This window comes from Sorex fumeus, unplaced genomic scaffold (genome assembly GCF_029834395.1).
Source record: "Sorex fumeus unplaced genomic scaffold, SorFum_2.1 ptg000009l, whole genome shotgun sequence".
Classification (NCBI taxonomy): Eukaryota; Metazoa; Chordata; class Mammalia; order Eulipotyphla; family Soricidae; genus Sorex; species Sorex fumeus.
Window position 1 is genome coordinate 7,052,627 of NW_026606066.1, and position 72,089 is coordinate 7,124,715.

At 41.7% G+C, this 72,089-nt stretch overlaps 1 protein-coding gene across 4 annotated transcripts; it reads right to left on the minus strand.

The window, feature by feature from the left end:
• Positions 1-19,005: 19,005 nt before the first annotated feature.
• Positions 19,006-54,944, minus strand: IWS1 (interacts with SUPT6H, CTD assembly factor 1). 4 transcript variants are annotated; one of them, XM_056110394.1, is made up of 14 exons: positions 54,810-54,944; positions 52,601-52,716; positions 41,343-42,408; positions 39,935-40,121; positions 38,638-38,695; positions 37,259-37,356; positions 36,090-36,240; positions 35,342-35,424; positions 33,847-33,976; positions 32,783-32,900; positions 31,142-31,253; positions 30,121-30,177; positions 23,568-23,679; positions 19,006-19,380 (listed from the first exon to the last, which is right to left on the minus strand). In XM_056110394.1, exons 1-14 carry the CDS (start codon positions 54,841-54,843, stop codon positions 19,249-19,251), a joined length of 2,454 nt encoding a protein of 817 aa, XP_055966369.1. In that variant the 5' UTR covers positions 54,844-54,944; the 3' UTR covers positions 19,006-19,248. The 4 variants fall into 4 exon arrangements, with proteins under 4 accessions (XP_055966369.1, XP_055966367.1, XP_055966368.1 ...); XM_056110392.1 differs by having other exon boundaries at positions 39,935-40,124; XM_056110393.1 differs by lacking the exon at positions 19,006-19,380 and adding an exon at positions 22,774-23,117 and having other exon boundaries at positions 39,935-40,124.
• Positions 54,945-72,089: the final 17,145 nt, after the last annotated feature.

Below are 72,089 nucleotides of genomic sequence, written 5' to 3' on the forward strand. Positions count from 1 at the left end.
CTGCTGACCTCCAGAATGCTGGCACAATACACTTTGTTGTTTAACATTTATGTGGTGCTTGTTGTGCACAGCCAGCCCGGCCAAGCCCGGTTCGATTCCTCTGCCCCTCTTGGAGAGCCCAGCAAGCTATCAAGAGTATCTTGCCCGTGAGGCAAAGCCTGGCAAGCTACCCGTGATGTATTCAATATGCCAAACACAGTAACAACAAGTCTCAAAATGGAGACGTTACTGGGCCCACTAGAGCAAATCGATGAACAACGGGAGGACAGTGTTAGCAGGCCTAGCAAATAAATGTAGCAAATGACATAAGAATTATACTTAAGAATATGGAAAATATAACATAATTGTAAAACAACAACAACAGAAAACAAACAAACCAAGGGGAAAGGAAATACAAAGACCAAGGGAGCAGAAATCATGCAAGAGCAGAACGGAAATGATGAAATGGAGAGCAGGAACCAGATATTTGCTTTGGAAGTATTCTCTAGAGGCATAGAGAAGTAGAAAATGCTGAGCAAAAAGAAAAAGGTAAATACAGAGAGGAAATTAGGAACTTTTTTAGTATAAGCCAATACATTTGAAAAGTAGTTATATTTCTGGAAAGACACAAAAGGCCCATATTGGTGTATGAAGACAGTCGTGATGGTGGTAAGAACAGTCTTGCTCCTCTTCAGGGTCTGGCAGCATGTTGTTTGCTGTGCTGGGAGTTTTACTATACTTTATTTGTGTTCATTTTTTGTTTGCTTGATTTTGGACCACAACTGGCAGTGCTCAGTCAGTTACTTCTGGCTCAGTACTTGGGAGAGCTTCAAGCAGTGCTCAGAGATCATACTGCATAGGGACGGGAACCCAAACCTCCTGTTTATTCACATGTGCTTGGTCTATTGAGCTATCTCGCCAGTCACTCTGCAGAGGTCTTGATGGTCACATTGCTGTTGTGCTATCTTAATTTGACATTTAGTATGTACAATGAGCTGGAGCAATAGCACAGTGGGTAGGGCATTTGCTTTGTAAGTGGCTAACATGGCCGACCTGAGTTCGGTTCCTTCACCCCTCTCGGAAAGCCCGGTAAGCTACCGAGTGTATCTTTCCCGCACAGCAAAGCCTGGCAAGCTACCTGTGACATATTCAATATGCCAAACACAGTAACAATTGTCACAATGGAGACATTACTGGGCTCGCTCGAGCAAATTGATGAACAATGGGAGGACTGTGACTGTGACAGTATGTACAATGAGCTTCTCAAATCTTGCTCAACTCTTCTAGAACATGAGAAATTGGAGGTGCAGGGTAAGTTAGATTAGTAGCCCAATAGGTGTTGTATATATATATATATATATATATATATATATAGTAGAAATATAACTGGTAATAAATGCACCATACCAACTGTATTATAGTCTCAGTTTTACTATGAATCTAAAAAAGTTTCTCAGAATGAAGTAAGTCTTTTAAAAATGTAGCAGAAGGACTCAGAAGAACCATTAAAGGCTTCAATTGCCTTCTTTGCAATAAGTGTAATCAGAAGGTTAAAGGCTGCATTCCCAAACCCCCCCCAAAATTATTTTTTAAAAATAGAAAAAAATTAGTACTGTAGCACTGTCCTCCTGTTGTTCATCGATTTTTGCTCGAGCAGGCCCAGTAAACATCTCCATTGTGAGAGTTGTTGTTACTGTGTTTGACATATTAAATATGTCACGGGGAGCTTGCCAGGCTTTGCTGTGCAGGCGAGATACTCTCAGTAGCTTATCAGGCTCTCAGAGAGGGGCAGAGTTTGATCCTCTGGGTCACCCGGGTCAGTCGTGTGCAAGGCAAATGCTCTACCTGCTGTGCTATTGCTCCAGCCCAGAAAAAAAGTAGAAACAGAAATATAATGCCTAGTATCTGGTTAATAGGAAAACTGGAAAGACAATTTTTTTTATTAGTGAGATATTATGAGGTACAATTGTAGACTTACAAATTTTGTGCTTGGGTTTCAATTATACAATGATCAAATATCCATCCCTTCACCAGTGCCCATTTTCCCACCAGTATCCCTCCCACCCCAAAAAGACAATTTTTTTTAAAGTAAGAATAAAACATTGAAGAATAAAATCCCGAAATGAAATGTCTTCAGATTGAAAAATCTCATCAAGTACCAAGTAAATCAATAGACTAAGACCCACCCTAAACACTCACAGTGTGAAATTTCATATTAAATGAAATTTGGAAGGGCCATAGTAATAGTACCGCGGGTAGGATACTTGTCTTGCACACAGACACACAAGTTTAAACCCCAGCACCACAGCATTACAGTACACCTAGTCCGGTCAGGAGTAATCCCTGAAAATATAGAGACAGGAGTAAGCTCTGAGCACCTCCAGGTGTGGCTCAAAAAGCATTCAATAACAACAATAACAATCTGAAAAATTGCTGGAGGAATTAAAAAATAAGAGTAATTCAAAGTACTTATTTCAAAGTAATAGGCAGATTGTTCTTCAGCAGCATTGGATGGTGGAAGAGATGGAGTAAGAACTTCAAAAAAATTTTTGTTTTGTTTTTTTTTGGGACACACCTAGTAGTGTTTACTCAGGTTTACTCCCGATTGAGCACTCAGGGATCATTCCTGGCAATGCTCAGGACACTCCATGTTGGGGCTTGACCTGTGTCAGCCATATGCAAGGCAAGTGCCCTACTCCTCACCGTGCTATTGCTCTGGCCCCAAGATCTTCATAATTTTTGAGAGGAAGTGGTTTTGTATCTTGAATTCTTAAATATAAAAAGTAGTTGTATTTTAAGTAGAGTGATAGTTATTTTCAGATATGCATGTCTCCGAGTTTATTCTCATAGCCCTTTTCTCTTTCTTTCCTTCTTCTTTTTTTTTTTATTTTTTATTTTGGTTTTGGGCTACACCCAGCAATACTCAGGGGTTACTCCTAGCTCTGTACTCATAAATTACTCCTGGTGATGCTCAGAAAACCATATTAGATGCTGGGAATCGAACCTAAGGTGGACTTGTACAAGGCAAATGCCCTATCCAGCCCCATCCCATAAGTTACTGTACTCTAGTGTAGCACCTCAAGAAAAAAAAGTTTTAAATACCAAGGTACATTGCACTTTCCAAAGGATACAAAAGATTGAATGGTTCAAGAAAATTGAACAATAAAACAAACATTCATTGGTATCAGAGCATTGCAATAAAACAATGTCAAATCAATAGGGGAAATTTAATTCATCTATTAAATTAAAATACTAAGATTAAACAACAAAGCAAAACTCCAATATTGTGCTATCTGTAAAGCAAAATGACACCCAAAGCACAATATAAATATAAATCAAATATAAACTGGATTCCATCAAAGTTAAAAGCATTTGTGCTCTAGGGTCAAGAAATCTCTGAATACAGAGTGAGGAGTAAGCCCTGAGCAACTGCAGTCTCATGGGAAGGGGGTGGGGCAGTACCGGTTTGTCCTTCATGCCCTACGGAGGTCACAAGTTTCTCCCTCCGAGTGGCTCTCTGGCACAGCCATAACACCAGATACACAGAAACCAATCTCGTAATTATTTGGCTCTTTGCAGAAATCCAAAATCATTATATGATTCTCATAACCAGCCATAGAAAACAAAATATTTCACAATGCCTTTTCAGCAATTCTGATTGTTGGGGGGGAAATTCTAAACAATAATGGTGCATCTTTTGTCGAAATAATGAATGCAATCAATGTAGAGAAGAGTTAAGTGGAAATCATCTGCCTCACAGGCATTGGGAGGGGTGGGAGGGGGGTATATTAAGTGAGTACTGGTGAAGGGACAGGTGTTTGATCATGGTATGACTGAGACTTAAACCTGAAAGCTTAGTAACTTTTTCCACAGTGATTCAAAAAATAAATATAAGAAGAAAAATAAATAAAATAAATAAAATTATGGAAAAAAAGTAGGGTGGAGTTCATGCCCAATTCAATCAGCTAGTCAGTGGCTGAATAAATAGCAGTACTCCTACATAATAAAAAAAAAAAGGACCAAGTCCTGAGTACAGCTGGGTGTGTCCCAAGAACCCAAGAACCAAAACAGACAAAAATTTCAATAAATATAAAATTCTTCCTACCATATCATTAGTTCTTTTTTGGAGGGGGAGGTCACATCCGGCGATGCTCAGGGGTTACTTCTGGCTCTGCACTCAGGAATTACTCCTGGCATTGCTTGGGGGACCATATGGGATGCCAGGGATCGAACCCGGGTATGCCACATGCAAGATACACCCTACCTGCTGGAGTGATAGCCCAGCGGGTAAGATTTTTGCCTTGTATGTGGCCAATCCAGTCAACCCAAGGTCGGTTCCTCCGCCCCCTCAGAGAGCCCGGCAAGCTACAGAGAGTATCTTGTCCGCACGTCAAAGCCTGGCAAGCTACCCGTGACATATTCGATATGCCAAACACAGTAACAACAAGTCTCACAATGGAGACGTTACTGGGCCCACTCAAGCAAATCGATGAACAATGGGAGGACAGTGCTACAGTACTACCATATCATAATAAAATTATTCATACTTTTTTTTCTTTTTGAGTCACACCCAGCAGTGCTCATGGGTTACTCCTGGCTCTGCACTCAGGAATCACTCCTGGAGGTGCTTGGGGGACCATATGGGATGCTGGGAATTGAACTCGGGTTTGGCTGCATGCAAGGCAAATGTTCTACCCGCTGTGCTATAACTCTGGCCCTTTAGAGCTTTCATACCATATACACTTGGACTACAGTGGAATTTAAATAATTTAAATAAATCAATATCAGAAAAATATGAAGGAAATTCTCAAATGTTGGAGACTAAATAACATACTTCTAAGTACATATGAGTAACAAAATAACTACAGGAGGAATTAGAAAGTATTTTGAAATGAATGAAAAATGAAAAAACAACAACAAAACTTGTGAGCTGCAAATGAAGTAGTGTATTGGAAAAGAAGAAAAAATATCATTTTTATCATCATGTTCTTTGTTCTTAACTTTTTTATTGAGTCACTGTGAGATAGACCCTTACAAAGCTGTTTATGAGTAGATTTCAGTCATCCAGTATTCCAACACCGATCCCTCCACCTCTGTACGTTTCCCAGCACCAGTCTCCCTGGGTTCCCTCCCATCACCCCCCCACCCCCGCCTGCCTCTATGATAGGCATTTTCCCTCTCTTTCTCCCTCTCCTTTTGGGCATTGTTATTTGCAATATTTCTATCATCATTTTCACCTTAGAAAGATATATTTTAAAAAGCTAAAATATATTTACAAATTGAACAGAATAAAGGAAATAATAGAGAAGATGCAAATAAAATACAAATTTTTAAAAATAGAGATAAATATCCCTTCCTCAAAAATTCTTTTGAAAAGATTGATAAAATTAGTTCGTGTTTAGGCAGACATTAATTACTGGGATTGGTTAATGCCTATTAGAAGTTTTACTAATTTCTGAATAGGGCATATGAAGACTTGTAAAAAACACAAGGTGACAGTAACATACAAGGAGCTTTATTTTAGTGGTGCTTGCCAAGGTTGACCTGTTGGGATAAGCCAGAGATTTAGGAGGGCCAGGGAACTTACCTGAAAAAGAAGGTAGAGACCAAACTTTTGTGTCTAGGTGATGTCACTCAACAACATGATTGAGAGACTTCAGAACATAAAGTTCTGAAGAGCAAGCAGCACCCAGCAACTTGGAGTATTTTATATCAACTGGGTTTAATAACTGTACAGCCAGTAAATATTGAAAGTAGTTTTCTGGGGTTACAGAATGCAGGCAGACTGTGAATGACTAAAAATCTGTGTATCTGAGCCATGTTTAGAACTCTGCATGTTGAGAACAGAGCTATAGCACAGCTTGTGCTTGCTCTACTCCTTCTCTGGTTATCCTTCCTCTAGTCTCTATTTGGCAAGGGATGGAGGCATTTCTGGGGTTTGGGAGTAAGTTTACCTTGTGGAATTATAATAGCCCTGCAGGGCCAGATTGAGCTTGATAGATCTGTTCCCATTTTTGATAAAGCGACATCTGTTACAAGATTCAGTTTTATAGGGTGTCTTTTTCTTGATACAGGGCATAAGAAGAACATGGCCATTGAACAAGCCCAGCCTAGATTTCAGATTCAGTCAGAAGCCGCTTTGCTGGCTTGTATCCCTGCTAGTAGATATTTTGGGACTTAGGATAGGAACACCCTATGGTTCCCATTCCAGTTGGTTCAGGGATCCCAGAAAGCAAATTTGCAGGTCATTGAAACTTTCCATTCCATGTCTTTCCTTTGAGAACTATTGGGAGAGCCTTTAGCATCACCCATGCTTGCTGCTGCTTAGTCCCCACTGAAAATGAAATGTTATGGGAGACACTGCAGGTGGAAGCCAGCAAATATCAGAGAGGAGGAATTTGTTGGCATCACTGTCACTGTCCTCCCATTGTTCATCGATTTGCTCGAACGGGCCCAGTAACGTCATCATTGTGACAATTGTTACTGTGTTTGGCATATTGAATACGCCACGGGTAGCTTGCCAGGCTTTGCGGGGAGGGCGAGATACTCTCGGTAGCTTGCTGGGCTCTCCGAGAGGAGTGGAGAAATCGAACTCAGGTCGGCCATGTTAGTTGTGTGAAAGGCAAACGCCCTACCGCTGTGCTATCACTCCAGCCCTTGTCGGTATCAGAAATGAAGAATTCGTAGGAAATGATGTCTGTAAGAGAGCATCTGTTTATGCGCACACCCCGCCCCCAGGTCCGCCTTGACCACAAAGTTTCATAAGCATTTCTGTCTTCATCTTTACACGATGTTCTCCCTGTGTGTTTATCTATGCCCAAGCTTCCCCATTTCATAAGAAAAAGGGTTCTACCTACTCCAGTATGACCACCTCCATGTTTACTCAATTAATCATATATGCAATGACTCTATTTTCAAATAGGCTCACGTTCTGAAGCACTGGGGGCTAGAACTTCACCAATTTGGAGAACATAGCTCAACCCATACAACCAACAGCCACAGGAGGGCAGGGGAACTTCCCTGAAAAGGAAGGTAGAGACTAAATTTTTTTTTCTTCTTCTCCCTCCCTTTGTCCCTTCTCTCATTTCTTCTTCATGTTCTCCAAGCTTTTGTCTCTTCTTTCTCTCACCCACTTACTCCCTCCAGAAATCTAAAAATTATTGCTGGTTGTGTTGGTGAGCAGAAGGTGATTTAAAAGCAAGAGTTCTGGAAAACAGAGGGTTCAGGGACAGGAGCAGAGAACTGTGGTGTTTCAGAGTCTGAGGATTCCCAAAGGCCCTCTTGGATGTTTTGTTAGTAACTTGTGTCCTCTGTGGAGGGAAGTCTTAAAGGGCAATTTTTTTTTCTTTTTGGGTTACACCTGGTGCTGCTCAGGGGTTACTCCTGGCTCTGCACTCAGGAATTACTCCTGGCAGTGCTCAGGGGACCATATGGGATGCTGGGAATTGAACCTGGGTCGGCTGCATGCAAGGCAAATGCCCTACCCGCTGTACTATCACTCCAGCTCCTTAAAGGGCAATCTCAGGACCTCTTCGTTAGAAGTGTGGAGATGAGAGAGGGGAAGGCTTGGAACAATGCATGCTGGAACCTCATTTGCTTTATTTTTTAAAAAAGATTATATTAAATCAATTAATTTTGTTTGCGGGCCACACCTGGCAGTGCTTAGGGGTTACTCCTGGCTCTGTAATTAAGAATCACTTCAGGTGGGTTTGGGGGGAACCATATGAACGCTGGAGATCAAACCTGATTGGCTGTGTGCAAGGTAGGGTGTAGCCTTACCTGTTGTCCTATCACTCTGGTCCCTCATTTGCTTTATTAAAAAATGGATCCCATATAGAGGCAACAGTTCATATAATCCAGTGGGAATCCTGATGGCCTCTGTGAGGCGGGGAGATGTGTTTGAGGAGTGTCACTCCCTCCTTCCCCACAGCAAGGCCCTTCCCCTGTGCTACCTCAGCAGGGATGTGATGGGGCCATAGATGTTCTTCAATTCATCTAACAACCAGAACTTTGGTCTGCTAAGTTCACACAGTGGACTTTGAGTGGACTTGGCTCTTCACCCCATGCTTACCCATTTCCTGAGTGGAGGAATGCTCTTCAACTCTTTTTAAAAGAGAGTATAGAAACATATCTACTTTTACTTTTGATTTATTTTTCAGCAATCCTAGTGTTGTCTGCCCATCCTCCTTGCCACCTCCACCCCAGGCCCCGAGTTCTGTTTTTGGATGGAAACTTGGCAGAAAGATCAAATGCTCCTCCACTGTGTGCTTCATGTTGGGGGAACCCTACAGGGGTTAGTTAGGAGACCCTGCCGGGTTTCTGATGGACATGGAGTTCTGGGGGAGCATGGAAAGAGAGTTGGGCTGAAATTATTCTCTGCTAGTTACAACTTGTGTTGTGCTGCCTCCTGACTCCTTTTTAGAGGGATCTAAGATTCCAACAATGTTTCTTTTCTAGGTTCTCCAATTTTGTGGCATAAGCCTTTTCATAATAATCTCAGATAATGGTTTGAATTTCTGTAGTATCTGTGTAGTGTACCCTTTTCATTTCTGGTCTAATTTATTTGCTATCTTTATTTTTTCTTTGTGAGTTAAGAGTTTGTCAATCTTGTTTATTCTTTGAAAACCCAGCTGTACATTCATGGACTTTTTATATTGTTTTTCATTTTCTATTTCATTTGTTTCTGTTCTAATTTTTTTATGGACCTCTATAGACTTTGAGCTCCCTTAGTATTCCTTTTTTAGTAACTTAGTATGTGTATTTTGGTAACTTAATTGGGATTTTGTTTTACACTGGACACTGGCATTGCTATTAACTTCCCTCTTAGAATAGCCCTTGCTACATCCCACGTTCTTCTAACTCATGTCTTCATTCTCTTTGTTTCTAGGAATCTTGAATCTTTTTTTGAGTGAAGCAAAATAACTTTTGTTGAGAAACTCTTACTTAGAAAAATGAGAGGGGAGAAGGAAAGGAATAAGTGTTCAAGAGAGAATATGAGCTTGAAAGAGCAAGTAAGCAAAGAGAGACAAATGAGAAAGCAAGATACAAGTTCAAGGGATAACATGGATTTGGGCAGCAAGTTTAATTTTTTTTGTCATTTTTTTTCTTTTTGGGTTACACCCGGCGATGCTCAGGGGTTACTCCTGGCTCTGCACTCAGGAATTACTCCAGGTGGTGCTCAGGGGATCATATGGGATGCTGGGATTCAAACCCAGGTCAGCCGCATGCAAGGCAAACGCTGTACTCGCTGTACTATTGCTCCAACCTTATTTGGTCCTTCCTTTTAATTTGAATGTCAACCTAGCTGGATAGAGTATTCTTGTTTTGACATTTATTTCATTCAACTTGTATACTATGTGCAATCATTCTCATCTGGTCTGTAAAGTTTCATTTTATAGACCTTAATTTATAAAGCAGTAAGATCAAAGAAACATATAGATAGAATTCCAGGTATGTATGGGACCATTTATATGTGTCTTTGATTTTGCTGCTCTTGGGATTCTATCTCTGACTTTGGTTATTTTGCTTTTTCCTATTGGACTTTTAGGTCACACCTGGTGTTGCTTAGGGATCACTCCTGGTGGGCTTGTGGATGGGGGAAGGGGACCATACGGGGTGCTGAAGATTGAACTCAGGTCAGTCGAGTACAAACAAATGCCCTACAACTGTACTCATTCCAGCCCTTATTCTTTAATTTGAAACACTTTGTAGTTCTTGGATCTGGGTATACAGCTCAATTCTCTGGCCGGGTAAGTTATGTTACAATTTCCTTGACCAATAGTCCTTCAAACTTCCATCCCTTTCCATTAGGACTCCTACACTTCAAATATTGTTTTTAAACTCTTTCCCTGAGTTCACTATTTTCAGAAATTTTTACTTTTTTGTTCTTTAACACTACCTCCACTACCCAGCCGTCGCCACACTCCAGGACGCTTTCCGGACCCGCGTGGCAGCTCCGGCCAAGACTCACCCACGACTGAAGACCCACAGAACAAGATAAGTGGAACTCTCTGAGACCTTGGACTCCAGCTCGGCGGACCCAGGGACAGAGTTTCTCTGCTTGCTTCCACCAACCACAGGTGACAAAGGGATTCTAATCAGGAGCCCCACCCTACCCTGCCCTGTCTGCTTCCATCAACCACCCAGGGATCGGATTGTGCACAGAAGACGCACCCTACCCAGATAAATACCCCACTGGCAGACTTCCACTATCTACACTACCTCCACTACCCAACTGTCACCACACTCCAGGATGCTTTCCGGACCCGGCTTTGCGGCCGCGCGACACATCATAAGACACTAAATACCCATCTTCTGGAATTGTCGTACCATATTTGATAGGGTTCAAATATGGTAACACCTACGAGGGCGATTAGAGGTCCCCCCAAAAGCCTCTATCCCTCTCGGAAAGACTGGCAAGCTACCAAGAGTATTCCGCCCGCACGGAAGAGCCTGGCAAGCTATCTGTTGTGTATTCGATATACCAAAACCAGTAACTACAACTGGTCTCATTCACCTGACCCTGAAGTCTTCACTGACATGGCAGCACTGAGAAGGATGAGAAAGGAGAGGCCGACAAAATATCAAGGCCGAACTAGGCTGCCACAACGAAGGAAGACAAAAATGATCGTCTGTATTTTCAATGCACGTACGCTAGCATCAGATACATCCATCGAGGACCTGATGGTACAAGCGCGAATGATCAAGTACGACATCATTGGTCTGACTGAGACAAGAAGGCACGAATCTCACCATGCCGTTTTCGACATTGGAGAAGAACTGTTCCTCGGAACATGCGATAAAAGAGGTGTCGGAGGCGTCGGTGTCCTTGTCAACACAAACTTGGCCAAGAGCATTGATTCATTCGAATGCCTAACAACCTGAATCGGGCGTTTACATTTGAATAGATGTGGCTCACTGCCTGCAGTTTGTATCTTCATTGTCTACGCACCAACACCTCATTATGATGAAAGAGAAATTGAGAAGTTCTACATGGGCTTGAGAAGTTCTATAAAGAAGACCACACCTTCTACAAGATCATTGTGGGTGATTTTAATGCCAAGATAGGACTGAGAAGATCAGCTGAAGAACTTCACATGGGGACCCATGGCCTAGAATGGAATGAACAGGGTGAGAGACTGTCTGAGTTCATCATGTCGACTAAGACCATCCATGGTAACTCACAGTTCCAGAAGCCAGAATCTAAACGTTGGACATGGGAGTCTCCTGGTGGACGATTCCACAAGGAAATAGACCACATCATATTCAATCGACGGTTTTGCCTGACCGATGTCGCTGTTGTCCCAAAATTTCGAACGGGATCGGACCACCGTCTCCTTTGTGCAAAATTCTACTTCACAGAGCCGGGAGAAAGGGCTGCAAAGTTCAAAAAAGAGAACTCCCAGAATGACCACCAACTGGGAACTCTTTGGCACTATTGCGGCAACATGGGAAGATGCCATTGTTGACAACATTGACGAGGAATACGATCGACTGGTTCAGCACCTCCATGAATGTGCGAGTAACGCCAAGAGAGAGATAGCCACAAAAAAACGCTTGTCTTCGAAAACTCTTGAGCTAATTCACCAGCGTGGTTTGGCGCATGCCTCAGGCAACCGCAAACTAACGTCTGAGCTCACAAAGCAGTGCAGAGATGCAATCAAGGAAGACCTCAAAGAGAGAAGAGCAGAAGTACTGGTAGATGCGGCAGAAGCTGGGAAAAGTATTCGTTACGCCCGCCTGTCCTTCGCCAACTACAAGACCAAGATGACTGCCCTCCGACATCCTGATGGATCCACCACATCCTCCAGAACGTCAATGGAGAAGATTATCCATGACTTCTACTCAAATCTCTTCGATAGCCATGTCCACTTGCCGACATACCAAATTCCACAGGATGGATATGTCGTTCCCAACGTCTCCCTTCCGAAATCTGACACGCCATTTTGTCGGTAAAGAAACAAACAGCACCCGGCCCAGACAAGGTCAGACCTGAACACCTGAAGAACCTGCCATCAGTACTCATCAATACATTGGCTCGGCTCTTCACTCGCTACCTGTCTGAATGCAAGGTTCTGTCCCAATGGAAAACCAGCAGGACCGTACTACTGTTCAAGAAGGGAGACATCCATGACATTGGCAACTATTGCCCGATCTGCCTATTGTCTGTCATCTACAAGTTGTTCACTCGAGTCATCCTAAATAGGATTGGCAGAACACTAGATGAAGGACAACCATGCGAGCAAGCCGGGTTTCCGCAAAGGATTCAGCACCATCGACCATATCCACACAATAACCAAACTCATTGAGGTTTCTCGGGAGTTCAAGATGCCACTCTGTTTAACGTTCATTGATTTAAAGAAGGCCTTTGATTCTGTTGAGACGGAAGCGGTCATTGAAGCCCTAGCCAATCAGGGCATTCAAGCCCAATACATCAAGATCCTCCGTGAGCTGTATTGCGGATTCACTACCAGGATCTCACCATTCTACAAAGAAGTGACCGTTGATGTCAAGAGAGGGGTGCGGCAGGGTGATACTATTTCACCGAAACTCTTCAGTGCCACCCTCGAGAACATCATGCGACAACTGGAATTGGAAGGAATGGGAGTGAAGATAGATGGTTGGCAATTACACCACCTCTGCTTTGCTGATGACATTGTTTTAATAACACCAAACATCAGCCAAGCGGCACAAATGCTGGCCGACTTTGACCGTGAGTGTGGAAAGGTAGGACTACAGCTGAATCTTACGAAGACAATGTTTATGAGAAACAGCCTCATTCCTGACGCCCCATTCGCTCTCAACGGAATGATCATCTCCGAATGCAACAGCTATGTGTACCTAGGTCGAGAGGTCAACATGACAAATGACCTGGCACCCGAGCTGTGCAGGAGGAAGAAAGCGGCTTGGAACGCCTTCAAGAACGTTGAAGAAATAGCTAAGAGGACGAAGAACCTCCGGCTCCCGGCACATCTCTTCGATTCCACTGTTCTTCCTGCATTAACATATGCCTCAGAGACCTGGACCCTATGCAAACAGGATGAGAATGCTATTCAGGTCTCCCAAAGAAGAATCGAAAGAGCTATGCTTGGAATATCACGTTTCACTCAAATGAGAGAAAAAATCCGGAGTTCCGACATCCGTCGACGATCAAGAATCAGGGAAGCTGTCTCATTTGCCAAGGTGTCAAAAATCAGATGGGCTGGTCACGTAATGAGATTTAAAGATGACCGCTGGACTAGAGCTGTTACTGACTGGATTCCACGGGATGTCAAAAGACCGCGTGGCCGCCCACCTACCAGATGGTCAGACTTCTTCGTCAAGATCATGAACGATCGGTTTGAGGCTCTTCATGTTCCCAGAGCGAACAGATGCCACTGGGCTACACTAGCACATGACAGGGACAAATGGAGACGTTACTGGTGTCCGCTCGAGCAAATCGACGACTAACGGAAGTTAACTGATTTTAAGTTCTTTAAAACTTTTTTGGGGCCATACCCAGTTGTGTTGAAGCTTATTCCTGGCTCTCTTGCTCAGGAATCACGCCTTGCAGGGCTCTGAGGACCACGTATGAAGAAGGGAATGGAACCAGGGTCAGTTGCATGTAAGACAAATGACTTACCTGTTGTAGTACCCCTCTGCCTCTCCTTACATTATTATTTCCTAAATCTTATCCTCTAACACACTGTGATTCCTTGCTCTGTCACTATTGAGGCCTTCCAGTAAGCTCAACTACTATTTTCTTCAGTTACTTATAGTTGCAGACTTTGTATCCCCTCCTTTCCTTTCTTCATGGGAGGCTTTTTCTATTATTCCTATCATTTGAGAAGTTCTAGAGCTGTTTGGTGATGGGGGAAACTTCTGGACTATTCTCAGGTTAATTTTGAAGAGATCCTCCACTTCACTGTGTCCACAGTGCAATGAGGGCTGGTGTGTGTGCAGGCTTGGGGCAATTTAAGGTTAATATTCACAATTCTACCCAGGGGCTGGAGCGATAGCACAGCGGGTAGGGCGTTTGCCTTGCACACAGCCAACATGACCGACCCAAGTTCGATTCCTCCGCCCCTCTCGGAGAGCCCAGCAAGCTACCGAGAGTATTGAGCCCACATGGCAAAGCCTGGCAAGCTACCTGTAACGTATTCGATATGCCAAACACAGTAACAACAAAGTCTCACACTGGAGACGTTACTGGACCTGCTTGAGAAAATCGGTGAACAACGGGAGGACAGTGACAGTGAATTCTACCCGGAGTCAACTAATGTGCTTATGCTTATCCGGCTGTTGCTGCGACTTCGCAGCACAATCAGTGCAAAAACTATTGCATACATGACTCATACATGACATCAGTGCAAAAACTCTTGCATACATGTCTTGCATACATGACTTGCATACAGCAGAAAGTCCTAGCGCAGCGTCACCCGCCTGTCCCCAGGTTGCGCTTCTTGTGCTTTCCCGTTTCTCGCCTAGGCTCTGCACGGCTCACGGGAGCGTTTGCTCTCACCTGGGCCCCTGCTCTCATTTCCCGCGCCAGCCACCTATTACGGACAAACGTCTCCTGTGCGTATGGTGGGACCCTGGCCTGAGGCTTTTAATGGATGAAAATGAGTCTGTCACAGGGTTTTCTGTGGCTGCTTCCCTGTTGGCTGCTGTAAACATCTCAGTCCCACGAGCCTCTCCACAATGCTAATTTACTTGTCTGCGCTGGTTCTGGAGATGGGCTTGCTGAGCCCAAGGCAACTTTTTTTTTGGGGGGGGGGATTTTCATGAAAATTAGCCTCTGGAAGAGAAGCTCTGACTTTCCGGGCTCAGCCCGAGAAGATGCTAAGGGAGTGTCCCAGCCCGACCTTGAGCAGGCCACCCGGGTGGCTCAATCTCCAGCCCCAGGTATTTGGTGCTGTGTGACTTTGGGGGCTATTTATTTTGGGGTCATACTTAACGGTGCTCAGGGCTTACTCCATACTCTGTGCTCAGGGATTATTCCTGGCCGGCTCAGGGGACCTTATGGAGCGCTGGGAACTAAACCTGGGTTGGCTGAGTGCAAGGCAAGCGCCCAACTTGTGCTGTCGCTCGAGCCCCTGATTTGTGGCTTCTCTGTCCCTGTCCCTGCGGACGCTCAGCTTTGCCTCTGCAGCGAGCAAGATCTCATCCCGCAGGCGGGGAGGAGGAAGCCCGGGGCTGACCAGCTGTGCAGGTGGCCCCGGGTTCCCTCAGGCCCAGCTTCTAGGGATCTTCTTCTGGGGCTGGCCCGCCGCCCCCCGCGGGGGCTTTCTGTGCTCTTTTGCAGGAGCATCTTCCTGAGGGTCTTTGCTGGCTCCATTTTCACTCATTCCTGATTTGTTTTTGTTTCATTGTTTTGTTGCCAATGGGTCATATCCAGCTGTTCTAGGGCTGTTCCAGCTTAGAAGTGACCCCTGAAGGGAGCATAACAGGACATGCCATAACCACGCCACAGGACCCTGTGTCAGGCTGTTTCATTTGGAGCACCCCGGAGGGGGGAGGGTGAGACCCCTCCCCGCCCCAAGGGACCCAGACCCAACAGCTGAAAACCTCTAGAACTCAACCGCGGCCGTGCTCACGGCTGCTCTCCACACACTTGGGCCCAGCCTCACCCAGAGTGAACCTATTCCTGGACTGCGTGGCCTCACACCACCCACATTCCAAGAGTACCGTACCACATTTGATGGGGTTTAAAGTAGGAGGCAACCAATCTTAAAGGGAAATATTTTTACAGATACACACACACATATATATACATAAGGGCTGGAGCGATAGCACAGAGGGTGGGGCTTTTGCCTTGCACACGGCCGACATGGCCGACCTGGGTTCAATTCCTCTGCCCCTCTCGGAGAGCCCGGCAAGCTACTGAGTATCTCCCCCACACAGCAAAGCCTGGCAAGCTTCCTGTGACTATTCAATATGACAAAAATAGTAACAACAAGTCTCACAATTTGTTGTTTACTTGAGCCCTCTCAAGCAAATCCATGAACGGGAGGATAGTGCTAGGATAGCGCTAGTGCTACATGACTCCCAGGGTCTCAGTCTGGTGCTGCCCACTGGCCCCACCTGAAGTGCCACTTATTATTTTTTTTATTAATTTTTAATTAATGAATCACCAAGGAGTATAGTTACAGACTTACAAAACTTTCATGCTTACGTTTCAGTCTTACAATGATCGAGTACACATCCCTTCACCAGTGCCCATTCTCCACCAATGATCCCAGTATCCCTCCCACCCCTGCACCATCCCCCCCATCCCACCTCTGTGGCAGGGCATTCCCTTTTGCTCTATCTCTCTCCTTATGGGTGTTGTGGTTTGCAACAGAGGTATTGAATGGCCATCATTCGGTCTGTATGTCTACTTTCAGCATGCATCTCCCATCCCGAGTGGGCCCTCCAAGCACCCCATACTTGGTGGTCCCTTCTCTATCTGAGCTGCCTTTTACCCCAGCATGTGAGGCCAGCTTCCAAGCGGTGGAGCAATCCTCCTGGTATTCATCTCTACTATTCTTGGGTGTAAGTCTTCATTCTGTTACTTTATATTCCACAAATGAGTGCAATCTTTCTATGTATGTCCCTCTCTTTCTGATTCATTTCACCTGATACTCTTCATTTTGATACTTATATGCCAATTTTATGACTTCATCCTTTCTAACAGCTGTATAGTATTCCATTGTGTATATGTACCAAAATTCTTTAACCAGTCATCTCTTCTCGGGGAGTGCCACTGTCTTGACTGGCTATCAAGGTGCAGCTTCCTATTCTTCCAGATTGTGCTGGTGGAGATTCAAGACTGGGTAAATTTATAGCCTGGTTTTCACTGTAGGCACAGTGCCACCAAGATCAACCACTGCATACTTGAAAGGCATGCTTGCCCTTTCAAGATGCAGGGATCTAATCAATTTCTTCACTTCTCCCCCAACTCTGTAATTTCCCCATTGGGTTTGTTTATTGCATAGCAGCTCTGCACAGAAACTCTGAGCTCTTCGCTAATTACTGCAATGCACTTCCTCTGTGAGACCTGTCTTCAGAGCCCTCTGGTTGCTTCTATTGTTACTTTCCGAGGTACTATTTACAGCGTACACTTTTTTGCCACCTTGGCCCCTTCTCCAGGGGCCCTAACTTTTAAACACAATATTAAACTTAAGCCCAGAGCAGTTACTTGGTGTGACTCCTACACCCTCTGTGATTCCCACACCCTCTCCCTGAACAAAACCCCAATACTCAACAAACTAAGAATATGTGGAAATTACACCAATAAATGCCATGTGTGAAAATGCAGTTAACATGATAATCATCAGTGAAAGATCAAACACTTAATGATCACACTTACTTTTGTCACTTCCAATGAACAAAGAACTAGCTGTTATGCTATAAACAACTGGTGTAACTTTAAACTGTAGCTCTAATTCCTTGAACAGTATTTATCAACCCCCTTCCCCCCAATATAGTCCCAACACCAAAACACCAACACCCTAGCAAGAACACTTAGTTCTTGATGAACAGAAGAACATTTTATTGGTAATTTCAATCTTAATTTGGATACAATTCAATTCTAATGCTGTTAGTGGGAAAGCAGGTTTTCCAGTTATTGAGAACTGTATGAAAGACTTGCATACGAAACTCAGAAGACTGAAAATTGTTTATTGTACAATAAAGGTAGGTGAGTCTGGGTTCCTCCCCAGATGTCTTTTACCTGTGAACAACTTCCCTGTCTTATGCCACGCAGTCTATTCTCCTCCAGTGAATGATGTCACTGGTAGTGTCCCGAGCTTGTCCCGTCCCATGAACAATGACCAGGTCCTGTCCCTGAAGCTGCCTGGTCCAGTGAACGACTTCCCTGGTCCTACGCAGTACACTCCTTTCCCATGAACGAAGGTCAGGATCTTTCCCTGCACGGTTCTCTATTCCTGTGCTGTGTCTATCACTGCTGAGGAGTCCAGAGAATGCCACTCAGGAGAGATGGAGCTGGGGGCATCCTTTTCATCTGCTGCCAAAACCCACACGCAGCCATCCCATTCTCCACTCTGATTGGCTACCTCTTCCATGGGCAGAGATTTTTAGTGATGGCTCTCCACACCTCAGCTCCTGCTGTTTCATAAACACCTGGAGTTCTCAAAAACTCCCAACCTTTGAGGACTCAGTCACCCCCAAGCCCCATTTTGGATGCCTGCTCACAGGGTCCATTCCTACTTTTGACTATAAATTTGGGGGATTTTCTTATGACTTCAGTCGCAAAACTCAGTAAAATGGACTCAGAAATCAGAAAAGTACTGTTAAGAATTACTTTTTCAGTTTTTGGGCCACACCCAGCAATGTTTGGGGGTCACTCTGTGCTCAGGAATCTTGGTGGTGCTTGGGGAACCATAGGAGATGCCAGGGATCAAACCCTGGTCAGCTGAGTGCAAGGCAAACACCCTCTCCATTGGGCTATGTGCTGTCGCTTCGGCCCCAAGAATTATTTATTTTTAATAAAGGATCCAACTAGGAGGCCCAGTCAATTGATTTCACTAGGATGAGATTTAGAAGGAAACAAAGGGCTTTTGCGTTTTCTATGCAGAACCGAGGAACACCCCCCCCCGCCCCCCCTTAGCTCAATCAGTTAACCAAGCTTAATTTTCACTGCACTTCAGTATCCTTTTAACTGGGATTTCTCTATTCAAGACAAATAGTATTGGCCAAGAGACTGAACTCAATCTTCAGTACTCCCTGTCCCCACCCTCACCCTACTAGGTCAGGTCTGTTCAAAGTCCTAATCTCTCAACCACGTGGCAGGTGTTTGTGACCTTTAGTAATCTGATCAGTTCCCATAGGAAAGCCATTTGTGGGGAATGGCTAATAACCCATGACACTCCTATTACTTAGGATATATTCTAATGAAGTCTTAGAAGCTTGGTGCCAGGACTAAGACCAAGTTTCTGATCTTTGGAAAGTCATTTCAAACATTGCAATATACGATTCTTCTTCTTTTTTTTTTAACTTACCAAGAAATAACCAATTTTCACACCCTGAAAGGCAATGAAGACACAGTGCCCAAAAACCAGAATGGAGTTTTATTGTGTAAAGTTTATAGAAGTATAACTAGTATTCCTCTGTACAAAGTACACAACAAACAGTTTTAAATACAACTAAGAGAAAAGCAAGTCCTATGACAACATTGATACAAGCAGAACCATTTACAGATACACTAAAAATCGTTTTAAAATATCTTCTTTCTCCAAAGAGTCCATTGCGCATTTCACATCACAGCGATGGGGCTATATCCCAGCAAGGTCACAATGGCATTTTATTGCCCTCAATGCTGATTTTCACTGCATGTGCAGATCTGCTTTTTTTCCTGATATCTGTGAACTTTCTCATCTGTTTATCCAGTCGACTGATACCCTTCTTGGAGGTCCCCTGAAACTGAGTGGAGGAAAAGTTAAAAGAGCGTATTTCTGAAATACATATATGCAGTCAGTTTTGTCTTTTACCTTCTTTTAACTGAAAGTTATCAGACAGAGTTGCTAGCTTTCCAATAACCAGGATGTGTTGATGACCTCAGGAACAGAGCAAATATACATAGCAGTATTTAAAACAAAACAGAACAGAACAAAAAAACCGCTCAAATGAAGAATCATTTTCTATGCCTGGTGTTTTATTGGAAAATGTTGCCCCAATCCATGGGGATCTCCCAGATAAAAAGTGAAAAATTAAAACCACAATCCCTATTATTTCCGTAAGAATATGTTTTGCCTTTATGCTTTTGCCTTTCGAGACCTAAATGTGAATCTCATCATTTTGCTTATACACCTTCAGGCAGAATGGCAGAAAGAATAATGATCAGGTGTCTAAGTAAAGTTTTCTGAGAAAAAGACAGCACAATGAAAGTGTTAGCAGATTAGTAAAGCAAAGTTAGTAAGCGCTAGAGCTCCAGCCTCAGACTTAGAGTAAATGATCATGTTCCATCTTCTAAGACCCTGTGACCCTGGGCCAATCAGATCTTGGGTCTATATTCCTTTCAGGACTGCTGAAAAGTGAGATGAAGTCAAGTAAAAGCACAGAGGCTAAGATACAGTCAGTGCTCAAGATAAAGACCAGTTATTATTATTTATTATGGTTACCTTAAAAAATCAGATATATAGTAAATAAGAATACCTGACACAGTAAGAAAATTGTCTTTTTTTAAAAAATCTAAGGAGCTTTAATTTTTCCATCATATTCTTCTTGCCTTTTATGTTTAATGGTTTGATTTTTAAAAAAGAAATACTTTGAAATGTTTGTATTACCATGCAAAAACTTGTTCCCCAAGGGGGAAAAAAACCCAAAACAAAACACCTCTCAAAAGTATGAAAAGTACTGGGCCAACTATTGTGCAAATTCTGAGCTTCAGTACTGTATAGTGGGTACGAGTAATGTTTATTTCCTAGGTGATGTTACTATCAAATCATTATCTGTAAAGTAACATTCATGAAATCTTAAAATAAGGATGGGACTAGGAGACATTCCAAGGTTGGCACTAGTGAGGTGAGTTCTTTAGAGCAGGAAGCCTACAAAGTCATCAGTTTCCATCTCAGATATGAACAAGATTTCTAAGTCATTCTTTATTTTATTTTATTTTTGCTTTTTGGGTCACACCCGGTTACTCCTGGCTCATGCACTCAGGAATTACTCCTGGCAGTACCTGGGGGACCATATGGGATGCTGGGAATCAAACCCGGGTCGGCTGCATGCAAGGCAAAGACCCTACCCGCTGTGCTATCGCTCCAGCCCCCACTAAGTCATTTTTAAACAAGAAACATGCTGAGTTTCCATTCTAAGAATGGCCCAATTTCAAATAATCACTCTTGGTTTTTACCAAACTAGATAGCGCTCAGGGATTGATGCTGACTCTGCACTCAGGGATCCCTTCTGATGGGGCTAAGGGGAACCATATGGGATACCAGAGATTGAACCCAGATTGGCTGTATGTAAGGCAAGTGGCCTACCAGCTATACTATTGCTCTCCTGCTCAAGTCACCATTCTTTATCAATTTTAACTCAACAGCCTGAATTTGCATAAACACTCATTATCATAAGGAAATAAACTATGGTACCACCATCCTATCAAACACTGGAGGTATGGTATCTTGATTCTATCTCAGTCAAAGTGCTCTGATTTTGAGTATTTCGAGTAACCAACCCTAACCTTCCGTGCCTTATGGATCTTTCCACCCCAGCAACTGTGACACACCGAGTCCAGTTCTAATCTATACTTTTTTCTAGCTTTTAACACTAAAATGGCAGATGCCAAGTTATTAGAAGTCTAAGAACGCAGAAAACAATACCTGACATGCCAAATTGAATGGCCTCTCTTTTGATTCATCAATTTTACAGCAATGGAAAATCAAAGCAGCTTAAAAGATGAGCAAGTGCTTATCAAAATAATAGTATAACTATTATGACAATACTGTCACTGAAGAATGTTTAGTTAAATAAAAACAAAAACAGAATCAATGACACTGTCTTTGTATACATATAAAAAGAATTAAAAAGAAATAACCAAAAATGTCAATAAGGTCTGGTAGAAATACAAGCAACAATTTTATTTGAAAGATTTATATAAAAAACATGTACTATTTTTTGCCATTTTAATGTTATTTTAAAAGCACTCCAAGAAATAACATATAAACATAAAAATATAGTATAGCAAGCACACTACTATTTAGGTGAGAAAAACAGGAAGCCAGAGAGGGAAAATAAAGCACATTTATAACAGACTAGTACACAGCCATTATTAATGACATATGTTAGTGGTTAAATGAAAGAAAAGTAAAATTGTATTATCATATAAGATTAAAGTTTCAGTAATAAAAAATATTCTAATTATTTTTGATTGGTGGGAAGATTTTTCTCTTAATTACAAACTTTTCTACAGTAATAACCAGGAAAAGCTAGTTTTAAAGTACTGCTGAATGTACATTTTACAAACCAAATTGTTAACAGTGAAAACTTAGCGTGGAGTGGGATTTTGGAGAATTACTTTACGTTTATTCATGCTATTCCAGTATAAAAATGACATTCAATTTTTAAAATTTTATTTTTTGCAGTACTCAGGGATGAAACCCAGGGAATCAAACATGTGGCTCATACAGCTGAGCCAAATCCCTAGTCCAGGAACGGTGACATTTAAAACAAAAACGCTTCACTGGGAAGCCATCTGCCTTCTCAATCCATCTGTCTTCTGAACACTGGACAATGTTTCATAATAATACATTATTAGTCTTGTGCAATATGGAAGCCTTGAATGAATGTGGAAAAAACACTGAATAGGGAGTGTCACAAGGTCCAAGAACAACACGGAGAATGTGACATAGGATCATCTACCGCCCTAACATGCTCTAACTGCAGTATAATCACAGCCACAGCCATGGGAGAGCTGGGCATACAGGAACTTAATTTCCCTCTCCTCATGTCTGACACTTCTCTGCTTTAGCAGAAGGTTGGGTCATTTCTTCCCACCTCACCATCACCTACAGGGAACGTGGGATAAGAAACAATGACACCCACAATCACCCTCCAAAATACAAGGTATGCATCCAAACAGTGACCATTAAGATTTTCGTTACATTTTCTTGGCCATATTATAAATCTTAATGCTTAAAAATAAGTTGCTGGAAAAGAAAAAAAATGTTAGGAAAGAAAGAGATCAGAGTATGGAAAGAGAATTTATGTGCCTATATTGAGGATAACTAAGATTTGGGTCTTTAAAATAAAAATGGGTAATAGGAAGACCAAAATACTTCTCAGGGCTTACTTCTCTATTGGCCTTATGGGCTCTCCTTTAAAAAGAGGTCTTCATTATCAATTTGTTAATCTTCAAGAAGACTTGATGACTGAATACCTGTTAGGTTCATTATTTTGAAACTAGAAGTGGGCGTGGCCCTTTCTGGTTAAGAAAGCACAGTCTTCACTCTAGTTGCGGACAATTCACGCCCATGCAGGAGCATGCTTCCTTGGGGATACCTCTCCGATACACACTGGTAGGGCCAGGCCTACAGGGGCATCCTGTTGCCTTCAATGCTGAACTTGACAGCACGGTGCAGTTTGCTGAGTCGTTTCTGTTCTGCAAATCGCCTTTTATGCTTTTCCAATCGGCTTAGGCCCTTTTTAAGAATACCAGGCTAGAAAAAGTAGTTTGAATGGAAAATAAAGAGAGATTACTGAGAAACAATGACGATCACTGCACAGTATTTACAATGATGACAGAGGAAGTGTCTAGGCTAAATATTTTGCAACAGAATTGTTTAAAACAGTTAAAGTAAAGGGAGGGGTTGAATGCCAAATCAGGTAGTTCTGTTTCTCAAGGATCTAAAATGACTGTATCAGATCACTGAGGTTTTAAGTCAGTGGAACTGAGGAAATTTAGTAAGAAACTTCCAGATTCGATAAAGTAAAGCCCAGCAAGGAATGATCTGGCAAGATAAGAGATCAGAAAAGGTCTTTATTTCAGTAAAACCACACAAACCATTGTTATTAAACATGACATTAAGAAAAAAAAACAAACCAAAAAATACCCCAACCCAAATGATCAATTTATGTCTGAGATGCACCTTGTTCCCCTGTTTGCTTACCCTGGATGATTCCATTTCAACATTCCACTTGGGCCTTACAACATAGTCCTTGTTTGAGGGCATCGGGACTCTTGCACGGGCACAAAACCCAGGATCTCCAGGTCTAAGAGCCCTGAGAAAGGAAAACAGACGAGCAGGTTACTTATTCAGGCAACCAGAGCTGTGGACCATTCCATATAACAGTACACCAACAAGGAAGAACCAGTCCTGATTGACTCCTGTACTCTGTCTAGCCTCATGCTTACTCACAGAAGCGTAGCAATTCCTCAATCTCCCTCCCAGAGTCAACTTGCTTTGCATTTTCAGAATTCCTTTCCAACTCTCTTTAGCTTCTAGTATAATGGAGCAGGGGCATGGGTTCATTTTTGAGGTGAAAAATCAGGTGGTCAAATTAAGTTTTGAAGACTGAGTATATCCCTGGTGTACATAATTCAGCATATTCTATTGATACAGTAATTTTTGTCTGCTTCTTTTTAAAAAATATATTTTTTGATTTATTTATTTTTCCAATTCTCTACTTACACTGTTTCTTTACATTTCTAAGATAATTTGACCAACATGCAATGCAACTGTAAAAAACAAGAGAAATCCAGTGTCTCTTGAACCTGGGTTTCCTACATGCAAAGTACACATATTTCTTACAATTATTTCTCTGGCTTCAATTGGTAGATTTAAATTTAATTTTCCTGAGTTTTACTTGTATTTGTATCTGTATTTGGTTCTAAGCAATTTCACAGAATGTGTAGATTTATATCCACAAGGTTTCTTCTTGTTTATAAACATCTCTATCTTCCTCTGCATTTGCCCAGTCCCTATACCTTCTGTGACCACATATTTGTTACTCGTTCAGTAGTTTTGGTTTCATTTTAGGAATGAAATTTTAAGAATGTTATATAAATGCAATATTCCATGCAACCATTAGAAATAATCTGTATTCTCTCAACACGATGACTGAGAGTTGTCATAAAGCAACTTAAGTTGTTTCACCTATCAACATTGTGTTTCTTTTAATTGTTGAGCTACAAGTATATTCTGTGGCATACAAACAGTCCAATAAGCTTAACCATTCACTTAGAACATCTGGGTTGTCCTTAGTTTTGGATTGTTATAAGTTGCATGCCTTAAATATACTTTTGATTAAACTTAAGTTCTCATTTCTCTGGGATAAATTCCCCAGTATGCAACTGCTGTGTGGTATGGTAGTTTTATGTGTAATTTTACAGGAAGCCAGCTCAGCTCACCTTTTTCAAAATATCACTTATCACTTAACTTCCCGTTAGTCGTCGATTTGCTCGACCGGGTGCCAGTAACATCTCCATTTGTCCCTGTCGCGTGCTAGTGTAGCCCAATGGCATCTGTTTGCTCCGGGAACATGAAGGGCCTCAAACCGATCATTCATGATCTTGATGAAGAAGTCTGACCATCTGGTAGGTGGGCATCCATGTGATCTTTTGACATCCCGTGGAATCCAGTCAGTAACAGCTCTAGTCCAGCGGTCGTCTTTAAATCTCATTACGTGACCAGCCCATCTGATTTTCGACACCTTGGCAAATGAGACAGCGTCCCTGATCCTTGATGGTCGACGGATGTCAGAACTCCGGATTCGTTCTCTCATTTGAGTGAAACGTGATATTCCAAGCATAGCTCTTTCGATTCTTCTTTGGGAGACCTGAATGGCGTTCTCATCTTGTTTGCGTAGGGCCCAGGTCTCTGAGGCATATGTTAATGCAGGAAGAACAGTGGAATCAAAGAGATGTGCCCGGAGCCGGAGGTTCTTCGTCCTCTTAGCTATTTCTTCAACGTTCTTGAAGGCGTTCCAAGCCGCTTTCTTCCTCCTGCGAAGCTCGGGTGCTAGGTCATTTGTCATGTTGACCTCTCGACCTAGGTACACATAGCTGTTGCATTCGGAGATGATCATTCCGTTGAGAGCAAATGGGGCGTCAGGAATGAGGCTGTTTCTCATAAACATTGTCTTCGTAAGATTCAGCTGTAGTCCTACCTTTCCACACTCACGGTCAAAGTCGGCCAGCATTTGTGCCGCTTGGCTGATGTTTGGTGTTATTAAAACAATGTCATCAGCAAAGCGGAGGTGGTGTAGTTGCCGACCATCTATCTTCACTCCCATTCCTTCCCATTCCAGTCGTCGCATGATGTTCTCGAGGGTGGCACTGAAGAGTTTCGGTGAAATGGTATCACCCTGCCGCACCCCTCTCTTGACATCAATGATCACTTCTTTGTAGAATGGTGAGATCCTGGTAGTGAATCCGCAATACAGCTCACGGAGGATCCTGATGTATTGGGCTTGAATGCCCTGATTGGCTAGGGCTTCAATGACTGCTTCCATCTCAACAGAATCAAAGGCCTTCTTTAAATCAATGAACGTTAAACAGAGCGGCCTCTTGAACTCCCGAGAAACCTCAATGAGCTTGGTTATCGTGTGGATATGGTCGATGGTGCTGAATCCTTTGCGGAACCTGGCTTGCTCGCATGGTTGTCCTTCATCTATTGTTCTGCCAATCCTATTTAGGAGGACTCGAGTGAACAACTTGTAGATGACAGACAATAGGCAGATCGGGCGATAGTTGCCAATGTCATGGATGTCTCTCTTCTTGAACAGTAGTACGGTCCTGCTGGTTTTCCATTGGGACGGAACCTTGCATTCAGACAGGTAGCGAGTGAAGAGCCGAGCCAGTGTATTGATGAGTACTGATGGCAGGTTCTTCAGGTGTTCAGCTCTGACCTTGTCTGGGCCGGGTGCTGTTTGTTTCTTTACTGACGAAATGGTGTGTCGGATTTCGGAAGGGAGAACGTTGGGAACGACATATCCATCCTGTGGAATTTGGTATGTCGGCAAGTGGACATGGCTATCGAAGAGATTTGAGTAGAAGTTATGGATAATCTTCTCCATTGCTGTTCTGGAGGATGTGATAGATCCATCAGGACGTCGGAGGGCAGTCATCTTGGTCTTGTAGTTGGCGAAGGACAGGCGGGCGTTACGAATACTTTTCCCGGCTTCTGCCGCATCTACCAGTACTTCTGCTCTTCTCTCTTTGAGGTCTTCCTTGATCGCATCTCTGCACTGCTTTGCGAGCTCGGAAGTTAGCTTGCGGTTGCCTGAGGCATGTGCCAAACCACACTGGCGAATTAGCTCAAGAGTTTTCAAAGATAGGCGATTTTTTGTGGCTCTCTCTCTCGGCGTTCCTCGCACATTCATGGAGGTGCTGAACCAGTCGATCATATTCCTCATCAATGTTGTCAACAATGGCATCTTCCCATGTTGCCGCAATAGTACCAGAGTTCCCAGTTGGTGGTCATTTTGGGAGTTCTCTTTTTGAACTTTGCAGCCCTTTCTCCCCGCTCTGTGAAGTAGAATTTTGCACGAAGGAGACGGTGGTCCGATCCTGTTCGGAATTTTGGGACAAGAGCGACATCGGTCAGGCAAAACCGTCGATTGAATATGATGTGGTCTATTTCCTTGTGGAATCGTCCATCGGGAGACTCCCATGTCCATCGTTTAGATTCTGCCTTCTGGAACTGTGAGTTACCATGGATGGTCTTGGTCGACATGATGAACTCAGACAGTCTCTCACCCTGTTCGTTCCATTCTAGGCCATGGGTCCCGATGTGAAGTTCTTCAGCTGATCTTCTCGGTCCTATCTTGGCATTAAAATCACCCACAATGATCTTGTAGAAGGTGTGCATATATTTCAAAATATATGCATCATTTTACCAACAATCAATGAATGATCCGTTTTCTGTCACCAGTATTTGGTGGTGCGACACACAGAAAGTTTTGTATATAACAGATCCTAAAAGCAAGTTGGTTCATTGTAATGTTGATGAGAAAGAGAAACTGATTCTTAGTTCAAGACACTGTGTGTGGATTCCGAACATGGTCTTCCAGTGTACATGTGGGTTTTCTCCAGGAACTTAAGTTTCCTCCCACATCATATTGATGTGAAAGTGAGGTTGAGTGTTTAGTTTTTGTTTATTTTGGGTAATACAAGGTGGCGTACCTTACAATGATTAAATCGAGAGTTTTGCATATTTGCTATCACCAGAGCCACACTCTTGGTCTTACTGGATGTCTAAACTGTTCTAGTTGAAGTGTGCATGCAAGCACATATGCATGCCTTGAGAAGAAAGAACATCCTGTCTAGAGATGATTCTCACGTTATTTTTGAGGCAGCAGGATTGTCTCTGACCACCCTACCCTTAAAGTGGTTGAATATAAACGAATGAACAAAAATGTCTCTTTAATATTACAAGTGTTCTGGGTTTTTAATGATTTTTTTTGTGACAAAGATGCTATCATCTTATTTATATCACTTCGTCATGCAAAACAGGTTTTCCCATAAGTCATTTGTCTAAAAAGTCAGGTTCCAAGAACCTACTGACAATGTTAAGTGAGGATTTACTGTACATATTTGAGAATCATCATGCTAGAATAAAGTTAGGATTATCATCCTCAATATTAAAATCTATCTGCAGAGTTCTAAGGGGCTGGAGTGATAGCACAGCAGTGGGGCATTTGCCTTGCACACAGCCGGCATGGCTGACCCGAGTTCGATTCCTCCACCCCTCTAGGAGACCTGGCAAGCTACTGAAAGTATCTTGCCCGCACGGCAAAGCCTGGCAAGCTACCAGTGACATACTCGATATGCTAAACACAGTAACAACAAAGTCTCACAGTGGAGACTTACTAGGCCCGCTCGAGCAAATCGATGAACAATGGGAGGACAGTGCTACAGTGCTACAGAGTTCTAAAAGTTCGAATCATTCAACCTTTAGGTAACTATTCTCTCTTGTGGAAGGTAAGAGTAGGAACATAATGTGCACAGCGGGCAGGGTGTAGGTAGCACAGGCTGAAGAGAAGTCTGAAAACTATCTGAATTTTCTTGCACACTTTATTTTCAAATTTCACATGGGAAAAAAATGGGTAGCTAAAGAAAATTTCCTGTGACTCCTAACCTGAAACCATGGTCTGTCTTATTACCAAAATCACCCACAACAAACTGTATTTGATCCCTCTAGCTCATCACTGTTTTCCTCTTACAATCTGGTGCTGCCTGACTACCAGCACACACTGTACAAACCCCTCTGCCATGGCCTCACTCTCTTATCCGTTTCTCCTCTGGCAGGAACAAGTGCATCTCTACTCCTTCATCTTCACTGGCAAGCCAGCCAGCTTGGCTACACTCCCCTTCAAAACTGAATTTGTTTCTTTATACCTTTTTTTTTTTTGCTTCAATGACCATTTCTAAGGAAATGATTACCAAATTTGTGTCTGTAACCCAAAATTTAAGTTCTAGATTCAAAGTATTTGTAAGAATCACTCACCAGAAGCATGCTGAAAGTAGACTAATAGACCAAACATGATTGTCACCCATTGCCTCTTTTGCAAACCACAACACCCAATAAGAGAGAGAGAACAAAAGGGAATGCCCTGACACAGAGGTAGGGCGGGATGGAGGGTGGGAGGGATACTGGGATCCATGGTGGTAGGAAATGGGCACTGGTGGAGGGGATGGGTATTTGATCACTGTATAATTGAAACCCAAGCACAAAAATTTGTAAGTCTACAACTGTACCTCATGATGTCTCACTAATAAAAATTAAAAAAAAAAAAAAGAAAGAAAAAAGAATCACTCACCAGGCACCTCACATTTAACATACTGAAAATAGAACTTAGCCTCAAATCCACTTTTCTTCTCCATTTTAGTGGCTGGTAATACTCAGTTACTTAGGTTAAAAGTTTTAACTACTATCAACTCTAATCAATTCTGTACTTGTTACCAAACTCCTTACAATTTTGTCACTGCAAAATCATCAATCTTCTGCTACATACCCCTTATGATCAGCTCGTTAAACTATTTTCAGTCTTCATTTCCCGCCTTCCCACCCATTCTACAGCATGCCACCAGAATGAGGATTCTGAGGATTCTAAATAAACTCTGATGACGTAAAATCTTTCTGTGAAATCAAAAATGAAAATTCTTCATCTTGATTTAAAATCTTTTAAAAGTTGGTTCTCGGGGCTGGAGAGACAGCACAGTGGGTAGGGCTTTTGCTTTGCACGCAGCCGACCCAGGTTCGATTCCCAGCATCCCATATGGTCCCCTGAGCACCACCAGGAGTGATTCCTGAGTGCAGAGCCAGGAGTAACCCCTGTGCATCGCTGGGTGTGACCCAAAAAGAAAAAAAAAAGTTGATTCTCACCTGAATTTCCAATCTCCACATCTCAGACACCAAGCTTCTGCCTTTACCACTTAAGTCTGGTTGTTATTTCTAAAACCAGTCTTGCATGCTCAGCCCCATCTTTGCTTAATAAGCTCTCTTCCACCACTTGCCTATAATCCCTACAAGAATTTTCTGAGCACAGATTCTTTTTAATTTGATTTTGAATTCCCAGAACTTAAGACAATAAATGTGAAATTGATAATAAACTAGAAGCAACCACCAATACGAATACATTTGTCATTTTTTAAAAGCAAAGCGGCATTAGGGCATTTTCTACATGTTCTAATAAGAAAAATAAACGACAAAAACTTACTTCTCCTCTCCTGTCAGCACTTTTTCTAAGTCCCTTCGTGGCGTCTGACCACCAGTGCTGGGAAAAACCAATCAGTGACAATGATTAGGAACAGAAGAAAAGGAAAAAACAAGAGCAAAGAAAAATACCAAACTCACATCATTTTACACTGAAACAGGAAAATCCCAATTTAATGATTATTTGCATATGAGGGTTTATTATGAGGAATTAAGCACATACATTTTGAGAACTACCATGCTAGATCAAGTAGGACTAATTCATATCTTTTAACAGTACAGCCTACTTGTTGTCTAGGAATATATATTGTTTAACATTTAGAAAACTATGCTCCACATTAGGTGACACTATGGGTGAGCAGTAACTCACAGCAGTAACTGCTGTAATTTTTGGCTAATAACTCCTCCCTTGCTTCCCAACTGCATACATCTGCATTCAATTAAACTATACAAACTGAAGCAGTTAACATTTATATCTTCCCCTTCAAATATTAGGACATGGGACTGGGGGAGTTTTTTCTGCAAGCGGTCAAAATAAAACTACTGGCCCTGGAGGTTGCCAGAACTGTGGCAGAAGTCACATTCCACAAGAATGAGTTAGAAAAGTGAGAGAAGGGTATGAGCAGTCAGTCACTACATATTCATCACATTTCAACGGAAAAGATTCTATCACTGACAAAACCACCTAAAAGAAAATCAAAATCCTGAGATTGCAAATTTTTGAATTGTCTTATTGACCAAGAGCGGGCCCAGTAACCGCTGTGCTATCACTCCGTTCGCCTTACAAGCGGCCAACATGGCTGACTCGAGTTCGATTCTTCCGCCCCTCTCGGAGAGCCCGGCAAGCTACTGAGAGTATTCGATATGCCAGACACAGTAACAACAAAGTCTCCAATGGAGACGTTACTGGGCCTGCTCGAGCAAATCGACGGTCAACGGGAGGGCCTTTATTTATTATTATTTATTTTATTGACCAAAATGACCGAGTCATCACAGCACATTTACTCATACCTGTTCCCTCATACCTGCTCATTCTTCTCCGCTGAGGCATTTGTTCCAGATCTCTCTGCTCCCTTTCTTCTCTTGTCATTCCCTTGTAGTTTGAGGTAAGACCAAATATAGGGCGAGACCATTCATCTTCAGTAAGGAGAAATGGCTTGTTAAATTCAAAAGGGCATTTCTCCTACCATTATCCAAAATAATGACACTCATATAATAAACTACTATGGCATCTAGAATATTCTTCCTTGAAGATACCGTTATTTCAGAACCATTATAGAACAAACACAGTATAACCTCAGCATCAAAATTAGATGATCGGGGCTGGAACAATAGCACAGCGGGTAGGGTGTTTGCGTTCCACGCAGCCAACCTAGGTTCGATTCCCAGCATCCCATATGGTCTCCCCGAGCACCGCCAGAAGTAATTCCTGAGTACATGAACCAGAAGTAACTCCTGTGCATCGCTGGGTGTGACCCCAAAAAGCAAAAAAAAAAAAAAAAAAAAAACCAAAAAAACAAAAACAAAAAAACAAAAAACAAACCAACAAAAAAACTAGATGACCAACTACCTTTTTTTTGTCTTTTCTTTTTTTGGGTCACACCTGGCAATGCTCAGGGGTTATCTCTTTCTCTCTCTCTCTCTCTCTCTGTCTGTCACATCCAGCGCTGCTTGAGGGTTACTTCTGACTCTGTGCTCGGGAATTAATCCTGGTGGTGCTTGGCATACCAGACGGGATGCCAGGGATTGAACCTGGGTCAGCCATGAGCAAGGCAAACACCCTACCCGCTGTACTATTCCTCCAGCCCCAGCCTCAGGGGTTACTTCTGGTTCTGCACTCAGGAATTACTCCTGGTGGTGCTCGGGGGATCATATGGGATGCCGGGGACTGATCCTGGATTGGTTATGTGCAAGACAAATAAATATCCTACCTGCTGTACTATCGCTCTAGCCCCAATCAACTACCTCTGTTCATTTAACAGACAATCTAATTTCTAAATTTATTGAGAATATAGAATCTTTTTACTGAAATTCTTAAAATAAAAAATTCCTGAACTCAATTGTCAAAATAGGTCTATCTTTAAAAATTTTTACGAGTGCTAATGGTAACTTATCAATAACTTAATAACCAATAATTTACTTACAAATAAAAATAAACAAGACCATTACGCCACCCCCCTCAAACAGGAAATTGCAAAAGGCTAGCGTTTTTGAGAACAATATGCTAGGCACTCTGCTTTAGACACTAGCATTTAGCAATTTCAATGTTCAGAGTAAATGTAATTGCTTTGCAGAGGAGGAAACCAAAGACTAGAGTCTAAATCCCTAGACTGAGGACATGGAGAGAGACAAATGAGAAATCTAAAATCTGAACCCATTTTACTGACTCTATGTCCGCACTTTTACTCCTAACTCTACCTACTCTTGTTCCATAATTAGAAAATGCATAGTTTTATCTGCTGTATTTAATACTGGATAGTGCACAGAACATATTCCAAGTTTAAGGAGAAAAAGTTGGTACATGAGGTATCAGAGTTTTTTTTTTTTAGCTTACTGATTCAATTCAAAAGACCATTGCTAAAAATGGCGAACTCATTTACACATTAATTTACACATGCCTCTCTACACACATAAATATAACAAACAGAAAATCAAAATGTACATACTGATTAATTTCCCTGCCATGTCCTTGTTAGACCTTGATTCCTTGGGATGTTTATAGAGGTACATCACTGCTCGTCCAATCCCACTATGCTTCAGGGTCTCCTGGCTCACACTAGGTAGCTGGGGAATATAAACACATACAGACATTTTAATTACTCAGAAGCTGGGAATTCTGCCAATCTATACTAGGGGGCATCCAAGACCTGATTCAGTTATATCAGAATAATAAAATATTCTATTTTCAAGATACAAATATACAATGAAAGCAAAAACATGGTGCTTGTGCCAAAGGCTGATATTATGTATTATGACAAGTTAAAGAAAACTAGAACGATGTGAGAAAGGGTGAACTAAGCATGCTATGAGGTCAGCAGCTTAATAAATCAGCCTGAGCCTCAGAATCAAAAAGATCCAAGCACCGCTATCACCTGTCAGTTACGTGACCTTGGACAGGTCACTTAACTTCAGTCTTAATTTCCTCATCTGTAAAATGAAAGTTATACACCTACCTGGTTCTAAGGAATACAAGAACCAATACAAATATTCAACACTAGGCCGGAGGTATGGTTCATTGGCAGAACACTGGTCTTGCATGTGTGCCCACTGTTTGAGCCCCAAGGCCGCCAAAACCACCGCCCCACCCCCGCCCTACCAACCCCCCCCACCCCATACACCTAGCACACAGGAGGTTCCTTGGGAATTACTTAAGTAGCTTGTCCAGGGTGTCACAGCTGCATAAAGATGGTACAGCTCAAGACTCAACTGTAAGTTTACCTGACTGAACTTGGTGCTCTTTCTGGCTTCAGCAGTTCTGCACAGCATGCTCATTACTCTGGTCTATTTGTCTCAGCTAACCATAGGTACAACAAGGTCTTTTTCCTTTAATAGACAATTACATGAAAATTTATAAGGCCTGTAAGTTTATTCTATTTTGTACCTTCCTGTGCTGGAGAATATCCCCTTTCTGGAAGACTTATGAAAGAATATTCAAATAGATGGTGTCGTAGAAGTGATAATACAAACAACATCAGATAACTACAGAGCAAACAGTTCATTCGTCTCTAACCTCTTGCAGAATCTTCAATAACTCCTCTCGAATCTTCAGTGCTGGCAAACTCCTATCTGGCAGAGGGGAAAGCCATTCTTTGATGGCAGACATCACACCACTGTCGATAAATGTTTCTTTAAGATCCTGTCTGTAATAATAATGAGAATGATGATGATGTTGACGAAAAAGTTTATAAACCCTAATTCCACTCCAGCTTGCTTTGGGTTTTTTAGAAACATATTTAGTGATACTTTCAAAAACAGTTTTTAAAGAGTTACACATTTTTTAACTGAGCATCTAATTCAGAGTTTTTAAAAGCAGCATAAAATTTAGTTCCTATTTTAAGAAATAAACTTGACAGGGAAAGATAATTTGTTAAAAATAAGCAAAACACACAAGATAGGTTAATGCCATTATGAATGGTATAGTCAAAATAATGAGTTCCAATTATTACAATAAAAAATGCTTGAACTACCAGGATAGAGATTCTCACACTCTTTGACAGAGAACCCAGAACAGTGCTATTCTTTACTGGACGTGGGACCATGATTCTAGCAGAAAAAGTAAAGTAAAGTAAAGGCCCTCCCGTTGATCATCGATTTGCTCGAGCGGGCCCAGTAACGTCTCCATTGGAGACTTTGTTGTTACTGTGTCTGGCTGTGAAATTTGCCACAAAAAATTTTGTCTGTTGTGACAGAGATAGCTATTATCTACTAAACAGATACAGAATACCTCGACAAATGGGTGTTTAACACATTTCTATAGTCATCGAAGGTAGAGTATGGCTAGGTTCAAGGAAAAACCAAAGCTACTCAGGAATATGAGTAAACCGGTGAAACCACATAGTAACAGGGATCTATCAATAAAGGGTTCTTAATCTAGAAGGTCTAATGACATAAATTATGACATAATGGACTATATAAGCATGATAAATGCTACAAGTAGGCTCCCAGGATTTGATGATGTCACATTAGGGAAACAGATGTAATTTTATGAAACTCAAAATGGATTGTCAAAAGAAAGTGCTTCCATTTTTTTTTTTGGTGGGGGGGCCTCACCCAGCTGTGCTCAGGGCTTATTCCTGGTGTGCTTGGGGCTGCTGGGGATCAAACCTTGCCCTGGCTCTGTAAAAAATAAAGTTTTACCTATTGTACTATCACTCCAGCCCTTCTGTTTTTATTAATCTGTTTGTCATTTGTTCTGTTTGTACCAGGCATTATGGTATAAGGAAGTTTGTGAGAAACTAAGATAATTCAGGAAGTTCTATTCACTTATTTTTCTATGACTTAATAAAAGGCAATCTTTTCTAATATTTCTAAGATACCAGTATAATCTGAATATTACTCAATCATAAGGAAAAAGTTGTGTTTTTTGGAGGAGGACTATACTGACAGTGCTGAGAGACCATGTAATACCCAGGATCAAACTCAGGCCTACTGCACGCACTTAGCCAGCTAACCTATCTCTCTATACCAAAACGAACAGATTTTTCTTGAGAGGACAGAATACTTACTTCTTAAGGTGCATGACTACAGTAGGTAATAATGTTAATTTTTTCAGTGCTGGCTTTTTTTGATTGTTCAATTGCCTGTCTTCCTATTCAGGAAAAAAAAAAAGATGTAAAAAATGCAGTACTGTTAACGATAAATGATAGCCACTATAATTTTAAAATCTTTAAAAAATGATTTTTTCCAAAAAACTATAAATTTTACAGGAAGGGATAAAGACTTTCATAGACCCCTAAATTCCGTATCTGTGCTATCAAACTCACAAATTTTTCAGATTAGCTTTAATAATGGCAAACCTGAGAAGAGCAGTTTTAATTTAAAATACATTAATTGTAGAACAAATTATACTGGGAAAACAGGAATTACTTTCCAGCTGTGAGGCTTTTAAAAAAATTATGTTTGGGCCACACCCAGCTAAGGGATAAATTACTCTTGCTTTGTACTCAGGGATTACTCCTGGCAGTGCTCAGAGGACCATAGGGGGCCCTGGGGCTCAGACTGACCACATGAAAGGCAAATGCCCTACACAATGTACTATTGCTCTGGTCCATATGAGGCTTTTCTAACAAAGAAAAATATTGTTAAACGTACTTCAAATTTTTCTAAATATGCTACTGAAAATGAAGTGATTTTATGCTTAAAATTTTGAACTTGAAAAGCTTTATTACAAAAACCAAAGAACCTTACATGTAGTTTAAGGCATAAACTTAAAAGTCACACAATCAATTAAAAGAAAAGATGAAAGAAGCCTACCTCAGCGGCCTCATTCATCTTGACAATCATGGCACTCACAACATCATCAGCATCGCTAATAAAAGTTCCACCATCACGGTTACGTCTACGCTTGCCACTCATGCTCTTCTTCCGCTGTAACATCATCTCAAAATCCGACAGGAAGTCCATACTAGGTATTAACACAAAATCAAATGAAAAACAGTATGAGACTAAATTAAAGATAAAAATCTACAGACATGTTTAGTGCTTCAAACATTTATAAATCACCTGAATCAACACATAAAGAGGGGAGTTAACTTGTTCTTTGCTACTTTTACATGATGATTTACATGATAATTTCCATAAGTACTGCCAAGCTCATTCAGCTTAATTATTGCAAGTAGTAGGAATTAAAAAGGGAAAATTTTCCAAGTATTGTATTCATAAACTATAAATAGTAAAAAAAGAATCCATGGCTGAAACCTTTAGAGAGTTTTTTTTTTAAATAATAGATTTCATCCATCACAGCCAACAAATTAAATACAGTGAAGCATTATTTCTCAGTTAAGAGTTAATCTTTGGAGGGCCGGAGCAAATAGTACAGTCGGTAGGGCGTTTGCCTTGCATGTTGCCAACCTGGGTTCAATCCCCAGCATCCCATATGGTCCCCCAAGCACCGCCAGGAGTAACTCCTGAGTGTACAGCCAGGAGTAACCCCTGAGCATCACTGGGTATGACCCCAAAAAAGCAAGAGTTAGTCTTTGAACTCACAAAACTAGTTTTGAAGAAATTATAAATTCTTCAATAGGTTAGGATTATTTTTTTCACAAATGCTTAGTTGGTAAAATAGGTATCAAAAGCCCATATACCTGCACATTTTGGAAGGCTCAAGAAAGAAAAATAACAAGAGCAGATAATGTAAACAGCACTAGATACAGAGAGGTACATGGAAGAAAAAAATGAATCAGGTTGTTTTCTATACTTAATGAGGAGCTTAGTATTAATCTTCAATTTTCAAATTTTCATGATCAAATTCCTTTGAAAAACAAAACCCCAAACAGTGGTAGAGAACTGTCTCAAAAGGCTGAGCATATGCTCTGCATGTGTGAAGTGAAGGCCGAAACCCTGGTTTCACTTGGTCTCATAAGCACCATCAGGTGTGGCTTTGAAACCAAAACAGTAATACTAACAACAAAAACCAGACTTACTGTTTTCCTCTCTTTATATTATCATCAGAATCTGAATCTTCTGCTTCTTTTACCTGCATTTCATTTTTCTCTTCTTCCAGATCTTCTTGGTTAAAACCCTAAGGAAAAGTTAAGTTAGCCAGATTTATTATAGATTTCCTTCCTTAGTAGATAGGGCACTTGCCTAGCACAAAGCCAACCCTAGCTTGATCCCTGGCAGCAAATCCCTGATCCCCAGAGCAATGCCAGGAGTGATCCCTGAACTCAGGGCAAGGAGTAAGAAGTAAGCACTGAGCAGATTTATACAACATACTTAATGTTGTTTTTTTTTCCCTCATGTGATCTTTCACCTTCCTGAGATTCCTAAATTCTTAACTTTTTAGTTAGCAGATAAAATTATTTCTGAGAACAATCGTTTGCTAAATATAACACTCTAGTACATTGGAGCCTATTATTTCTCTTGCAAAATCACTCTAGTTATTTTAGTTATCCTTAGGAGTTACGGTTGGTTACCAAGTGTCACTGCAAAAATCAGATTCAGATTTATTGTGAAAATTATTCTTTTAGGGTCAAATAAACAGTGCTCAGTGTGTCAATGTAGTAATTCTTTGCCAACCAGGCTGCTTATTGTGAGGGCCCGAGAAGACAGTGTTGTGGTGGTTGGCAGGCTGGGGCTCAAACTGGGTTGGATATATGCCCGGCATGAGACCTAACTGCTACACTATCTCACCATCCCTATCCTTACACATTACTACAAAAGGCATATAATAAATTTTATTGTATCTTAATGTGCAAACCCTAACCCCCTACTTAATTTTGCCTGTTGTTTCCCTTTTATGTCTTTGCATAACTTTTCTTTTTTAGGACACTTTTACTACAGATTTCTCCCCCCCCCCCTCAAATTTATTCATTGAATCACCGTGAGAACAGTACAAAGCTTTCAGGTTTACGTCTCAGCCATACAACGGTCAAATACCCATCCCTTCACCAGTGCGTTTTTTTCATCACAAAGAACCCCAATATAACCCTATCCCACTTCTCCCCATGCCTGTGAGGCAGATGATTTCCACTTAACTCTCTTTCTACTTTGATTACATTATTTCGACAAAAGATGCACCACTACTATTTGAAATTTTACCCCAACAATCACACCTGCTAAAAAGGAATAGTGAAATAATTTGTTTTCTATTGCTGGTTATAAAGCCCATATAATGTCATGCAGTCACTACTGAGTTTGGGTTTCTGATATTTTACTAATTAAGTCCGGAGGGATTTCTGCCAAAAGCCACATAGATTTCTTTAGAATACATTAAACCTGTTTATTTCCATTCACTTAATCATACACTAGAAAACCGTAAAAACAAGCTGTTTGAAAGAAAATATTTCTACCTCATACTTACAGTAAATTCTTCTTCCTCTTCATCACCCGATTCTCCAAATATATCTGCAATAAGATTCCTGAAAGGAAAAAAAAACCCTTTCATTTGCTTGTCTTGTGCTTTTATTTTTTGGGGGGTAGGGTGGGAGGGGGAGGTTTGGTCACACTTGATGGTGGTAAGGGATTACTCTTAACTCTACTCAGGGAGGGTTCACTCTCGCTGGGCTCAAAGATCATTTGGGATGCCAGGGATCAAACGCGGGTAGGCTGTGTGCAAGGCAAATGCCCTACCCATTGTACTATCTCTCAGGTTCCTTCGATTTCTTTCTTCTCACTGGCACATGAATCATAAAATATTTTTTCTAATAGGGTGTATTTACACATAAAAAATTATGTTGAATATTTTTTGGTGGTTTGGGGACCATACCCACGCATGCCTGGGCAACCATATGGTGCCACGGATCAGAAGCTTCTCCTGTATACAATGCATTCCATTCCTTGAGTTATATCAGGCACAGATCTTTTTTTTTTTCTGGTGGGGAAGGGGGGGCCACACCTGGCAATGCTTGGGGGTTACTCCTGACTCTACACTCCGGAATTACTCCTGGGGATGCTTGGGGGACCATATGGGATGCCGGGGATCAAACCTGGGTGAGTCATGTGCAAGACAAATGTCCTACCCACTGTATTTCATCTCCAGTCCCAAAAAGTATTATTTCAATGGGTTTTGATAAAGGCATACACTAATGTAGCCATTACCCTAATTAAGATATATAATTTTACCTCTTTTTTTTGCCTTTTTTTGGTGGGGGGAGGGGGCGGTCACACCCGGCAATGCACAGGGTTAACTCCTGGCTCTGAGCTCAGGAACTACCCCCGGTGGTGCTCAGGGGACCATATGGGATGCTGGGAATCGAACTCAGGTCAGCCACGTGCAAGGCAAATGCCCTACCCTCTGTACTATTGCTCTAGCCCCTAATTTTACCTCTTTAGAAATTCCCTGTGGCCCTTTCTGGTCAGTATCCCACTCCATCTGTGGAGAGGTATCCATTCTTCCCATCACCAAGGATTGGCCTTGTCTGTCTCCGAATCTCTACTTTTATGACAGTATTTCTAAGATTCATCCATGTTGCAGCATGTAGCAATAGTTAAGGAACTAAAACCCCGATTTCCCCAATGTTACATAATAAAGCACAACACATTTCTTTGTATCATACCTCTATACAAAATTTTGTACAAGTTGAAAGAACTTGAAAGACAAACCCTCTCTTCCACCCTTTGCAGGCACCCTTGAAAACTCAGGTTACACTGTCACTTACTCTTCGTCATTCCCTGACTCACTATCACTCCCAAACAGATCCTTTTCTTCATTTTTCTTGTCAGATAAGTCTTCTTTTCCTCCTTCTTCACTGTCTGATGCTACAGTCTTTTCTCTTTTGCTGGATTTGTCTGATGCAGCATCACTATCAGAGTCATCTGCATCAGAAACAACACGACTCTTCTTCGCTGCTAGTAAAAAAGGAAAATCACGATTAATCTTATTCTATCACTGTACGACAGATGCTTTACAATGGCAGTAAAGGGCAAAAATCAAAGATCTGATAGTTTAGAATTAAAAGAGAAAAAAACCGACAAGATTTATGCAGTCATCTAGTATTAGCAGAACAAAAAGGCCTGAATATTCTGTAGAATTTCCATTATGTGGGCCGTAAAGAGGGCAGGAGGCGGGGAGCTTGCCTTGCATGCAGCTATCAACAGGATCAATCCCCAGCATCCCATAAGGTCTCCTGGGCACCATAAGGAGTAATTCCTGAGTGCAGAGTCAGGAGTAACCCCTAAGGACTGCTAGGTGTAGTCCCAAACCCAATACGCAAAAGACAAAACAAAAAATTTCCATGATGCTTGATCCTTGCTAATCAATTTGGAATGCTGCACTTGCTTAGTAAATTGATACTCGTGTGGCACTCTTATACTGTCTAACAACTGTCAGATTACATGGGAATGCATATTTAAAAAAATTCATGCAAAGCAAATAAAATATTAAAAACCATGAAAATAGGTCTCAGGCAGCAAAGACACTGGAGTCTCCAAAGAAGAGTTCCTCACACACTTCACTGAAAATGAAGAGAAACTTCTTCAGTCTGGATGGCCCTAGGAAGTTAATGTTAATATCCTTGTGGAAGCTACTTGTTACAGTTACAGTTACTTGTGGAAGTAACTGTAGATACTGTCAGATTTCCATGTAAACATTTTTCTTTGAAACCAGTAAAAATATATGTAAAGGTAAAGGCCCTCCCGTTGATCGTCGATTTGCTCGAGCGGGCCCAGTAATGTCTCCATTGGAGACTTTGTTGTTACTGTGTCTGGCATATCAAATACTCTCGGTAGCTTGCCGGGCTCTCCGAAAGGGGCGGAGGAATCGAACTCGGGTCGGCCATGTTGGCCGCTTGTAAGGCAAACACCCTACCGCTGTGCTATCGCTCCAGCCCAAAAATATATGTAAGAATTTCAAATTCCTACTGAAACTTGCAACAACCTTAAGAAAAACCTGAAGAGGAACCTGGGAGAATTGGTGTTACCGTGATGCTTAAAAAAAATTAAGCTGAATGAGAGTTATATACCTACTATACCAGAAAAGATATTCTCCTAGCTTTACTCATTAGAAAACAAGTAAAGCCATGGATAAAGTTATTTTATCCTAATTGTTTCACCCAAATTATGTCTTACATGACTTCTCATCTTCACTATCAGAAAGCACAGCGGCTTTTCGTTTTGCGACTTTCTCCTCCTCCCCCTCTTTTTCTTCATCTTCATCACTGTCAATATTTGGCCTTTTGGGTTCTTCTTCTTCACTCTCAGAACTAGGAAACCTTTTCCTGTCTACTTGGCTATCGGAATGCAAGGAGTCATTTTGCATTTCCATCTCCTCTCCCTTATTCTCCCCATCACTGTCATCATCTGACACAGGCTTCTGTTTGTGCCTGGAGGCACTCTCAGTTTCTGAATCGCTGGCAGCTCCCTTCTGAGGCTCCTCACTCTCCGAGTCACTAACTCGGGGTTTAGGAAGCTCCTCTGTGTCAGAGTCACTGGCCTGGGTCCTTGGGGGTTCCTCACTTTCCGAATCACTAATTCGGGGTTTGGGAAGCTCTTCATTTTCAGAGTCACTGGCCTGGTGCCTTGGTGGGTCTTCGCTCTCGGAGTCACTGATCCGGGGCTTGGGAAGCTCCTCATTTTCAGAGTCACTGGCCTGAGTTCTCTGAGGCTCCTCACTCTCAGAGTCACTGATCCGAGGCTTGGGAAGCTCCTCACTTTCAGAATCACTAACTCGAGGCTTGGGAAGCTCCTCATTTTCAGAGTCACTGGCTTGTTGCCTTGGTGGGTCCTCACTCTCTGAGTCACTGTTTGGAGGCTTGAGGCCCTCCTCCATTTCAGAGTCGCTGGCAGGACTCTTTTGGAGCTCTTCCATTTCCGAATCACTGGCAGGATGCTTCCCAGCATCTTCATTTTCAGAGTCGCTGGCATGTCCATTGAGAAGCTCCTCGTTATCAGAGTCACTAGCAGGTAATTTCCTGGCCTCCTCACTCTCAGAGTCACTCCCACGGTGATTGACGTCCTCATTTTCAGAATCGCTTGCAGGAGGCTCCACCTGCTCTTCAGAGTCGGAGTCACTGTCCTTTTGCCTGTGAAGCTCCTCACTCTCGGAGTCGCTAGCATTAAGGTTTGAGCGCTCATCATTCTCAGAGTCTGTCACGTGTCTTTTGCTGAGATCTTCTTCTCGATCACTAGGGTCATTCTGGAGAATAAAAGGGAAGAATTAGTGCAAAATTATGCTTGGTGGTGAAAGGATAATATTTTTAAGAATGTTTTATCCCATTAACTATGTTATCTTTAAAACCGTATTGAATGAACCAGTTTTATGACCCCTTGCCTTTTTTTCCTTCTCCACTCCCTTTCTCCTTAGTAGTCTTAGTTCTATTAATATAGAACTAAGTTTACTGGGTTTCGCCTTCCTATTGTTCATCAATTTTATCCATATAGTACACACACAAAAATCAGTTTTCTGACTTATTTTGCTTCACATAATCCTTTTTCAATTCCTGTTTGTTTTAAACAGCACAATTATTTGTCCCCCTAAAGAGCTGACCAGGATTCCATTGTATCACATTTTCTTCCAATCATCTGTTGATGGGTACTTCAGCTGCTTCTATTTTTCAGCTGTGGTGGAAAAATACTGCAATAAACACTACAGTGCATTCTCACTTTTTTGTATTGATGTTTGCACACTCTGGATATCCGAAAGTGGAATCGCTGGATCACACTGCCTTTATCTCGAGCACTGCACTGCACTGTAGCATTGCGCTTCCATTATCTGTCAATTTGCTCGAGCAGGCCCAGTAACGTCTCCATTGTGAGACTTGTTGTTACTGTGTTTGGCGTATCGAACACATCACGGAGAGCTTGCCAGGCTTTGCTGTGCAGGTGAGATACTCTTGGTAGCTTGCCAGGCTCTCCGAGAGGGACAGAGGAATCAAACCCGGGTTGGCTACGTGCAAGGCAAATGCCCTACCTGCTGTGCTATCGCTCCAGCCCTTTCTCTAGCATCTCAAAGAAAATGTACAGCACATTTCAAAAATGGCTGCATGAATTTACATCTTCCACCAACAATGTTTTAAAATGTATGTGTATGTACACATAGATGTAGAATTCTTGTAATCTTTATTCGGGAACATACCAGCTTAAAAAAAATGCCAGCTACCATTTGGATCCTATAAAAGGGAGTTAACCAGTCTTCTTCAAAACAAATCTGTAGAGCATAATTAGGGATTACACTTACAAGAGACACAAAACTAGATAATTATATAGAAGACTAGCTATTTTTCCCCGTTAGGTTTGTGACCATACCCAGTGGTACTCAGATACTACTCCTGGGTTGGGAAAAATATGCAGTGCCAAGGACTAAGCCATGCCTCCTGCCCACTGAATCTTCTCTCCAGGCTTGAACTTGTATTTTGAAAAGTAGATTCAAATGAGAATAAAAAATAAAATTTCTTTCATATAACCCTAGCTCATATTCTTTTCTTTTTTCATTGGGGCCACTAGGAGGTGCTCAGGGTTAATTCTTGGCAGACTTTGGGGATCATATGGGGTGCCAGGATAAAACCCCGGTTGGCAGTGTCTAAGGCAAGTGTCTTATCTGCTCTTTTATTGCTCCGGCCCCTTCTAGATCATATTTTCAAAGAATTGCAAGCAAACATGTTTCCTAAGCCCTTTTATAAAAAAAAAATTTAATCACCGTGAATGTCAGTTATAATTATTTATTAACTATGTTTCAGGGATACAATATTCTGAAACCTGAAGGAACATTCTTGGGTTTTATAAGAATAAAATTATTTAAAGAAAAAGAAATCTGTATGTCATCTTGTAAAACAACAAGTATAAGCAAAATAACTTATAGCAATGAAAGTAGATCTTTAAATTACAGTTCTGCTCAACACTGACAGGGACTGTTTTTTTTTTTCTCATCAATGTTTTAACATTGAACAAAATTATGTCAGTCAATGATTTCATGTATGGAATATTCTTCCAAGAGATATAAGGAGGAAGGGAGGTAAGTATCTAATAAGAGCAAAATACCAGGTTAGGGCACCTCTATTCATTTACTCATAATAGCACAATTCAGGATAAGAAAATTAAGACTTGGAGTAATCATGGTCACACATCTAGCAGTGCTGGTAGAAAAACTTAGGTTTTAGGAAAAGTGTAACAAATCTTATACTAATTCAGTGTTACACCAAATAATATGAAAATAATGCTTTAGAATGCAAACTTAATATATGCTTATTATTGCTATATAGATTAAAAATGCAGAGGAAAGTACATAAAATTAAATACGCCAAACCACAAATAACAAATATTTCAGAATCTGAGAGATTTTCTTGGCTCTTAGTTTTTCAAATTCTTTAATTTCAAAATCTTTATTGAAGGTTCACAAACTAAAAGCAGTAAAATTCTGGTTTAAACAGTCAGAGCAAAAACCAAAAAATCAGAGCATCTCTGTGTTTCAAGTTTTCCACCGAATAAATTTACTGAACTAAGTAATCTCTCTTTAGAAAATACAGTAAATTATGTGAACTCTTCATAAATCAAATTTCAAAGAGCATTTTATAATGCCCACCATTGTTCTATGAAAAAATTGACAAGAGAATAGATAAATGACTTGAAAATATCTTTACAAAATTCATACTTTAATTTATTCCAGATTAATTGAAAGGCAGCTAGATATTTTAGGCCTATAACTTCAGAAAACTTGCTTTTTCATTATTCATTTGGGTAAAGTCAAACTTCAAATGATAAATTTGTATATTAAGCTACCATTACAAATTGGTAAAATATCTAAAACCAAGTCACACACACAAAGAAAACATTGTTTAAGAAGAGTTCCAAAGACATGTTTCAGTGGACCATAGTTACAAAAGATAAATTCAGCAATAAAAATTTCAATGTTATTTCCTGGAATGCTACAAGATTTTGACTTTGAAAAACTTAGAAGCTATAGACCATAAGACTCTCTTTCAAAAGAAGGCTGGTATTTGCATGGGTCAAAAGAAAAGCACTTCAAGTAAGTACTGGAAAAAGAAAATTCTAACCAAAAGGAACAATGAAGCAAACTTTTGCCTATCCATACTCATTTTTGACTTTTCACCAACTTTAACTCTCTGTACTGCACCAATAAGCAACAAATTTTAGTGTGAGTAAGAATCATTCAGGGAGCTTTGATATAAACCACAGATTTTTGTGCTTCTCCTTTCAGTTATTAATCAAGTCTTAGAGAAAGATTAAAGAATTCACACTGTAATGTTCAAGAAATTCAGATTATGTCCCAAAAATTCTACTGTAGACACATGAAACTATTAAATTCAATGTTACCCCCATGTCTTAAAAATGGCAGAATATACCTTTCTCCCATCACTTTCTTACTTCAACTGGTAAAAAACCAAATAAACCTTACTACTTCTAACTTTTTCAATAGTAGAACAAACTTTGCCCAACATATTTGAGAGTTAAGAACATGGGCTTTAGAATCAAAATGATTCAGAGTCTAAACCTTAGCTCAGCTATTTTCTGTAGTACAATCCAGGGAAATTTTCTTCTTAAAGTTCTGAGTTGACTGAGTATGAATAGTATTTATACTTCAAGGGTTGTGCAAAGACTCAAAGAAATGGAAAGCACAGTGCCTGTGAGTAATGTAATTAGGAAGAAAAAAAGTAATAAAAGATATCCAAACTGAAAAAATAAAATGGCTGTTATCTGCAGATATCACAAAATCCTAAAGTCAACCAAAAATTGTAAGATTTAATGATGTTGTAATTTTGCAGAATACACAAAAATCGCTACTGATGGATTAGAAGGCTATTGTTAACAGCAATGTCCATTCTACCCAATATACAGACTCAATACAATCTCCTGGGAAAATGCCAATGGTTGACCCCTCTTCCACCGTCCCCTACTCCCACACACAGGTATAGAAAAATCCTGAAATTCGTATGGAATCACAGACAAGCCAGAATAGCCAAAGCAATAATGAGAAAGGAGAATTAAGTGAGATGCATCACTCTTCTTGATTTCTCTCTCTCAAATATAGTTTATGTGTGTGTGTGTGCGCGCGCACACATACATTAGTAAAAGGTATTGGGACAACTGAACACATAAGACAATAAATGAATTGTCATCTTGCACTACATAACTCAAAATGGACCGGAGATTTATATATATAACCTGAAACTATAAAATAAACAGTACATTTCTATGACATCTGCACTTCTATGTTCATTGCTGCATTGTTCACAATAGCCAAAATTTGGAAAAAACCCAAGTGCCTGAGAACAGATGACTGATTAAAGAAACTTTGATATATCTACACACACAATGGAATATTATACAGCTGTTAGAAAAGATGAATTCATGAAATTTACATACAAGGGGTTCTACAAGGAAAGTAGCATGCTAAGTGAAATGAACAAGAAAGAGAGGGACAGACACAGAAAGACTGCACTCATCTGGGGAACATAAAGTAACAGAATGGGAGTTGAACACCCAAGAATAGTTGAGATAAGTACCAGGAAGTCTGCTCCAGGGCTTGGAAGTCCGCAGCACATGCTGAGGGAAAAGGCAGCTCAGACAGAGAAGGGATCACCAAGTCAAAGATGTTTGGAGGACTCGCTCGGGATGCGAGATGCGTGCTGAAAGTAGACTATAGACCGAACACAATGGTCACTCAATACCTCTTTTGCAAACTACAAGACCCTGAAGGAAAGAGTGAGCAAAAGGGAATGTCCTGCCACAGAGGGGTGGGGTGTGGGGGTGGAGGGCTACTAGGATCATTGGTGGTAGAGAATGGGCACTGGTGGAGGGATGGGTACTCGATCATTGTATAACTCAAACCCAAGCACAAAAGTTTGTAAGTCTACAACTGTACATCATAGTGTTTCACTCGAAGTAAAGGCCCTCCTGTTGATCATCGATTTGCTCGAGCGGGACCAGTAATGTCTCCATTGGAGACTTTTGTTGTTACTGTGTCTGGCATATCGAATACGTCATGGGGAGCTTGCCAGGCTCTGCCGTGCGGGCGAGATACTCTCGGTAGCTTGCCGGGCTCTCCGAGAGGGGCGGAGGATCAAACTTGGGTCGGCCATGTTGGCTGCGTGCAAGACAAACGCCCTACCGCTGATACTGGTCTTAACAGAATTAAAAAATATTTGACACTAAGAGTAAAGGCAATAAAAGGAAAAACAAACAAAAGAACATTACACAAAAGTGCCTGCATGACAATGAAAACCAGTAACAAAATGCAAACAGGTATATACAAAGATATTCAGGATCATCAATCTGAAGGGAAAAACAAATCAGAACTATGGATGAGCTATTATCTAATACTCGTTTAAGTAAGGTCATCAAAAATACACAACTGGCAAGGATGTGGAGAAAGGAAACCCTAATGCACTGCTAGTGGGAAAGGACCAAAGCAGACACTATTGAAGAGAGTACGGAAGTTCATGATCTAACAATCCCACTTCTGGATATATAGCCAAAAGAAATGAAAACAGAACACTGAAAGGGTATCTTATATATGCCCGTGTTTAGCACATTATTATTCTCTACAGCCAAGATATGTCAACAACTTAAATGTTCATCAATAGATTAACAAATTAAGAAGAGATTGAGAGTGTGTGTATGTGTGTGCGCACACGCGTAGAACATTATAGAAATTGTTGCCATCTGTGACAATATGAATGAACTCGAGGGCACTGTCTAAATTAAAAAAGGCAGAGAAAGACATATACTGCATGGTATCACTAAAATGTGGAACCAGAAAAAAACGTGCAGAGAAACAGTTTTCAGGGGCTGGGGGAACTAAGGACGGAGAGGCCGACAAAAAGGTACACATTTCTAGTTATAAAATGATTAAGCTGAGGATCAATATGTAGCATCACATTCACTAACAAACACGGCACTGTATAATTAAAATTTGTTTAGAGGGAGTTGAAGGGAGTGTAGAGTGAGTAGGGAGCATACCTTGTATGAAGGTGACCTGGGTTTGATCCCAACACCATGTACTGTGTCTCCTGAGCCTCCTCAGGAGCAATCCTTGAGGGCAGAGACAGAATATGACTCCTCCCAGATCAAAACAAAACAAAATCTGTTTACTGTAGAACTCAGTAAGATTGACAACAAAATCTTAGCAAACTAAATTCAAGAATATATTAAAAAGATTACATATCACAATAAAGTGGGATGCATTTCCAGGCATACAGGAATAGTTCAATATATGCAAACCAAATAATATAATACAATTAAAAGATAAAGCTCATATGAGTTTATCAATGAAGAAAGTCTTTAATAAGATTAGGCATACATTTATGATAAGTAAAAACCTTTAAAAGACCTGGAACAACAGTACAGCAGGTAGGGTGCTTGCACTGCACAGGGCTGACCCAGGTTTGATGCCTGGCACCCCAAATGGTCCATTGAGCCCAACAAGAGTGATCTCTGAGCATAGAGCCAAGAGTAAGCCCTGAGCACCACTGGGTATGGAAAGCAAAACAACAACAGCCCTCGAACCACACACAAAACCCCCTCAACAAAATAGAAATACAAGGAACATACCTCAAGATAGAAATGACCATATACAAAAAACCCACAGCCAGAATCATACTCAACTCAGAATCAATTACGAAAGCCTTCTCTGAGTTCAGGCACAAGGAAAGGATGCCTGCTTATCCCACTATTAGCACAGTTTTTAAAGTCCTTGATATAATAATAAAGCAACAGAAAGAAATCAAAGGTTATACTGGAAAAGAAGCTAATACTTAGCATTTACAGATGACATATTATGTGTCTCTCTGTATGTACAGAAACACAAACATACGCATACCCTAAACTAAAAACCTCAGAAATATTAAATACAGTAAAGTGGCAGGCCACAACAAAAATCTGCTGCATTTTTATAAGCAAAGAATGGACTGCAAAAGTAAGAAATAAAAAGACCAGTTCATTTAAAATTGTGTTAAAAACATTAAGTATCTAGGAATCAACATTAAGATGTATTAGACTATACAACAAAAAGTGTTAGTCTCTAAAGATGTAGATGAAAGCGGGAATGTCAATGTTATTTCATGTTTGGAGATTGGAAGTAATAACCTTGTCAAAATGATCCTTTGGGCAGCAGGGGTAGGCAATCACACCCTGGTTGTGTTCCAGACTCTAGGGTCACATTTCATGAGCTTGGGGGCCTCCCGAGCTGCAGCAGGACTATTAGCAACACGTCAGGCATGCAACCTAACCCAAATACTAAATCTCTGGCCCTCACATGTGATTTTTTAAATTAAAGAAAAAAATATTTTTTAATTAAACCACTGTGAGATACACAGTTAAAGTTGTTCATGATTGGTTTTTGGTCATATACTGTTCCAATACCCATCCCTTTACCAGCATACATTTCCCATCACTATTACAGATCAACGTTAAGGCCAAAAGAAAAAAAAATCCATTCTGCAAAAAATATTTTAAATGTTTCTTTTTATGAAAACAGGATAAGAACTTCTGACCACTGGAATTGTATAATAATAAACCTTCAATCCTAAATCACTAACTTTGTGAAGTGGCTATGGCAGCAGTCAGAAACTAATACACATCATCTTTTTGGTTTGGGATCTGTAATCTGCACTTCTCTGATTTAGCTGTATTCATTTCACAATGCACCGGGATCTAGAAAATATTTTCAAAGAAAAAATAATTGTAAATTCCCACTCAAAAGTCATTTTAAACAGGCAAAGAGCATTATTACAGAGCTCAATACTTAATAAGGTTACAAATAGCATTCTCAAACTACAAGTAGTTTAGTAAATTAAGACAATCTTCCTGTAGAGGAGTAAGTCTTAAAATATGCTGACTTTTTCATTCTGGTAAATTATCCTGGTAAATTTCTAAGGAAATAAGGACAAATATTTTGTACGGTGATTTTCAGCAACTTCATCAATAAAAGCTGAAAAAAAGGTCAAACAGGCAATTAGGTTGTCCATGTATCCAAGTTATAGAATATTATGTAGTCATTTAAAAAAATTATGCTTAGCAATGAGCTGAAGAGATAGTATAGAGGTTAAGGCAGTTAGTTGCCTTGCATCCAACTGACCCCATTACTAATTCTTGGCACCACATAGGATCCTGAGTACTGCCAGGGGTCGCTCCTGAGCACTGAGCAAGGAACATCTTGTGGTCACTGCTAGGGGCTCCCATCTCCCCAGAGTTATGCTAAGGGAGACTAATGACGTGCTAAGATACCGAAGATACAAATTTAAGTGAAAAGGTATGCCATTTTTCTTTAAATAAATATTTTCCAAATTTTCAGTAACATGCATACTCAGAATCCATGTTAACAAAAAAGCAATTGAAGATGCTTAAAGGAAAATCTATATTATACTTTAAACTGAATTATGAGGTCATGAGTCAATTAGTTGAGGCTGTTTTCCAAAGTGCAGACTTCAGATATTATATAAGTAATTATAATGACAACACTGTTATGTTATTAGATAATTTCTACCTATCAAATATATTAATGTGAATTTGGTCCAAATGTTTAAGAGTACACAAAAACTGTGACCTAAAATAATGAAAAGATAAGTCTCATTTCCAGTGAAGCCTCTGATCTTGCCCACCCCAAAACTCCACTTTAGCCATACCTGGTGTTCTTGGAAAACATCAAGCACACCCCCACCTTATGATCTTTGCCTGGAGATATTCTTCTATATAGCTACATGGCTATTCCCTCACTTCCCTTCACACCAATTCAAATGTTACCCACTCAATAAAGTCTACATGTACTTATTTAATAACTTCTTTCTCTATAACATTTATCATTTACTAACATACTAAGGTAAAGGTAAAGGTAAAGGCCCTCCCGTTGATCGTCGATTTGCTCGAGCGGGCCCAGTAACGTCTCCATTGGAGACTTTGTTGTTACTGTGTCTGGCATATCGAATACTCTCGGTAGCTTGCCGGGCTATGATACTAATGTTTTTCCCACTAGAAAGTAATTCCAAATAAAAAATAATTTCGGTGGTGATTTCCTTGTTATCGCTAACTTAAGTTGGACAAAACAGGTGTTCAATAAGTATTTGTTGTATACTATATATGAATATATTAATATGTCAAAACATAGTAAGAAGCTATAGCTGATCCACTTTAAACTGGACAATTTTCTGTGCATAAATAATCAAGCAAAATAATGGCATATAAAGTTCTTAAAAGAAAATCTGCCTATTTAATCATTTATTTTGTATGTGTATCAGTTTGTGCTTACCAAAAACTCAGAGCTGACTTGCTAAAAAGAGAAAAAGTCCAAGTGTGGATGGGAAGAGACAAATGAGAAGCAACAAGGGACCGGGGTCAAAGGAGGTGTTAAGGAAAGACAGAGCTAAATATCCAAAACATAGAGTAACAACACTGAAATCCTGAGACCTAAACTTAGTCACTGAACTTGAAATGATACCTGTCAAGATGGCAGGCTGGGGATAATGGGGTGGGGGAGAGAAACTGGGAATAGCGGTGTAGGGAACTTGGAATCGGTGGCGGGATCATTGCTAGAACATTGTCATGTCTAAAGTCCAAACACAAATAACTGTCAATCACGGTACTTTAAAAAAAACTTTTAAATGTTCCATTTTATTTTGTTAACACTACCAATACATAATAAATAAATGAATAATAAATAATGAGGGGAGCAAATCAAATTATTTGTAACTAGGTGAAACATATTCAAATGATGAATATGACTCCATACTAGTCTATATCATTAAGGAAAACTTCAAAAATTACATTTGGTTTGTTAATATACAATAATACAAACATGGAACAGTTGTAATTGAGAAAGCCAAATCTTGCTAGGATTTGGTAATACCCCCCTTCATATTCAGTATAAATATAAAATGACATGGGGGGGGGGCTGGAGAAATAGCACAGGTGCTCCCCTTTGCATGCAACTGACCAAGGTTTGATCCCAGGCACTGCATATGATCCCTTAAGCATCTCCAAGCGTGATTAATCCCTGAGCAGAGCCAAGTGTAAGCCCCCAAACAAAACCCCCTTTGTATTGGTGTTCAGCTGGCAAAGGCCTGCTGCTCAGTACGATTATCTCTTTAAGAATGGGAAAGTTAAGTTAAATATAGAAGTTTGACTTATTTTTCCGAATCAGTATGCAGGTGAAGGTGAATATCTGAACTGATGGATCCAATCAGAACTCCTATTCTTGTGGTTTTATAAGCAACCAGACTATCCCTATTTATTTTTAAAGAATTGCTCTACTACTTATAAACATTTAATTTGATGTTTGAAGTCGAAAACCTCACGACAGCGTCTCTGTAACTCCTAATTAAAACAAGTCTCATAGAATGCAAGGGAAAAGCCTCCCCCAAATGTTGTTTAGCGAATACCTCTGAATGACGTTCTACACTTCCAGTGTCTGATCCAGAGTGCTGCTCATTTACATCATCCTCAACGTCTGACCCTGAATCCCGTTCATCCTGTACTGGGGTAGCGCCACCATCATCTGCTCAAAAATAAAACAAAGACCCACTTAAGGTGTAGGATGGAGGATATCTACAGCTGAAATGAACATAATCAATCAAGAATAATGTAAGAGCAAATGTTACCACTCGTGAAGTATAATGATGTTAATGTTGTGAATTAAGAACACAGTATATTTCTAAAATAAATACCAACATTTACAACATGTATTGTGACATGTCATAGCAAAAATACATCATCAAAGGAATGTGCAGAGTAAGATACTTAAGGACCCAGTCAACAATCTATAAATAAAAAAGTGCTCTTTAACTATCTCAACTCTGTTAAAAACTGAGCCTAATCTCTCCACAGCACTCACCACCCACTAGTTTACCACAATTTACAAGTTTTGCATCGGTCTTCCTTCATCTAAAAGAAAATGCCTAATAAACAGAGATTTTGGCTCACTGCTGAAGTCAGCCTAGAGTATCGCCTACTACATGATGTACGGGCAGTAATGTTCATGAATAACGAGCACGAGAAATTCCAGTCTAGGAGTATGGTTAAAGCACATACCATTGCAAAATTGCAAAAAGATGAGTTGCTTCCTACCTTTAACCAATCCTTGAAAAATATAAAGGGTGTATGCAAGGATAGAGGAAGAACTAACTGGCCAGATATTCAAGTTAATAAAACAAAAACAACCTCCAAAACAAAACAATGAAACAACAGTCAACTACAGGGAAACCAAAAGGATGTATGTGAATGAAATCACTATCACACTAATGAACTACTGAGCTTAGGAGTGAATAATATTTAGCCGCAAATTAAGAGTGATTTTTTCTGAAGTGTAACATTTAAGCTACTATACTAAGGAGCACAGCTCCGAGGAAGCTGAACTGCTACCTTGAGCGCCACAGAAAAATCAATCATTGCAGAATGCCTGAAAAAATGACACGATAGCATAAATGAGGTAAAACGGAAGAAAATACAAAAGGATTTAAAAAATTGGAGAACGGCTATTTTTCCCTTGTCTTGCAGCCCTTAGCCTATGCAGCCACGCCATCGTCTGTAACTGGTGTTAGAGAGTATCTGGCAACACGACAGGAAACACTTCAGGCACACTAGCTTGGGCAGCTTAAGTGCATACTTAGAAGAGCATTTGCAAGTCTCCTCGGAGCTGTCATAGCGTAAAGAAATGGGAGTGAGCTCAGAAGGGAAGGTGACTCTTGGACAGCTCTCTAAGCGCCTGGCTGGAGAATACCCCGTGGAACGAGAACACAAGGGAAATCAAAGTCAACGAAATGTAGGTCCAGGGTCTCCTTCTGTCCAAACTCCGGTACGGAGTTGGGGAGGGAGGGAGGAAGCGGGAGAGGAGGGGTGTCCCAGAAAGAACTTTCTGAACTGGAAAAGAAGACCACGTTTCAAGGAGGAGAAAGAAGGTAAGTCTCCAAGAAAGGAAAAGGCACAAAATAACCCCCGAAGTGCCAGAAGGGTACGTTCAATAGCGTCCACAACTCAAACAGGGGTGGCGTGGGGTGGGGCCGGGTCACACCCCAGTCAAGGCTCAAATCACCCCTAGCAAGGAACGTCAACGTCTAGGTAAAGGTCCTGCAGCACGGCGCCCCCTTCCTCCCATAACCGATCTCAAAAGATTTTCAAAGGAAACCTTTAATTCAACTCCTGAAAAGGGGCAAAAAAGGAAAGAAAAAAAAATCCCGCATTCACAGGGAGAGACCCTCCCTAGAGCATTACACACACACACACACACACACACACACACACCCCACGCACGTCCAAGTTGCTGCATGTCCAAGCTGCTTCCCGGTTTGAGCAGAAACCTCTGCGGACGGCAGAAGACGTCTTTCTTGCCAGAATTCCGCCCCCCGCCACGAGCCCCCACTCCAAGGTTCTATCTTCGGGGGGGGGGGGCTGAATCTGGTTTTTACAGTCACTTGAGGGTCTAAGCTTAGTGCCCCCAAGCCCCAGCGGCCCAGTCCCGGAGGTGGCGGTGCAGGTGCAGGTGGAGGTGGGGGGCTCCCTCCCCTCTCCTCTCCTCCCCCGCCGGGGTGCCAGGCCAGCCCGGCCGCAACCCGCGCCCCGCCCCGCAGCCCGGGCCCTCGGAGCCGGCCCCACCTGACTGGTCGCCGCAGTAGTATTCCGAGTCCATGGCAGGCGGGATCAGTGCGGGGAGTGTCCGCAGCCCGCGCCGCCCCCAACACCTCCTTCCCGGAGATGGGACTCCGGACGGCCGGCGCGGCGCGGCGCGGCCCGGCACTCAGAGGTTCCCGCTCGGCTCGGGGTCGGGGGTGGGGTGGGTGTGGGAGGGGGCTGGAGGCTGCGGACAAAGAGGTCCAGCAGCGACGGCACCTGCGAGTCCCTCGTCCTCAAAGCCGCTGCGGGAGAGGCAGTCCCCGGCCGGCGGCGGGCAGGCGTGCAGATCGGCGCTCGACTTCCCAGAAGCACCTCTGGGGCCAAGATGGCGTCTGCCCACGGCCCTCAAAGCGCGCTAACGCGCAGGCGCCGTCCTCAGTCACTTGGCCAATAGGAAGGCCGAATGGGCAGAGCGCAGTGCATGATGGGAGAGGAGGCTGCTGGGAAAGCGGCGTGGGAGCGCCGGTCTCCGTTACGGTCGTCCCGCCGAGGAGGCCCTGGTGCGGTTGCCGTCGCAGCGCCGACAGGGTGACTGCTTGGTTTTGTGGCTCGCCTTAGTTGCGTGATGCCCGAGTTACTCTTCCGGAAAGTGAAGGCCTGCTAGAATTGCTTTTTTTAATTTGATTTTTTAAAAATTTATTTACGTGCCCGATGACCCTCGGTTCCCGGCATGCAGCGAGGGGCTTGATTCCCGCCCTGGGCACCGGGGAGGAAGTGGCGCGTCGCTCTCTGGGACTTGTAGGACGGCGCCGGGAGCGCGGCGATGTCTGTGGCGTGATCCAGAGACCGTCCTTTCGAGGCGTATTCTTTTTTTTTTTTTTTTTTTATAAATAGCGACGCGGTTGCCATCTCAGCGAGCCATTCGTTCAACAGCGAGAGGTGCAGAGTTTCGCCTCCAGAAAAGCCCCCGAGTGAAACTTTGAGGAGCGTGACGTTATTTCCCTGAGATCTAAGCTGCGGGTGAAGAGAAGTGGACCAGAAACAACCCCATCTATTAAGAGTTCTCAGAAAGGCTCTCAGGAAAGAGCCACTTTTCTTCAGATGAGTCACGCAAAATGCACCTTTCCGTTTTTTTGGTTTTTTGTTTTTGTTTTTGGCTTGACTCCCGTAAGACTAGCACATGCTGTTTATCGGTGACAAAGGTTTTGGGCTGCGTGGGAGGTTCTCAGAGGACCACGTGCGGTTGTCAGGGCCCAGTCAGGGTGGGCAGCAGGCAAGGAAACACCTTAATCCGAGTAAGGAAATGTTGATTCAGTAGATTGCTACAATGTATGTGGAACTGGAGGGTATCTTTTGAGTGAAATTCCCAGAGAGAAAGGCAAGCGCCAGTTGATGCCACTCTTGGGGGGGGGGGGGGGGGCGGAGAGGGGGGCGGGCATGAGGAAACAAAACAAGGAAATAGATAATACCAGTTGACAACAAATTTTTGGTACTGGAATACAAACTGAGAACTCCAGATTTGGGGTGGGGGGAGGCTGTATGTAGTGGGGGTGGAGTAGGTAGACTGGATATGATACAGGGGCGTGAGTGGGAAATCTTGGACACTTCCATCTTGGTAAAATGAGCTAACTGTGTACACCCAGACCATAAGTGTCAATGTTATTGTAAATACATTACCTCAATTATAAAAATTATAAACATTTATATGTATTCAGGAAGTTAACAGCTTTGTTAGTCAGGACAAACCTTTCAAATAACAAAGAATTTGGTTAAAGCAATGTGCTTGCCAGTACAATTACAGTTCCAGAAGAGTTCCCAAAGCTTCCTCCTTCTGACTGCCCCTCAGGACCCCTAACCGAGAAACATTGGAGCAGCACAGACAACCTTTCTGGGCAGTGTTTTAAAGATTTTTATCTCCTTAATAGCCAGGTCCACTCTAACCCTTACACAGTTGATGCTATTTTATGGAAAGACTCCCAGAGGAGAGTCAATTTTTCCCACCAAGGTTATGAAAGACAGAGAAGAAATAGTTGGCTCTATCGCAGAATAGAACTCTTTCCCTTGTCTGATAATTTGGAGGCATTGAGTTCTCTATGTGAACTCATTATTATTTTTATAATTTATTTATTTATTGAATCACTGTGGGAAAAGTTACAGAGCTTTCAGGTTTAGGTCTCAGTCATGTAAATATCAAACACGTTTCCCTTTACCAATACTTATTTTTTACCATGAACCCCAATAGAACCCCACCTCCCACCCCTCCCAATTCCTGTGGTGAACTCATTATTTAACCAGCTTTTTGAGATATTGTAATGGCCGAACATGTCAGGGAGCAAGCTGAGTAACAACTAGGCACTGGTAAATCTGCATACAGGGCACACAAGAGTCCTGGGTTTGGGATCTGCTTTGGATTTATTGGCCTTGGTGAGTTACTATTATCTCTTCTATGAGTACCATCCTTCTATGAAAGTCAGTGTCACTGTCACTGTCCTCCCATTGTTCATCGATTTGCTCGAGCAGGCCCAGTAACGGTCTCCATTGTTGTTACTGTGTTTGGCGGCTCCATTGTTGTTACTGTGTTTGGCATATCAAATACATGAGGGGGGGACTTCCCAGGTTTTGCCGTGCGGGGGAGATAGACAGTCTCTCTCAACACTCTCCGTAGCTTGCCGGGCTCTCCCGGCTCAGCCAGGTGGGCCTCGCGCAAGGCAAACACCCTATCGCTGTGCTATTGCTCACATACCCTCTAAATCAGTTGAGGGATTGAGTCCTTTGGCCCTTGATTCAGTCAGAAGTCTTCAAGTCTCACCTTTATTGTGCTTGAGCCACTAGGGGGCTCTACCAGGGAAGAAACAAGTGTTAAGTGGGCTTTTGGGTTGTGTTTATGTTCTCATACATGTCAGTCTCTCAGCTTACTAGGATACGGTTAAGATATGTTCCACTAAGTTGTTTGGAGTGCTGAAAATGGCAACTCACTTGAAAGCTGATTAATAGTAGATAATGAATCATTAGACAAGAGTAAGGTGGCACAGCACATAGCCATTAATACAATTGAAGTGGATTTTTAATTTTCACACAGAAGGATGTCCAGGTCACCTTGTTATTATAAAGAAAATGCAGTAATAGAATATAATAAATTGGTATGATTTTTAAAAAGTTAATAACAAGACAAGAAAAATCTAAACTAAGAATTTGTTATTAAAGGGCCTGTCAACTCTAAATTTCTGATACTTCCTAGTGGTCCCCTGAGCATCCCAGGGTCACTCCTGAATACAGATCTAGAAATTGCCCCTGAACATCAGCAGTGTAGCCCATCCCCCCACATTCCAAAATAACTCATTATTGAATATGGAGGGAAGAGTACCTTTCATCAATTAACAATTCAACTTTGGGAAAAGGCAAGACTTGTTAAAGAATAGAGCACAAATATTTATTATAGACAAGTAATTCTAAACATAATAAAATTCGCATAGATATGAACCAGTATGCCACAGAAAAGTCAAAATATAAATAGCAAATTTCAAGAAGAATATTTAATTTCTTCTGTAATTCAAGGGCTGAACTCTAATGAGACTCCCAAGAAATCAGTCAGACCAACTCAACAGAACAAAAATGATAAGAAGATATGCCATTCACAGAAAAAAAATTTTTATTAGTGAAACACCATAAGGTACAGTTGTAGACTTATAAATTTTTGTGCTTGGGTTTCAGTTATACAATGATCGAGTACCTATCCCTCCACCAGTGCTCATTCTCCACCACCAATGATCCCAGTATCCCTCCCACCACCACCCCATCCCCCTCCCATCCCACCCTGCCTCTCTCTTGTTGTGGTTTGCAATAGAGGTATTGAGTGGCAATCATGTTCGGTCTATAGTTACTTTCAGCATGCATCTCCCATCCTGAGCAGATCCTCCCAACACCCTTTACTTGGTGTTCCCTTCTCTATCTGAGATGCCTTTTCCCCCAACATGTGCTGCTGGTCTCCAAGCCATGGAGCAAATCTCCTGGTACTTGTGTAAACTGTTATTGGGTGTTAGTATTCTGTTCTGTTTACTTTATATTCCACAGATGAATGCAATATTTCTATGTCTGTCCCTCTCTCAGAAAAGAAATTATTAATGGTTCCATGGCACCTGAAAAGATATTCACTATAAAATAAAAGATGAACAGATTGAAATCTCACTGAAATAGGACTTACATTACTCAGATTGTAAAATTCTAGTAACTTTCTTGTTGAGGTCATGGCAGAAATTGTTGCCCTTGTAAGGTGCTGATGAGAATATATTGGTATGATTTTCTACAGAAATAAATTTGGAGACCTAAAACTTACAAATTCATATGCTCTTTGATCCAGCAATTTTGCTTCAGAATGTGTACTCTACAAATTTATCTCATTATTTGCAAGTAACATCTGTAAAATATTTCTAGTAATGAAATATTTCTATGAGTAAAAGACATAAATAATACAAAGTCTAAAAATAATTAGGATTGGGTAACTATGATACTGCTGAATTCAGTGCAGAAAGGTAAAGTATGCACAGTGTTAGAATATGCTATCTTTTGTGGAAAAGGAAACTTAATATATTTGATGTTGTTTATAACTATATTAAACTTGAAAATTACATAGTAAACAAAGTATTGGTTGTCTATTGGGAGGAAAGGAAGTTAAAGGGGCAGGAGTAAATTTTTAAGATTCTTTATAATACGTATCTTGATCCACATGGCAATGTCTGATTCTATTTAATTTTGTCATGTCAAATTAACTTCATGGTCCACCAGAAGTCCATACTTTGACAAAATTTAAAGTATCAGTCTTTGGTTGCTCATTGTATGGAAATTCCCAGTCCAATCTACTTATGAACCAATTGTTCTGGTGGACATATCTTCATATCTGCACTTTGTACAGCAAGTGCTAATGTGTTCTGCCTCAGCAGGTGTGTCATCAAGGAATTCAACTTACAAACTGTGATTGGATTAAATAAACTTCATGGACTAATTTGAAACTGTCTTTAGCACTGTAGCACTGTCATCCCGTTAATCATCGATTTGCTCGAGCGGGCGCCAGTCGCATCTCCATTTGACCCAGCCCTGAGATTTTAGCATCGTAAACTTTATGACAGAGCCTGGCAAGCTTCCTCTGAAACTATCTTTAAATTGTGTTATATATGTATGATGCATAAATATTACTATTTTAGCATGCAATTCAGTGGCATTAACTACTGCCACAGTATTATGCAATATATACCCACTATTTACTCTTTTTATTTTTAAATTAAAAAACTGTGATTTACATAGTTGTTGTTATTTGTGTTTTAGATATATGATATTTCAACTTAAATCCTGCCACCAATGCCAATTTACCTCCACCAGTGTTCCCATATTCTCTTTCCACACTGAACCCCCCCACCCCACCCCAACCCTTCCTTGACAGGCACATTACAAAGTTTCTATGGTTGCAGCTTAGGTCTCATGTTCTCAGTTTTGTTGAGTCTATGGTTTGGATGTATTGCTATACCACTCACCCATATCACAAGTATAACTGAAACCCTGATGCCTGTTCACCCATTACTTCCAGTTCTCTTCTTCCCTTCCACCCCCCTTACTACATTTACTCATCAGTATTCTCTATACCACAGTTAAGTGAGATGATCCTGTGTTTGTCTTTCTTCTTTTAGCTTACTTCATTTAACATATATTTCAGTTTTAACCATGTTGTAGCAAATTGCATGATATCATCATTCTTGCAGCTGCATAGTACATATTGTGTACGTATATATATTGCATAGATATGTGTACAATATACATACTGTGTATATAGATATCTCATCTTCATAATTCATTCATCTGTTGTTTGACACCTAGGTTGATTTCATATCTTACTATTGTACTGAGTGCAGCAATGAATACTGGTGTGCATATGTCCTTTTCAGACAGTGTTTTCATGCCCTGAAGGTAGATGCCCCAAAGCGGTATTGCTGGGCCATAGGGCAGTTTAATTCTAAGTTTACTAGGAACTCTCCATACCGTTTTCTACAGAGGTTGTACCAGACAACATTCCCACCAGCAATAGATGAGACTTCTTTTCACCACTTCCCTGCCAACACAGATTGTTCATACTATTTTTGATATGTGCCATTTTCACTGGTATGAGATGGTATCTTCGTTGTTGCCTTGATTTTGATTTCTCATGATAAGTGATGCCGAGCATGATTTTTTCCTTTTTTATGATTTTTTTTAATTGAATCAACGTGAGAGCAGTTACAAAGCTTTTGGGTTTAAGTCTCAGTCATACAATGAAACACTTGTCCCTTCACCAGTGCCCATTTTTCACCACCAAAACCCCCAGTATACTCCCATCCCATACCCTCCCCCTACCTGTGGGGCAGATGATTTCCACATTACTCTCTCTCTACTTTGATTACTTTCAATATTTCGACACCAGACCCACCATTATTATTTGGGATTTTACCACAACACTCAGATCTGCCAAAAAGGCAACAGTAGACAATTTGTTTTCTATTTTTGGTTATGAATAACATAATTGATGTTGTGTGGTTGTGGTAGTGGCCACACGATTTTGGAATTCCAAAATTTTAACAATTAAATGTGGAGGATTTCTGCCCAAACCTGCTGGGTTCTGAGATTTGTTCCTGAGTCTCTGGGATCATGGCTGTTAAGCAGCTTGATCAGGAGCCAGAGAGACCAGAGAGACTGTTCATGGGTGGTGACTTGGGATCTTGTTGGGGTGGGGAGGAAAGGGCCGGATCCACCCCAATCCCATGAGGCCCCACATATCTCGTTACTGCGGGCCCAATCCTGACTGTCCAGTGACCTCTGGAGGATGGCGGCCACAGAGCTGCCAAGGGGGAGCAGGTGGAGGGACAGCACCCTTTCCCCCCCGGGGTGGTCTGGCGCCCGTAACCCATTGCGGGGACCGGGTGCATCTCTGCCAAAAGCTGCTGGGTTCTGAGATATGTCTGCAAGTCAATCTGTACCTGTGAGGCGAGTGCATTAGCAGCCTGATGGCGCCGTCAGACTTCCAGATACCCCCAAATTGCTGCTGTGCCTTTGGCCAGACCCCAAAAACTTGGGGCAAAGTTTACCAAGAAAATAAACGGCCAAAAGTTAGGTATGTGAGAAACACACCCACAAACCACCTCCGGCTCAGCTATATAATTGGAGGCATGACCTCTCTGGTTCCTGATTGAACCGCTTATAATGGCCATGATCCTAGAGACTCAGAACCAAACCTCAAAACCCAGCAGCTTTTGGCAGAAATGCACCCGGTCTGTGCAATAGGTTACCGGTGCTGGGCCAATCCAGGTGGGAATAGGTTTCGTTCCTTGGCCTGTTCCCCCTGGCAGCCCAGTGGCTGCCATCCTTCAGAGGCCACTGGACAGTCAGGTTTGGGCCCCCAGTGACGAGACACGCAGGGCCTCACGGGATGGGGGTGGAGCCGGTCCTGACCTCTCCACCTCAACAAGACCCCAAGTCATTGCCCACTAACAGCTTCTCTGACTCCTGATTAAGCTCCTTAACGGCCAAGATCCCAGAGACTCAGAAACAAATCTTGAAACCCAGCGGCTTTTGGCAGAAATGCGTCTGGACCCTGCAGTAGGTTACTTTCGCCGGGCCACCACAGGGGGGGAAGGGTGTTGTCCCTCCGCCTGCTCCCCCTTGGCAGCTCGGTGGTCGTCATCCTCCAGAGGTCATTGGACAGTCAGGTCTGGGCCTGCAGTGACGAAACTTGTTGGGCCTCACAGGATGCGGGTGGAGCCGGTCCTGGTCTCCCTGTCCCAACGATACCCCAAGTCATCGCACACGAACAGCCTCTCTGTCTCCTGATCAAGCTGCTCAATGGCCATGATCCCAGAGACTCAGGAGCAAATCTCGAAACCCAGTGGCTTTTGGCAGAAATCCCTCCAGATTTAAGTGTTAAAATTTCGGAATTTCAAAATCACATGGCCCTACTGCAGCCACGCGACATCATATGTTATTCGTAACCAGCAATAGAACACAAATTGTCTACTGTTGCCTTTTCAGCAGATCTGAGTGTTGGGGTAAAATCTCAAATAATAATGGCGGGTCTGGTGTCAAAATATTGAATGTGATCAAAGTAGAGAGTAATGTGGAAATCATCTGCCCCACAGGTAGGGGGAGGGTGTGGGATGGGGGTATATTGGGGATTTTGGTGGTGGAGAATGGGCACTGGTGAAGGTACAGGTGTTTCATTGTATGACCGAGACTTTGACCCGAAAGCTTTGTAACTGCTCTCATGGTGATTCAATAAATAAAATTATAAAAAATGAAAAATAAAGTAAGGTGGAGTGCATGCACAATTCAATCAGCTAATCAGTGGCTGAAAAAATAGCAGTACTCCTACATAAAAAAAAGTTTGATATGTTGAAAAATGCTTCCCCCTCCATCACAGTATTGTTATATGAGCAGAGAATAATCAAGAGCAGATTGCTAACCTAGATGAAGCAGTCTTCGAATTATATCCAGACTCACAGTGGTTCATTGACCCTCCCTTTCCTTGCCAATAAGAATTTAAAATTAAAAACAAAAACCACACATACATACAAAAATTGTCAAAAAATTTGAGTGACCCTTTCCAAATAAAGCTACAATGGACTTCACACTAACTAGACTGATAATAATGAAAATGAGAAACTGACAAATACTGACGGATGTGGGGACATTGGAAGGGTCATGCAATTGACAAGTGGTCATTCCACAGAAAGTTGCCACATAACCCAACAACTGTATTCTTTTGTATACATTCTCAAAAGAATTATGAACAGGGATTTAGAGGCCTGAGGGATGGTTCGGTGGCAAGTGGAGCCTATCTTGTAAGCATGTGGCTGTGAATTCTGAATACCACAGTCAGGTGTACGATCCTGGAAAGTATGTGTAGAGATCTCCTTGAAAACACTACAACCAGAATGTGCACCAGTGCCACAATTAGAATACAATTCCTAGTGTGTACTGTGGCTAAGGGTGCAAAAACCTGTAACCAGATATGTGACCTCTGGTGAACATGGTAACCACTACTACTAAGCATTTACATCCACTCGTCCTTGTAACACAACAACAACAACAATAACAATAACGAAAAGCAGGGAAGGGGTGAAAGGAGTGAAGTGAAAGTTAAATATAAAAACAAGGGTTCAGAGCTGGAGGGATAGAACAGCAGATAGGACACTTACCTTGCACACAACCAACCCTAGTTTGATCCCCAGTAACCTGTATGGTCCTCTGACCCCTGCCAGGAGTGATCCCTGGGCACAGAACTAGGAGTGAGCTCTGAGCATAACCAGGTGTGGCCCCCAAACAAACAAAAAAACTCAATCAAAACAGGGACTCAAATAGATTATTTTGTATTTTAGTGTTTAAATTTTGCAATACTTTTAAAGCGACAGAAAACTGGAAATTGTACAGTTTCCATATACAACTTGTCTGCTAACCTCTAGTATTACATCCTACATTAGCATTTATCATGACTTTTGTCATGACCAAGAAACTAAGATCAGTATAAAGCATAGAGGTTGTACAATTAACAAACCTCTATGCTTTATTTAGATTGCGATATTATATTACCTAATGCTTTAATTCTGCTCCAGGACTTCATTCAGGAAACCATGGTGCACATAATCATTACACCTCTAGGTTCCTCTGGTTTGAGAGTTTTGAGATGTCCTGAACAGGTGCTTTGCAGCATGTTCTTTGACTTGATTTGTTTATTTTACTTATGATTGATTACACTTCAGTTATAGATTTTGGGGAAGAAGTTAAACATAGGTGGATGATGAGAAGTGCCACAAAGACACCACTGACAAGATACTTAAACTCCACCTGGACTTGTTTTCTCAAAGCTCTAAAAGCTGTAAGTTTAAGACGAAGGAGTCAGAAGACTTGTTTTCTCCGAGGTTTCTCATTCCAGTCCAGAGTTGGCCACTTTTTCCCTCTGTCTTCACAGGGTCTTTTCTCGGTTATCTGATTTTTCTTTTTTTTTCTTTTTCTTTTAAATTAAAGAACTGTGATTTACAAAGTTATTAATAGTTAAGTTTTAGGCAGTTCTTTGATATTTTCTTATATATAAGAAACAGATTGGATTGGGTGATTCCACCCTAATGACCTCACTTAAAATTGATCATTTGTAAAAACAGTCTCCAAACACACTACATTCTGAGGTACTAACGAACAGATTTCTAGGCACAAAATTCAGTCCATACCTCTTAGTTATGCCAAAGACTCAGGTTCCTTAAATGTTAAATTACTCTTCCTTTTTATCCATTTATTTTCTTTGTTAATGAGTCACAAAGTCTCGCCCACAAGGTAAGAGTTTCTGGAACTCTGTCATAAAACACTTAGAAACAGGGATGGAAGAGAAAACTCAATTGGATGAGCATATGTTTTGCCTGTCAGAGTCTGGATGAATATGTGGGCATCATACAGTACCACAAGCACCACTGGGAGTGACCTCAGAGCACTAAGCAGTTGTGACTCCAAAACAAATCAAACCAAACCAAACCAAATAAAACCAAATCAAAAGCCAAAAACAAGTGTGCAAGTAGAGGCAAGTTCTTTCTATTTATCCTGTGTTTATCCAAACCTTGAGAGGTGTGAGAAGTGTGTGTATCCTTCCTCCCTTGGGAGTCCCTAGAATAGCTTGCTATACAGCAGGGACTCAGTAAATACCCATTGTACAAGAGAAGTTATTAGGAGAGAGAGGGTACTGGCACCTTGGTACTTTTGGTTGGTTGTGTGTGTTTGTGTGTGTTTGTTTTGCAGCCACATACTGAGGTTTTCAGAGCTTACTACTAGTGTTATGCTTGAAGATCTCTCCTGGCAGGGCTCAGGAGACTGTACAGGATGTTGGGGATTAAAACTGGATTGCCTGCCTGCAAGGCAAATGCCCACCCACTGGATTATCTCTCTGGCCCCAAAGGGCACCTTGAAACCATGGAAGTCCTTTGGATCTAACGATCTCTGTGAAGACACTTTATATACTTGGGTCTGAGTTTTTCAGAAGATATAAAGCTGAAAAGAAAATTACATTAGTTACAGATTAGGGAGAAGTTGCTAAGGGTAGTAATCTCTAGTTTTAGGAATGATGCAGGAAAAATAAAGAAAAATAAAAATTGTTTTTTCAAACCAATAAAAGTGGTATTGAATTTTCAGCAGACATCTTAAATTTTTTTTAAATAATGTACGAGTACTGCTATTTGTTCAGCCATTGATTAAGCTAATTAAATTGGGCATGAACTCCATATTATTTTTTATTTTTTTAATGGTATCACCATGAGATAGAGTTACAAAGCATTCAATATTTGAGATTCAGCCATACAATGATGGAACACCCAACCCTTCACCAGTGCACATTTTCCACCACCCACATCCCAGTCCTCACTCTGCCTGTATGACAGATAATTTCCCCAGTACTCTCTCTAATTTTGGGCATTTTGTTTTGCTTAAAATTTTCCACCACCAGGGATGGGTACTTGATTATTGTATAACTGAAACCCAAGCACAAAAATTTGTAAGTCTACTGTACCTCATGGTGTTTCACTAATAAAATTTTTTTAAAAACCCCAGAAAACAATTGACATTAGGGTTGATAATACAAATTGTATTTTTGCCATAATAAAAGCATACAACATATAAAAATTCAATAAAAACAATAAATTTTTATATGGGGGGGAGAAATTTCCCACCACCATTCAAGTCTACCTGGCAGGAGCAGGTGCTAGATAATTTATTTTCCATTGCTCATTTTGAATATCATAAGATCTCGCCTCCACTACCCAGCCGCCGCCACACTCCAGGACGCTTTTCGGACCTGTGCGGAAACATCATAACACATCATAATAACACACTAAATACCCATCTTCCGGAATTGTCGTACCATATTTGATAGGGTTCAAATATGGTAACACCTACGAGGGCGATTAGAGGTCCCCCCAAAAGCCTCTATCCCTCTCGGAAAGACTGGCAAGCTACCGAGAGTATTCCGCCCGCACTGAAGAGCCTGGCAAGCTATCGGTTGTGTATTCGATATGCCAAAACCAGTAACTACAACTGGTCTCATTCACCTGACCCTGAAGGCTTCACCGACATGGCAGCACTGAGAAGGATGAGAAAGGAGAGGCCGATAAAATCTCAAGGCCGAACTAGGCTGCCACAACGAAGGAAGACAAAAATGATCATCTGTACTTTCAATGCACATACGCTAGCATCAGATGCATCCATCGAGGACCTGATGGTACAAGCGCGAATGATCAAGTACGACATCATTGGTCTGACCGAGACAAGAAGGCACGAATCTCACCATGCCGTTTTCGACACTGGAGAAGAATTGTTCCTCGGAACATGCGATAAAAGAGGTGTCGGAGGCGTCGGTGTCCTTGTCAATACAAACTTGGCCATGAGCATTGATTCATTCGAATGCCTAACAACCCGGATCGGACATTTATATTTGAATAGATGTGGCTCACTGCCGGCAGTTTCTATCTTCGTTGTCTACGCACCAACATCTCATTATGATGAAAGAGAAATTGAAAAGTTCTACATGGAGCTGGAGAAGTTCTATAAAGAAGACCACACCTTCTACAAGACCATTGTGGGTGATTTTAATGCCAAGATAGGACCGAGAAGATCAGCTGAAGAACTTCACATCGGGACCCATGGCCTAGAATGGAACGAACAGGGTGAGAGACTGTCTGAGTTCATCATGTTGACCAAGACCATCCATGATAACTCACAGTTCCAGAAGGCAGAATCTAAACGTTGGACATAGGAGTCTCCTGGTGGACGATTCCACAAGGAAATAGACCACATCATATTCAATCCACGGTTTTGCCTGACCGATGTCGCTGTTGTCCCAAAATTTCGAACGGGATCGGACCACCGTCTCCTTCGTGCAAAATTCTACTTCACAGAGCGAGGAGAAAGGGCTGCAAAGTTTAAAAAGAGAACTCCCAGAACGACCACCAACTGGGAGCTCTTTGACACTATTGCGGCAACATGGGAAGATGCCATTGTTGATAACATTGACGAGGAATACGATCGACTGGTTCAGCACCTCCATGAATGTGCGAGGAACGCCAAGAGAGAGATAGCCACAAAAAAACGCCTGTCTTCGAAAACTCTTGAGCTTATTCGCCAGAGTGGTTTGGCGCATGCCTTAGGCAACCGCAAGCTAACGTCCGAGCTCGCAAAGCAGTGCAGAGATGCGATCAAGGAAGACCTCAAAGAGAGAAGAGCAGAAGTACTGGTAGATGCGGCAGAAGCCGGGAAAAGTATTCGTAACGCCCACCTGTCCTTTGCCAACTACAAGACCAAGATGACTGCTCTCCGACGTCCTGATGGATCCATCACATCCTCCAGAATGGCAATGGAGAAGATTATCTGCGACTTCTACTCAAATCTCTTCGATAGCCATGTCCACTTGCCGACATACCAAATCCCACAGGATGGATATGTCGTTCCCAACGTTCTCCCTTCCGAAATCCGACACGCCATTTCGTCAGTAAAGAAACAAACAGCACCCGGCCCACACAAGGTCAGACCTGAACACCTGAAGAACCTGCCATCAGTACTCATCAATACACTGGCTCGGCTCTTCACTCACTACCTGTCTGAATGCAAGGTTCCGTCCCAATGGAAAACCAGAAGGACTGTACTACTGTTCAAGAAGGGAGACATCCATGACATTGGCAACTATCGCCCGATCTGCCTATTGTCTGTCATCTACAAGTTGTTCACTCGAGTCATCCTAAATAGGATTGGCAGAACACTAGATGAAGGACAACCATGCGAGCAAGCCGGGTTCCGCAAAGGATTCAGCAGCATTGACCATATCCACACGATAACCAAGCTCATTGAGGTTTCTCGGGAGTTCAAGATGCCGCTCTGTTTAACGTTCATTGATTTAAAGAAGGCCTTTGATTCTCTTGAGACGGAAGCAGTCACTGAAGCCCTAGCCAATCAGGGCATTCAAGCCCAATACATCAAGATCGTCCGTGAGCTGTATTGCGGATTCACTACCAGGATCTCACCATTCTACAAAGAAGTAATCATTGATGTCAAGAGGGGAGTTTGGCAGGGTGATACCATTTCACCGAAACTCTTCAGTGCCACCCTTGAGAACATCATGCGACGACTGGAATGGGAAGGAATGGGAGTGAAGATAGATGGTCGGCAACTACACCACCTCCGCTTTGCTGATGACATTGTTTTAATAACACCAAACATCAGCCAAGCGGCACAAATGCTGGCCGACTTTGACCGTGAGTGTGGAAAGGTAGGACTACAGCTGAATCTTACGAAGACAATGTTTATGAGAAACAGCCTTGTTCCTGACGCCCCATTCGCTCTCAATGGAACGACCATCTCCGAATGCAACAGCTATGTGTACCTAGGTCGAGAGGTCAACATGACAAATGACCTGTCACCCGAGCTGCGCAGGAGGAAGAGAGCGGCTTGGAACGCCTTCAAGAACGTCGAAGAAATAGCTAACAGGACGAAGAACCTCCGGCTCCGGGCACATCTCTTTGATTCCACTGTTCTTCCTGCATTAACATATGCCTCAGAGACCTGGGCCCTACGCAAACAGGATGAGAACACGATTCGAGTCTCCCAAAGAGGAATTGAAAGAGCTATGCTTGGAATATCACGTTTCACTCAAAAGAGAGAAAGAATCCGGAGTTCCGACCTCCGTCGACGATCAAGAATCAGGGACGCTGTCTCATTTGCCAAAGTGTCAAAAATCAGATGGGCTGGTCACGTAATGAGATTTAAAGACGACCGCTGGACTAGAGCTGTTACTGACTGGATTCCACAGGGTCAAAAGACCGCGTGGCCACCCACCTACCAGATGGTCAGACTTCTTCATCAAGATCATGAACGATCGGTTTGAGACTCTTCATGTTCCCAGAGCGAACAGATGCCATTGGGCTACACTAGCACGCGACAGGGACAAATGGAGACGTTACTGGTGTCCGCTCGAGCAAATCGACGACTAACGGGAAGTTAAGTGATTAACTGATAAATGAAGATCTCGCATGGCCGCGATTATAAATGTAAATTTCTAGATTGTAAATGACTGTGTTCCAGAGACATCTCTGTATGGTACTAATACATTCTGGGATTCAATTGGGTGTCTCTGGGCTAGGTCTGTTGTTCCACTAAGATAGTGCCTTGGAGGCATTGTGGGTGTGACGGGCAGGGACCTGGGGAGGGACAGCCCAGGTCCTCTGCCACCACGCAGCCTGGAGATTCAGTCCTGGAACCCGCCTAACTGGGCCTTGCTTGTGGAAGCTCTTGGTCACTAGGATACTATCTGAAATTTTTTTAAATTGAATCACAGTGAGATATACAGTTACAAAGTTGTTCATGATTGGATTTCAGTCATATAAAGCAGACATCTTTTTATCTAGAACTCTGGATGGTGAATACATAGCAACACTGAAAGAAGATTCTTGCCTGTCCTATTTACACAATGTACAGCAACTGGCTTGGTATTTGGTCAGTCACGGGGTGTGGGTGACAGTGCCTCTGGACCTGGACAGCTTCAGACACCAGGGAAAATAGCGTTGATATTGCTGCTCCTTGGTGTTGCTGTTCCTGTCTGAAAGGTGCTGCAGTTCCACTGGGCATAACTGCTAATGATCCTAAAACAATCATGCTTAGGATGGCATAATTACTGTTAGTTGATTCATTACTAAAGTTTATGGATTTGAATCCTGACTGTTGCTTTCCAGCTGTGTGACATGGGCAATTTACTTAATCTCCATGCGCTTCCACTTCCTTATCTGTAAGTTGAGAATGATAGCAGCATTTATTACATATAGTTTCTCTCAGGAATGTACATGTTTACTTATACATTATGATTCCTAGTACACGATTTTTCCTAACATGATTTTTGTCTTGAAAAAGTTTACAATATCTAGAACATCTTGCTCTAAAAAAATTAAGACTTAAATGATGTGACTTGAGTAACAAGTGCCATAATTAAGAGGAGAGTAGGAATGATAATAAACATTGTTCAACTTGCCTTGCATGCCGTTGACGCAGGTTCAATCCCCAGCATCTCATAGCAGTCTAGGTGTGATTTCTGAGCACAGAGCCAGGGGTAACCCCTGTGCACCACTAGGTGTGACCCCAAAACAGGATGAAAACCAAAGAGGGTAGGCTTAAGTGTACTGTAGCTGTCAGTGCCAACTTCCATCTTAACTATCATCGTGGGAAGTACACATAGTGTGTAGAGGCCAGGGATACTGCTAAACATTCCGCTTGCACAGGACAGCTCTTTCCTACCTCCCAGCAAAAGGTTAACCTTGTTCAAAAGGTTAACTTCCTGGGAGAGGTGAATTTGAGATGTCATTTGAGAGACACTGGCAGATTTTGAGGGTAAGCGATACTGTTTTAATTATGGGGCGCTATTATATAACAACAATAAATTTCAGTGGGCTCACACAAAGGTGTCTTTTTCTTCTAAGTGAACTTTTGGATCAGTGGCAGTGGGGATGGGTGGTATTCTATTCCCTCCTATTTCTCAAAGACCCAGGATCTTTGTACGTCATCACTCCACCGTTTCTTAGGGCATTAGGGGTGGGATGTGTGCGTGGGTAAAGACCACAAAGAAGGACTCAGGAACTTTTTACAAGTCTTTTCTGAAAGTGCTCCATGAAGGTACCAGCAGAGGAACAAAGGCATGCTTGGGCTGAGATCTCCAAGCCTACTCGGATTGGAGTTAAGCATCCTCCACCCAGAGCCTCCATCTTCCAGTAGGCGGGGGTCACACCCACCAACTGACCCCCAGTGCCGTGTAATCCCATCAACGGCCAAGACCCAGAAACTATAAAACCCAGCTCCGGAAGCTGACATCTTATTATCTCATTCTTGCTTTGACAACCTGGCAGGCTACCGAGTGTAGCCTGCCCACGCAGCAGAGTCTGGCAAACTCTCCGTGGCGTACCCAATATGCCAAATACCAGTAACAATGATGGCTTTTATTCTCCTAACCCTGAAAGAGCCTTGAATGTGGCACTTTTTAGAATCTCAGGGATAGGACGAAGGAGATGTTACTGGGGCCTACTCACGGCAATCGACGAACAACAGGATGATCGTGATCGTGATCGTTCTGAAAGTGAAGTCTATTACTTAACGGCATTCTTGGCTACACTGAAATTTAAGTGAGATTGGAAAGATTATGAAATTAAAAGGAAAGGAAAACAAACATTGATGTATATGGAACATTCCATACAGGGGTAAGAAACTTGTCCTAATGCTATATCCCCCCTAGAAATGAAATTC

Coding starts and splice junctions, on each gene's coding strand:
- IWS1 (XM_056110392.1), bottom strand. CDS start 54,843: ATGGACTCGGAATACTACTGCGGCGACCAGTCAG. Junction 36,241..37,258: donor AATATAAAGAGAGGAAAACA/GTAAGTCTGGTT, acceptor GTTAATACCTAG/TATGGACTTCCTGTCGGATT. Junction 33,977..35,341: donor GTAGTCATGCACCTTAAGAA/GTAAGTATTCTG, acceptor TTATTATTACAG/ACAGGATCTTAAAGAAACAT.